At 52.1% G+C, this 69693-nt stretch overlaps 4 protein-coding genes across 4 annotated transcripts; 2 read left to right on the top strand and 2 right to left on the bottom strand.

Annotated features, from left to right (window-relative positions):
• Window positions 1-15044: 15044 nt before the first annotated feature.
• LOC142076384 (olfactory receptor 14J1-like) lies at window positions 15045-16043 on the top strand. The gene has a single exon (XM_075138688.1). The coding sequence runs from the start codon at window positions 15045-15047 to the stop codon at window positions 16041-16043; it is 999 nt and encodes a 332-aa protein (XP_074994789.1).
• A 9918-nt stretch (window positions 16044-25961) lies between these two features.
• Window positions 25962-26918, bottom strand: LOC142076389 (olfactory receptor 14J1-like). The gene has a single exon (XM_075138691.1). The coding sequence runs from the start codon at window positions 26916-26918 to the stop codon at window positions 25962-25964; it is 957 nt and encodes a 318-aa protein (XP_074994792.1).
• Window positions 26919-29912: 2994 nt separating this feature from the next.
• On the top strand, window positions 29913-54451 carry LOC142076388 (olfactory receptor 14A16-like). Its single transcript, XM_075138690.1, has 4 exons — window positions 29913-29998; window positions 31443-31516; window positions 52990-53373; window positions 53883-54451. Exons 1-4 carry the CDS (start codon window positions 29913-29915, stop codon window positions 54449-54451), a joined length of 1113 nt encoding a protein of 370 aa, XP_074994791.1.
• A 7520-nt stretch (window positions 54452-61971) lies between these two features.
• LOC142076393 (olfactory receptor 14A16-like) lies at window positions 61972-62910 on the bottom strand. The gene has a single exon (XM_075138694.1). It carries the CDS (start codon window positions 62908-62910, stop codon window positions 61972-61974), a length of 939 nt encoding a protein of 312 aa, XP_074994795.1.
• Between the last annotated feature and the right edge of the window lie 6783 nt (window positions 62911-69693).

Below are 69693 nucleotides of genomic sequence, written 5' to 3'. Positions count from 1 at the left end.
CCTACATAAATATTTGCATTTGTGTCACTACATCTGAGTCATGTACCTGCTTTGCATGTGTAAGTGCACCTGGTGCCCCAATAAAAGTATGTTTAACACTGGCTCAGAGTTAGCCTCTCTCATGTCACCTCTGTAATAAAAATGGATCTCGCTGGTGCAGTGCTTTCAGGCTGGGCTCTTTCTCCAAAGAGGCCTGAGGAACTGCACCCCTGAAGCTCCTTTTCCTCCATGTGTTCAGAACGAAAAAGTTTAGTGTCTGTTTGTGACCTTTTAGAGACATAGCACTGGATTTATGAGTCACCAGCTGGTGTCTGATGCTAGGTAAGATGGTGAGTGTAATTGAGGGATGTACCTAGGGCTTTCACACAGGTGACACTAAGGACACCCGTCCTCTAGGAGGGGAATCTGGAGCTGCCTGAAGAGCACAGTGGTTCTCCAGGGACAGCATGTTCCTGGGATTCAGTAGGTATGGAAGAGGTCTGCAAAGACGGGGTTTGGGGCCTAAAGTATAGGACATGTGCAGACCTCCTCTGGGCACTCTCCAGTTCCTCCCCACCTGTCTAGAGCAGGAATTCCCACAGAGGGACACACTAGTCCAGGTGTGGCCACAGTACGGCTCACTGGAGGGGGATAAAAACTCAAGATTTCTGCGGTGGCCATGCTCCTCCTAATGCAGCCCCATATGCAGTTGGCCTTGTTCATGGTGAGCATGCACCACTGGCTCATATGGTGTCTCTCGTAGTGCCCAGGTCCTTCTCCGCAGGGTCACTGCTCAGCCAGTTAGGACCCAGCCTGCCCTGATATATGGGATTATTCTTCCTCCTGAAGCAGGAACTGGCCACTTCTCCTTGAAAAACTTTAGAAGCTTCTGTTGGCTGAATCCCAGAGTTTCTCCAAGTCACCCTGGACTGAAGCTCCATTTTGCCACCTGTTAATGTTAGTGTGCGGATGGCTCACCCTGATTGTGGTGAACCATCAACACAAGATCACAGCATAAGAAATTGCAGCACACTACAGCTAATAAAAGAACTTACTAGTTGTGTACTGACCGATGTAGGAATCAGCACGACAACCCTCTTAGAAACACTATAGGAAGGCACAAAGCAAGCAAAGCCAGGGCCAGTAGGGAAAGAGCAGAGCTGGGGATGATCAAAGAGAAGAATTTGGGAGGGAAAAGAAGGAAAAAGGAATCCAAAGGTTAAGCTCAGATACGATGAGACCTGCTTGGGGTTACCTGCCTAGCAGCCCTGCGTCAATGACTTCAGTGGGACAAAAAAGCCACGGTTGATCGCTCTAAACTTATGTCTGCTTGCTTCCATGGTCCTGGGGAACCTGAGTGCTCTCCCTACCGTCATCAAGGAAAGACCTGTGGTGGAAGAAAATGCACAATCGCTCATCCTGGAAGGGACCTCGGGAGGTCTCTAGGCCAAGTAAAACCACTGTCAGTGGAGAAAAGAGAAACAAGGCTTGGGCTGTTTGGAGGCTAGGCTGTGTTAGTGGAAAACATACACCTATATAGGCACACATACAGTAGTGATCACTCCAGAAGCTGATCTTAGACTCTCCATCTATCCAGGAGCTGGCCCTGGCACCCCCTCATCCCTCCAGTTCCCCCACGCACAGACAAACACACACACACACAAATGGCTCCCTCCAGCACAGAAACACAGAGCCATTGAGGCTGGAAAGCAGCCACCTTCCACCTTCTCTGTGCTTCCTCTTCATGCATGATTTTTGTCAGGAGTTCCTTTCTCATCCATACCAGCCTCCTGCAATGTTACTTGATTCTCTGCGTGTCCAGGTGTACTGTTCTGGAGCCTGAAGAAGAGATCCTTGACCATCAAACAGCTCTCCCCAATTCTCTTCAGTGTCATGTCCCGTGGGATTCTATCAAGCAGGTCCCTCAGCAGGCCAAAGCCTGCTCTCCTGAAGTCCTGCTCTTTGCCTTGTTCCCTTCTCTCAGAAACCCCAACTCTACTTTCTCACTCCTGACTGTTACATCCTTGACCTATGATGTCCTGCAGGACACCTCCCCTCATGGGCTCCTCAGTCACCCTTGTCAGGAAGACTTCGTAAATAAGCTCCAAAAATCTTCTGGCTGGCTTGCACCTTGCTATGTTGCCCCTTCAGCAGATACTGAGATAGCTTAGGTCCTCCATGAGGACCAAGGCCTGGGAACATGAGACTTCTTCCAGTTGTCTGAAGAAGGCATCAGCTACTTCTTCCTCCTGACCACACCTTCCTGAGGTCTGCAGCGCACATCCACCCACCCCAGTGGTGCTCACACCGTTCTGCCCTCTCATGCTGACTGTCCGACTGTCTGTATCCAGCAGTGCTCCACGCATTCCTGCTGCTCTCTCACACAAAGGGCAGCTTCCCCTCCAGACTCAGACCAATGGCTTTATCAGCACCTGACCCACAAGACCCCACAGCTTCTCCAGGAGGTGGTTTAGGCCACATTATCCATCCAGTAGCCAACTCACAGACTCTCTGGGCTCTCCAATATCCACTCCAGACTTAAGGTCTCTCAAATAATTGGCTTCTGGGCCTCTTTTTATACTAGCTGGCTGCTTTGGTTTGATGTTTGCTAGTGGTTTCACCCACTGACACACACACTGACATCTGCTATTTCCCCACACAACCACAGCAGGAAATTGAAAGCACAGACCCTGGAAAGCACCTTTCCTTCCAGGTAGCCCCTGCCTTGAAAAGACTTCTTGAAAAGTCCCCCTGGAAATGTCCTGTGGTGAGCTCGAGCTGTGAGCAGCCCTGACCCCGGCAGCACCCTCTCAACAGCAGAAGGACCCTGCCCTGCTGGGGCTCGCTCCTTCCACCCACAGCTTCTCCCCACAGCGCCGTGGGGAGCTCCCCGGGCAGGCTGAGTGCTGACCCTGGCAGGCGGCAGAGTCCCTGCCCCAGCACACAGCCCCTGGGGTGCAGGGACCCTGCTCGCAAGGACAGCCCTGGGCACCCCTGCCTGCACACCCCTGCAGTCCCCCCCAGCAGAAGGCAGCCCTCATGCCCTGTCCCTCTGACGGTGCAGCAGGGAAGCCCTGCTCTGCAGCACATCCTTCTCCACACTAAAGAAACCCTGAGAGCTTTCCTGCCAGATCCTATCTGTAACAGGGTGCGCCATGTCCAGGAGACCTGAAGGGGAAATCCAAATTGTGACTGCTCAGCACTGGTAATTTGTGACCAAGGAATAATCTGGCACAGAGGGCAAGAAGGCCCAACTGCAGAAGGGGTTAAACTGGCTGGAAGCGGGAATGCCAGGGACAGAAGGACTCCCTGTAAGGGAATAAAGTTTCCCTTGGTGACGAGATGAGAAGCCACAGTATTGCCTTGTAGCCATCCTGGAATGTGAGCACTCAGGGACCACCTTTGGGCAGCAGAGCTGCGCTGGGGGATGGACCCAAGGCTGGGCTGAGGTGCCCGGTTCTGACACCCAGAGGATTCGTGCTGGTGCAAGTGTATATGAGGAATCAGTTTGGGATGCATCTTTGCAGACTCCTTGAAGAACCGCTTATGGTCATAGCACTCTGCCCAAAGCATTGTTCATTAATTTATTTTATATATATATATTTTTAAGCACAAACGTGTGTTTAATTTGCCTCAAGGGGTACAATAGAAATTCCCCAACTGTTCTTGACTTCTGTATGTGTTCATACTCCATTAAGAAACCCTCAGGAACAACATCAATCAGAGACTGTTGATATCACTTATTCTGTAAGCAGAAAAAATAGGAAAACTAGAAAAAGCCTTTCTTATTGTTATTTATTATTGAAATCTTTTCACTTTGACTACACGCCTGGAACCACGCTAATTAACCACATAAGAACTGAGGAAGTAAGAAAAATTATGCCCAGAGAATGTCATCGTATGACATCATGCTCACCAATAAAAGCTGAGGAAAAGGACATGGGAGGGGAGGATGTTTGTGGTTATGGCATTTGTCTTCTCAAGAAACTGCTGAGGCCCTGGTTTATGGAAAAGGCTAAACATCTGTCTGCTGATGGGAAGTAGGGAATGAATTCCTTATTTCACTTTGCTTGATTGCTCAGCTTTGCTTCACTTAATAAATTGCTTTTCAGCTAGACGCACAAGTTCTGTCATTTTTGCTCTTCCCCATCCTGCTGGAGGAGATGAGTGAGCAATGGGTTTGTACTTTGTTGTTGCCTTGGGTCAACCCACCACACCTGTGCACAGCGTAGCAATGCTGGAGTCAAGATTCTCTCTCCGTTTTTTTGACATTTTTCATGCTGCTACTCGCTTGAAGGAATAGAAAATATTTTTGTCATGTATTTTGGTCTAGACTGATGCAGGTTGGCCAGATCATTGGAGATATGTCTCAAGCAATATTTAAGTGTCAGAAAAAGTGACAATTACTGTTCTAGGTCTGTGGTTTTGAGTATTTGTCTTAGCATCAGAGAAGCAGACTTTGGCCTATTCTGGGGAGTTTTAGTGGGGATCCAATGGTCAGCAGCACTGAAGGGCAGAAGAGCTCAGCACAGCTTGTCTTCAAGGACAGCATCCTCCAAGCTCAGCAATGGTCCAGATAGAAACTCAGTTGAATCTAGAAAGGGAATTCAAGGGCACCATAAAGATCTGTCACTACTTCGGGAACAGTTAATGAAGACACAAAGATCATATGGGACTATTGCTGAATTTAGTAAGAGCAGGTGTAGAGAGATGTGAGATACTCTATGTTCACTTTGCCTCAACCTTCACTAGCAAGGTCTCACAGACCTTTGTGCCTCAAGGCAGGACTCTGGAGAAGAAGCCAGTGATGATGAAGTAATCAGGGGTTATTTAAGCAAACTCAAGCTTTCGCAGTCTATGGGACTGAAGGGGCGGCATCCCAGGGAGTTGAGAGAGCAGGCCGATGTCGCAGGGAGATCACTCTCCATCATCTTTGAAAGACCATGGAGACTGGGGGAACTCCCTGACAACTGGCAGCACCCAAATGTTGCATACACTTTTCAAAAATGCCCAACGGGTGCCTCAAGGCAATACTCTGGAGTAGAAAAGCCAAAAGTGGATAGGAATCATATCAGGGGCTGCTTGTGCAAGCTCAGCCATCCATGGATGCTGAGACTGCAAGACAATGTCACAGTGAGGCCAGTCCCCATCATCTTTGAAAAGTCATGGAGGCTGGGGGGACTCCCTGACAACTGCCAAAAAGCAAATATCGCGTGCATCTTTCAAAAGGACCCAGAGGATGAGCTGGGGAGCTAAAGGCTGCTTAGCTGCACTTTGGATGAGGAACGTCTCCCAGAGGGTGTCCTCTTGGATTGCATTTCTGAGCATCTGAAGGAGCAAGTGACTGGATGACCCCAGCGCTGATCATGCTTGAGCATCCTCATTGCTTCCTATGGTGAAAGAACCGCATCTCTGGGTGAATGGAGAGCTCTGTCGTTCACCAGGACACCAGCAAGGCTTTCAACGCCATCCCCGACAATGTTTTTGTTTCCAAGAACAAAGAGGCTGGAAGGATGGGCCAACAGGATCCTCACAATATCCAACAAGGACAAATCAAAAGCCCTGCCCTTTGGGTGGATGGACCGCATGCACTGAAAGAAGTTAAGGATTGCCCATCTGGGTTGCATCTCTGTGGAATAACCCTGTGGTCCTTAGGTTATGCTGAACAAAACCTGAGCTATCAGCAAAGAAGTCCAACAGCATCCTCAGCTGTATGAGCAGGAGCACAGCCAGGGGAAGTGGTTATTCCCCACTGCACAGGACAGTTTCTGTCCAAGCTGCAGCTCACAGCTGGATGGCTCAAGGCATTAACCCATGTAGGGAGGCTTTGATAAACAACCATATAAATGTAAATCATTCAGTTTGGGCTACTTAATCCAACCCTTAAAATTAGGTGGGATGAATCCCATTCCTGGTAAAGATCATGCATCAGCTGAAGGGTCCAGCTGCCCAGCTTGGGCCTTGGCATGGTGAGCACCCTCTGGGCCCGGCTGCAGAAGCACTGCAGTGATATGGCTGTGCCCTGGGCCTCTGTGTTCCAGCTGGGGTCTGGCTTTTGGAGGGCCATGGTTTTGTGGCACTGTAAACCCCATAAATATTTGGAATGACAGGAGGGAAGTGCTAGCAGGTGTAGCCATTGCTTGATAGCAAAGAAATAACAGTGGGATCTATCCAGCTTCACCAGCTTTCACTGCTCCCAGCTATTTTTAGACAGGAAATGTAGATGCCAAATGTACTCATACAAATATATCCTTTGAACACAGCTTCTCCATTCAAAGTGTTGGGAGAAAATGCATTTTCGGAAATGTCTGCATAAATCTAAATTTATAGGGGAAGGGAAAGTGTCATCATCTTGCCAGTCCATGTTCATGTCCTAGGAAAAAAGTCATAGGAATTTATAGACAACCCTCAAAGTTCTGAAGCCCCCACATCGGACTCGGAAATGTGACTCAGGGCTGGAGCCTTTCTGGAGCAGGAGCTGGTGGACAGGCAGGGTAGGTTAAAGCATCTCAGTTGAGACAACTCATTTCTCTCCTTTGAGTAGAAAGAGAAGCCTGAAGAAATCCACCTGAGGTGTCCAGCACTGGAGAGGAATGAGAAATGTGTGGGTCTAGGTGCTGCAGAGTCTACTTGAAGATGCTCCTGTAACCCCGATATGGTGGGACTAGTGCAGATTTGGCTATTGAAAAGAGAGCATTCCATTCACTTTGCCTCTTTGCTTCCTTCGGTGATTAAGGGAGCTCATGACTTCAGCGTGTGACTCGCTCTGAGTATGGACAAAGAGAGTCGGGGGCAGGGAGTGCTTTGGGGGTTCTTGGGATCTGTGCTTGACAGAAAAATGTGTTTTCTGTTGGTCTAAGGCCATCCACGGTGGAAAGTGGACTTCAGAGGAGGTAAGGTGGACTTAATATACAGCAGAGGAGTGTGGTTTATTTTTTATTGAACCATGCCTTCATTTGGTTTTGTTTGCTGGAATTAAGAAACATCCTTCTGTGTCTGCGTGCAGCTCGTTCTCCAAGCAAAGCGGGTGGGAGTTGGTGCCAATGGGCTGAAACACGCAGCTACTGACTGCAGTGGAGAAAGCTCAGGTTTGAACAAAGGTGCTGTAAGTCCCAGGGGGCTGATGGGAGAAATGGTGGGGTTGGAGGTAGGGACAAAGACTGCCAGTCTGACATACAGGGCCTTGACTTCCCTACATCTTCAGCCTCCGTTAGGAGATGCTGAGGATCAATATCAGTTGGAGTTTTCTGGTATCACTGAATGTGTAAGTAGAAAAAGAAGAAGGGGAAGAAGAAGAAATGGTTTCTTACTGACATTTAGCATAGAAAACTTTTCACTTCGACTACACTCCTGAAACCTCTCACATTAACCACATAAGAACAGAGGAATGAAGGAAAGTTATGCCCAGAGACTTGGCTGGTTAGGGCATTTTGCATGTTAATGAGCCCTCTGGTGCCAAGTTCCTGAACTGCAGATACTGACAGAAGATTGAACTGGCCTCTAGAGAAGGAAAAGTCAGCAGCACGTCTCCAAGTTTCTGCAGGTGTTATTTAGTCCCCCTGAGGGCCATCACTGAAGAGATCATGGAGGGAATGAGATGACAAGGCGACTGTCTCTGGGGGCCGGTGAAGCAGGAACGCAGAGGCACTGCTTACAGGTTGAAGATCAGATGTGCAGGCAACTGTGAAAGGCCTTGATGTGTTTCATCGAGCAGATGTTCAAGCGCTGATCCCCATCCCCTAGGAATGGGGATCCGTTCCCTCCTGCGATGCTCAGAGCTCTTCCAGGGAGCAGGGAGATGTGGGGGTGCGATGCCGAGTGCAGGGCTGCAGTAGGACTCCTCCCAGGCTCTGTGGAGGGTGGGTGAGGAGGCAAGGAAGTGCTGGGGCTGTGAGGAACTGGTGTCCTCTCAGGGGCTACAGTGGAAGAGACAGCAGCCATAGTCGAAAGGACAAAGATTTCAGTTCTGTTGGGGGGTCCCAGGCCCCACAAAGGGGCCATCCCCACCACAGGCTGTCCTACACTGTTCTGTGCCTGTGCCTCTTTCTCTGCACATTTTAACCACCAGCCCTGCTTCCCCACCTCCCTCTCACCCCATCATGTCCCAAGCTTTACTGATGACCTTTTGTCCTCATTGACTCGTTCTTCAAACACAAAGCTGTGGTTTTCTGAGTTCTGCCAATGGCTGTGAGTTCTCCACAAACTGTGCAGCTTCTTCCAAAGCCCTGCTAATGCTCCTCAATCACCCAAGATGTCCCAGCCCACAGACTCACTTGAATCCTCTATTTAACTCCATACCCCAGCACTGAACTGCACCTCCTCCTTCTTCTGCTGCCTCACAATCAAAACTCAACCTATTTCACTTCCGCATGACACCCTCCCACTCCCTGCTGTTTCACATCTTCTTCCTCCTTTATGTACATGCTGCCACCCACCCACGGCTCTCTTCCTGCAGGACCGTGTGGCTCAGAAACCCTTCCTCTGCCCCTGCAGTGATGGGACAATAGCCCAGGAGGTCTGTGCATTCTCCAGCCTCATGGATGGTTTCCTGAGGTCCATCCAAGCGTGGGGAGTGAAGGAAGAAAAGAGATCAAGGTCAGCTCATTGGGCACTACTGAGCACATTCCCCCCAGCAGTGGGCATTCCCCTTCTGCCAGGCTGAGCCATGCGCACAGGATGGAAATGTCTCTATCATCCCTGTTTGTACAAGAAGGGCCTTTCTTCCTGCCATATTCCCAGGACAATCCTCCTCTTCTTCCTCCTCCACCTGCAGACATCAACTGCTGTCCATTGCTGGGCTCAGGCATGGTTGTAAGGATTTGCTAAAGCCATCAGCCACCCCCTTGCTTCTCCCTGACATCCCCGACCCTCTCTCCCAGACCTACCCATGGCCAATCACTGCTGCTCAGGGCCTCTCGCTCTTCAGAAGAGGCCTTGAGCTTCTTGGTTCCTCCTGGTGCTCATTATAAACTTCCTCGCTCGCTCCAGAGCTCATGGTGAGCTTTCTTGTCCATAAAGGGCCTTTTTGACCATCTCTTATGAAAGCGTTTTCTGTTTGTGATCGTCTGTGCAGAAAGAGCAGTCACAGAAAAGCACCAAATGGATCAAAATGGATGCTGCGTGAAATGCCATAAAAACCTGCTGAGTTCCCACCACGGCTGTGTCTTTCTGGCAAGGAGTCTGTCCTGAGAAGGGGATCCAGCCTCTGCCACTCTCTGGAGAGGCAAACCAGCAGCGTCCATGCCACCTGGGGAGAAAAAGAGTGACTTGTGCAAGACCGCCCTTCATCTGAACCACTTCGATATGTACTTGGGCACGGGGTATCATGCCTTAGAGTGCAAACACCGATCTGATGGGCACTGCCCAGAAGGGCACCCACAGATGCAGACTGCTATCTTGTAGGTGTTTATATTCAGGCAGATTAACCCTTTTGAAATTTGTATTTATTTTTCTAAAATACTGATACCCTTAGGGAAATCACACAAAGACTTGAAGGATCATTGATGCATTTTAACATGATTATGGACAAAAGGCCCATCAGCTTTGCATGTAATGGGATGCCAGAGGCCAAGGTTGCATGGTTTGGGCACTGTCCTGGGATCAGGGAAACAGAAGCGTGCTCCCACCTCCCCGACACCCTGGCGTGTGAGAAACTCTGCCAGCGAGGTCTGAGCTCACAGTCGTGACAAGTATCATATGTCTAACTGCAGCCAACGTTGCCCTGCCAGCTCATGATTTGAGCTTCCATCTGAGTCAAAACCATTTCAGTTCACACTGCCTCCAGCTTCCCTCTGAGGCTGGCTGTTGTGTAGCACAACTGTCCCGGCTCTCCAGGCAGGCTGGGCAATGGTTTGATGCCTGAATTGGAAGTTTTCCTCTTCCTGGGGTACAAGACACTCGATGAGAGAAGGCTGTAGAGATTTGGGTTGCAGAGGTTTGAAGTAGTCCTTTCAAAATCTGAGCAGGGTGAGCTTTGGAGCCAAGGAAAAATAGAGCAGCTCTCAAGGGTGTTTTTGGATTAGCGCTACTATCACTAACAAAAGTAACAGGGCAGTGCTGTAAGGGAGTTCCTTCTTATTCTCGATGGTGAGGATGAAGTCAAGCTCTTCAATTTCATTCCCAACAGTCCTTCTTACTTGTACCAAAAGAGCTACTACATCTCAGCATTTAGCCTCCTGAGGAAGTTCTTAGAACAGTGCGTTTTCTTTCACTACCACTCTTTTATCATTTGAACATTGCACCTCTTAGACAGAAGTGCTCTGAAATCATCCCTACTAAATATCTTTCCGCCTTGCTTTCTGGGGTGAGAGTGAGGTGGAATAAGGGTGGTGTTTCATTTTCAGCCAAAGGCGGCCAAAGGACAGATCCCAGGTTAGTGCAAAGACATAAAGGGAGCCAGAATTTTTATGTGGTATGCACTGACACACCACCATTACCTGCACTTCCAGTTCCCAAAGTCCTACCTGTGCAGTAGAGAGCCTGGAGTTGTGAGCTCCCTTCATCTGCCCTGTATGTCAGCACGTGAAATGAAACTAACCTAGTCACAAAGTTGGGTTTGGTTCTCTCCACAGCCTGAGGCACCACATGGGTCAGGAGACAAGCCAGGATACCTGACAAGGACTCACACTTCTCTGCACTTAAAGCTTAGGGGTTCTGGGGAATCTCAGGTGGCATGGCATACCGATTCCTGGTTTGAAGGAGCTGGTCAGGTGCCTCGTCTCCATTTCTGTGATGGTGGCTTTGATGCCTGGCTGATGGGCAGACTCTGTACATGGTTGCTGACACCTATTGAGAAACCTGCTCTGAAAGGATTACCAAGGTAGGCTGTTCTTTTTGGAAGGGTATTAGGAGAGTAAAAAAGAAGAACGTGGGTTGGGGTAAATGAAAAGGGATGCCAAAGATGTGGTCAGGGCTGTTTGGGGGTACTTGTAAGGCAGCCCTGCACCTGATGTGAATTATTTCTGGGGTCAGGGAGAACCTGAGAGCTTTGCCTAATTTGAAACCATGAAGGGGAAGGAAGGACAGCATCATTCAGGCTGGAAGGAACCTCAGGAGGTGTCTCCACCAACCTCCTGCTCAAAGCAGGGTCAGACCAGATTACTCAGACCTTTATCCAAACACATCTTGAACACATTCCAGGATAGAGCTGGTGCACGCTCCCTGGGAAACAGCTTCCAGAGTTTGACTTTCCCCATGACTGAGAAGTTTCTCCCTTTATCTAGTGTCCTTCCAAGCCCAACCACCCAGCTTCTTTTTTACCCATCTGCTTATACACCCATGCAGACCATAATATCCACTCTTGGCCACAAGAATATTGTGGGGGATGGTGCTGAATGCCTTGCTGACGTCCAGGGAAAAGACCACCACCACTCTCCCGAAGTCCAGCAATCCTGTCCTTTCATCACAGAAGGCAAAGAGGCCGGCCAGGCACAATCTACCCTGGGTAAATGCAGTCACCTTCTCTTCCAGACACCCAGAGGTGGGATCTGAGTGGACGTGCTCTGGGGCACAGCCTTTAGTTCCACTGCTCATGCAGTGGCCATTTCTGAAAAGTGCACACCACATTTGGGTGCTGCCAGGCGTCAAGGAGTTCTCCCAGTCTCCGTGACCTTTCAGAGATGATGGAGAGTGGCCTCACTGTGCCACCAGCCTGCTCGCTCAGCTCCCTGGGATGCCGCCCCTCCTGTCCCAGAGACTGGTAAAGATTGCATTAGTCCAAGTGACCCCGACTTGATCCCCATCCACTGCTGGCTGTTCTTCTCCAGATTCCTACCTCGAGTCACAGAGGCCTGGGAGACCTTGCTGGTGAAGACGGAGGATGAGAGGACATGGAGAATCTCTCCTCTATTCCTTATGAAATTCAGCAGTGGCCACACAGTGTCTTTGTGTCTTCTTTAACTTTTCCTGAAGTACTCAACACTCATTATGGTGCCCTTGCGTTGCCTTACAGGTCTAGACTCAGTTTCGATCTGGACTATTGCTGTGCCTGGAGGATGCTGCCCTTGAAGAGCAGCTGTACTGAGCTCTGCCACCATGCCTTGGCAGTTCATTCCATCAGTGTCACAGCTCGGTCTCTGACATGAACGGCTCCAGCTCACCGTGTCTGTGTCCCTGGCTGAGGGCATTGCTGCACATTAGGCTGAAGCACATACGCTGTGGAACCAGGCAAGCTCTGACTTGCCATAAGGAATCCTGGTACCAAGTGTCCTCGACCCCATGTGTGCAAAGGCTTCGTTTCAGAGCAGAGACATGGCATGGGCAAAAGATTTCTGAATGTCTTTGGAGGCCTAGGACTACAAAACCAGAATGCAATGCCTAAATTCACCCAAGTGAAGACATCCCCCCCAGCTTGGAGGACTTAGATCCTTTGCTGTAACCTTCCTGCTGTCCTTTGTAATGGGATAAAAAATGCCCAAATTTCTCATGCCCAAATCTTTTTCTAACAGGAGAAATGCCCCTGCAGGAAAGAAGCGTCTCTCCGCAGCTGAGGGAGGGACCATCAGTGATTGCTTCAGGCTGTTCCCAGCAGGTTCCCTGGAGGCCCAGGGACACGTGGAGGGAGCCCCGAGGGGGCAGAGCAAGTGGTGCCTTGGGCTGGTCCTCTGCTGCTGAGCTGGGCTGGGCTCCTGGGATGGAGGGAGCTCATGGCAAGCGGGCAGCGCTGCAGAGAGACAGCTCTGCCCAGGAGCAGGGCTGAGGGCACTGCCTGTAGGCACCAAGAGGAGACCTGTGAGGCTGAGAGAGCTTAAAGGAAGTGGGGAGTGGGAGGATGCTGAGAGCTCACTGGGGGAGAATCTTCACAGCCCTTGACACAGTAAGTCTCCGGGTGCACGGCAAAGGAGCTGCAGTGCCTGGAGAGATCTCCAAAAGCTGGCACATGCCACAGCCTGTGGGACATTTCAGGAGGTCTCTCACACCTTCTCTGGTGTGGAGGAGGAGGACATGGTGCAGAGCAGGGCTTCCCTGCTGCACCGTCAGAGGGACAGGGCATGAGGGCTGCCTTCTGCTGGGGGGGACTGCAGGGGTGTGCAGGCAGGGGTGCCCAGGGCTGTCCTTCTCAGCAGGGTCCCTGCACCCCAGGGGCTGTGTGCTGGGGCAGGGACTCTGCCGCCTGCCAGGGTCAGCACTCAGCCTGCCCGGGGAGCTCCCCACGGCGCTGTGGGGAGAAGCTGTGGGTGGAAGGAGTGAGCCCCAGCAGGGCAGGATCCTTCTGCTGTCGAGAGCCTGCTGCCTGGGTCAGGTTTGCTCACAGCTCCAGCTCAGGCCCCAGCATTTCTGAGGGGGCTTTTCAAGATGGAGTTCCCTGAAAGGGAAGGTGTCTGTCTTTGGAGGTTTCTCCTCTTGGTTGGCTGCGTGGGCAGTGGGACATTTCCAAGGGCACTTTTCAATTAGAAGGTCAAAGGAGGGATGACTGTTTGGGTAAGGAGCTTTCCTGAGTCTGTGTGTTCAGTTTCTAGCTCTGGGGGCTACAGACAGCACCAGCATCCCCTTTCCAGTCTCTTCAGGGTTGTGGGACCTGCTCTTTACCCCCTGCGCACACGGAGAGGCTGCAGGGCAGCGCTGGGCACCCAGGGGCTGAGATGGGGTCTGTGAGCACTGGCAGGGAAGAGCCGTGGGGCCAGAGCAAGAGCTCCTGGCAGGGACAGCTCCAGGCAGGAGAGATGGGCAGGAAAGGAAGGACCTGCTAATGGAAGCCCTGTTGCAGGGGAGATATGGGCACCTCCTGGCCAGCCCTGCAGTGCAGATGCCTTCCCTCAGCAACCCCCTTCATCTCTGCCACCCAGCACAGCCCTCGGCCCTCCCGGCCATGGGGTCTAGGGTGGGAGTCACCTCTCTGTCCAGCAGACCAGCAGAAGAGGCCAAGGGCATCCCTCCTGCCACGTCCCCAGTTCCCACTGACCAGCAATCGGGCTGAGGGCAACTGTCCTGCATTATCACTGTCTGGGAGGTGGCTGCAGAGCTGGGTGAGGGCAACGCTGTCCTGAGTGCCCGGCTGCCTCGGCCCTTGCCTCGCTCAGCCAGACCCTCACTGTCTTTTTCCTTCTTTGTCCACTGGTCTGTGTTACTGTTCTCTTGTTCTTGCTGTGAGGCTCTCTGGGGATGGGAGTTACAGCTGCAGAGTCACATACTGATCTTGTTTGTCCATTCGTGCAGACGTGTCGATGGGAACAAGTGTCCCAGCTTTCCTCTAACCCGAGGGGCTGTGGGCAACGCAGCCTGTGGGGCTGGGGAGTGAGTCAATTGTCTCTTCCTGAGCTGCCAACATTCGGACACTTGGCTATCTCCTTGGGGTGTCCTTCCAAGCTGTGAGCTGCCTTCCAGCATGCAAAGCTGTCCCATAGCACCGTTGTGTTCTCTGAAAGCCCCACGGAGAAACGCAGAGACTCTCTGGCTGAGGAGATGCTGTGGGGTTGGTGAAATGAGCCACGAGTGTCCTGGGCTAGAAGTGGGGTGCTGAGACCTTGAGAAAGGGTGGGACATTTCGTGCTCTGCACTGGATCCCTCTGCTCTCAGCAGTGTCTGGCTGCATAACAGAACATAAGAATGTGATCGCCCTCCATCTCAGGAAGGTGCAAGCCCAAGGCAGCTGGGAACAAGACCGGGGGACAGACCAGCTCCCCCACTGCGCTCTGAGCCACAGGCAATCCTCTTGCCTCGCAGGACTCACTCTGTTCTCCTGAGTGCAGCAGAAATGCTGAGGGTTCCTGACATCCAAGAACACTCCCCAGGGAAGATGGGGGGAGCTGTCAAAACCCCCAAGCCTCTCACAGTGCCTTCTGCCACCTCAGTTCCTCAGCACGGGGAGTGCAGATGCTGACAGGCCCTTCTGCGTTAGGAGCGGTTCCATCTGACACAGTCAAACGCCAGCACTGGCCCCTGCCCCCACCCTTCCCAGGAACCCACTGCTGCAGAGCAGGGCTGACTCCTCGGCAGCCAGCAGGCAGAGGCCCTGCTCCTCACGCCACATTCAGCCAGCACCCACCAGAGCTCCAGCCCCGCAGCTGAGGAAGGATTCCTGGAAAATGCAAAGGGGGGGTGTGCAGCAGGGGCAGGGGCTGTGGGAAATGGCTTTGATTTTGCTCAGAGAAGTCTCCCCTAACTTCTTGTGTTTTCCTCCTCCAACAGGTCCCCATGCCCAGAGGGACCAAATGTCCAACAGCAGCTCCATCACCCAGTTCCTCCTCCTGGCCTTCTCAGCCACACGGGAGCTGCAGCTCTTGCACTTCTGGCTCTTCCTGGGCACCTACCTTGCTGCCCTGCTGGGCAACGGCCTCACCATCACCGCCATAGCCTGCGACCACCGCCTGCACACCCCCATGTACTTCTTCCTCCTCAACCTCTCCCTCCTCGACCTGGGCTCCATCTCCACCACTCTCCCCATAGCCATGGCCAATTCCCTCTGGGACACCAGGGACATCTCCTATGCAGGATGTGATGCACGGCTCTTTTTCTTTCTCTTCTTGATTTCAACAGTGTTTTGTCTTCTCACTGTCATGGCCTACGACCACTACATTGCCATCTGCCAACCCCTGCACTACGGGACCCTCCTGGGCAGCAGAGCTTGTGTCCACATGGCAGCAGCTGCCTGGGCCAGTGGGTTTCTCAATGCCCTCCTGCACACAGCCAATACATTGTCACTACCCCTCTGCCAAGGCAATGCTGTGGACCAGATCTTCTGTGAAATCCCCCAGATCCTCAAGCACTCCTGCTCACACTCCTTCCTCAAGGAGGTTGGGTTTGTTGCGGTTAGTGTCTGTTTTGCATTTGAGTGTTTTGTTTTCATTGTGGTGTCCTATGTGGAGATCTTCAGGGCCATTCTGAGGATCCCCTCTAAGCAGGGACGGCACAAAGCCTTTTCCACGTGCCTCCCTCACCTGGCCGTGGTCTCCCTGTTTCTCGGCACTGGCATATTTGCCTACATGAAGCTCCCCTCCATCTGCTCCCCAGCTCTAGATCTGGTGGTGGCAGTGCTGTACTCAGTGGTGCATCCAGCAGTGAACCCCCTCATCTACAGCATGAGGAACCGGGAGCTCAAGGATGCCCTATGGAAATTGGCCCAGTAGACTCTGTTTCACCGACAATAACCTGCCTCCCCTTCTCTATACATTCCCCAGAGTTTATCTTAGGCCACGACTCTGATTTTTTCTCTTGTGATAATCCTGCTTATGCATAATTTTCTGGGATTATAGTACTTGTCTTAAGGCTTGATCCTGTTGTGTCTGACTCTTGTCCAACACTGTGTCAGATGTAGCATACCCAATAGCAGCTCTTCAATTAAAGGGTATCTCCCAGGTGCAGTGCCTGAAGGCTGGGCTCTTCCTCCAAAGTTGCTCCCAAGAAAATGTCCAAGGAATTGGTCTTTTAAGGAGTCTGTTCTCCTTTTGTTCTCAATGGTTTGGGAGTTAAGCTCATGGTACCACTGGGTTCCACTGGACCAAATGGTCTGGATTTAAGAGCTCTCTTCTTAGTGTCCAATGGCAGGGGAGATGGTCCATGAGCTCCCATTAGCTTCTCAGGTTTATTCATCTATGACAAGACCGATGGCATATACCAGAGTTTCTGGAAATGACTTTGGAGGGGTGAGGAGAGGAGAGGATGGGGACTCACCCCGTGCCCTGGGGTTGCAATGAATGGAGACTCAGAAGGTGAAACACCCTCCAAGGTGAAGTCCCCCAAAAGTAAAGCACCAAATCGATGTATCCATGGACAAGGACTCTGCAGTGCCATGGAAGTGAGTGGGGACCCAGCAGGCAGAGGGAGGGGAGACTGGAGAGATGCAGGAGGTGCCGGAGGAGGCCCAGGGCCAGGACTGTCGTGCTGTCGTGGGGAGTGGGGCTGGTGGGAGCAGAGGAGGGGGCAAATTCAGTCAGGGCTGGGCATCACCTGCAATATGAATTCAGGAGAGGCAGCGAGTGAGTAGCCTCCATTTCCTCGTGGCCTTGGGGCCAGCACCATCCCTGGGGCTGATGGGGAGGCTGAGCTCCCTGTCTGCCCCCCAGCAGCTGCTGTGCCCCTCAGAGGGGCTGGGGCCGTGGGGTGAGTGCCCAGAGCTCTGCAGCACCCTGCGGTGGGCACTGCCGTGGGACCAGCCCAGGCTGGGCTGCTCTGCTGGGCTGGGCTGGGGAGAGGGCAGGGGTGGTGGGGAGAGCTGGGGAGGGGCTGGGCTGGGCTGGGAAGTGCCCGGGAGAGGAAAGCAGCAGTGTAGAGCTCAGCTGTGTGAGTGTGCAGGGTGGGGGCACACAGCAGGGTGCTCACAGTGCAGAGTCAGGCATCATGGAGAAGGAAGCAAGGTGCCAAAGGTGCAGAAGGGAGAGGCCCAGTCTGTGCCATGTTCCCTGGACACCCCGGGGAAGCTGTCCTGGGAAAACCATCCCAGACCAGTCGCACACACTGGCCATTTCCATCTCTGGTTAGACACCCCAGCCCTGAGGAGGGACCTTTGCTGCATGGTCACCTCTGTCCTCCTCTGGGGCTCAGTAATACCCAACTCCACTGCCATTATTAATAAACAGGGAACCAGTTTCCTACTGACACTTCTTACACACAAGTCCCAGAGCTCTTGCCACAGCTGGTCTCTCAGCCAAGCCCCTTCTCAGACAGCCCCAGCTTGATCAGGTGCTCATGGCCTTGTCTCAACAAACATTGAAAATCTCCATTGATTGAGATCCCACCAACTGGCCTGGGTCCTTGCCCCAGTGGTTGGCTTTGTAGTATTTCTCAAAAACTCAGCTCTCTCAGCCTCTCTTTGGCCAAAATGTGCTCCAGGCCCCAACCATCCTTCTGGCCTCTGCAGGACTCGCTCCAGTCTGTCAGGGTCTTTCTTGTGCTGGGGAGCCCCAAACTGGACGCAGCAGTCCAGATGCGGTCCTGTGGTGGGTTAGCCTTGGCCAGCAGCCAGACACCCACCCAGCTGCTCACTCCCTCACTCCCCTAACTCAATAGGTCAAAGGGAGCAAATAAACCAGAAATGTCATGGGGGAAGGTAAAGTCAAGGAGATCAGTTACCAATAATGTAACAGGTTAGATGGCGGTTTGTTTGTGGGTCAGCTTCTAAATGGGCCACCTAGTCCTCTGCTCACCTGGACCTGGTACTCCCAAAGGAGGAAGAGCTGGTCAGGGATGTGAAGACCAGTGTCAGACTTGGCCATAGTGACCATGAAATTGTGGTCTGCCAGATGCCCAGGGACATGGGGAAGGAGAGTAGCAGAGAGCAGACCCTGCACATCAGGAAATGAGAATTTGGCCTAGTGAGGGCACTGGCAGGTGGGTCCAATATGGCAGTGTCAGGGCCCTGAGAGCATCCATAGGCCTTCATGGCCCTGAGCAGCATCACCTGGGGCCTCCACCTGCATCTCTGTCCATGGGCACAGGAGACCACTGAAGCCCAGGCCTGAGGTTCAGCCCCAGCTTGACCTAAGCTGTAGGTGTTCGGGTCTCCAGACACAGCCATAGACACAGCCTTGCCTGGCCATGGACCTTATTGATTCGGACTTGCAGAGTCACTCCCCAGCTTGAGTCTTTATGGGGTGTCCAATGAAATGACACCATCGCCCTCCAGGTGCCAGACCCCACCTGATTCACAGAGGCCTAGGGCCTTTCTGCTGCCTTTCCTCCCGTCACTTGGTCAGGTTTTGGGAGGAGAGGAGGGAAAAGCAGGTGAGGTTTCTGGGTGCCAATGATTGAGATGGGGGAGCAGAGCCCTCACATGTGAAACGATCTAAAGGCTATGCTAGTTCACAAGTGTTCTCTTCAGCTCCTTTCTCGGAGGCCTTAAGTCTTCAGCAGGAACCTGGAAATGCTGAGGCCCCTCCACCTCCCTCTCCTTTAGCAATTAAGTTGATAGCACCCAAGCCAGACGTTTCCTTTCAATCCTGTTTCCAGCCTAAAGCATCCCATGGTCTGGAGAGATGCCAGGAAACTTGCAGAAGAACCACACTCCTCTGCACAAGAAGGTGGATGTTCCCAGGAATCTCAGGAGGCCTGGCGTACCCCTAGTTGTGCTCAGGGAGCTGCTCAAAGGCCTCGTCTCCATTTCTGTAATGGTGGCCTAGATGCCTGGTTCCTGTGTAAACTCTCTTGGTGGGTGCTGATATTTACTGAGCAACCTGGTCTGACTCAGAGCTGGCCCTGCTTGGAGCTGGACATTGGACTACAGAGCACCTGAGCTCCCTTCCACCCTGAACTGTCCTAGGAGCACATGATGTAGAGACCCTCACCTCCAGCTTCATCTCTTCTCATAGGGCACGTGGTCAAAGCACAGGCTCATGAAAGGACTTGTGGGAAAGAGACTGCTGGGGGTCTCTAGTCCAGCCTCCAGGCTGGCTGTGACTCTGTGGAGCAAAGAAGAGCTCCAAACGTGGAGTTCACAGCAAGGCTCAGCCTAGGCCATTTTATTTTCCCTAAGGCTCAGCCTAAAGCTCCCAAGAGGCAATTTGTGGCTGTTGCCTCTGTCATATCATTGGCCACTGCAGAAAAGAGCTTGGTTCCATCATCTCACCAGGTAGCTGTAGGCTCTTACTAGGTTGCCCCATGGCTCCTTTAGCAGCCTAGAGAGGCCCAGTTCCCTCAGACTCTCCTCACAGCTCCTGCTTTAGGCCCCTAGCTCCATCTTGGCAGACCTCCTCCGCACCCTCTCCAGTTTCTCCACTTTCCTTTTGAAATGGGAGGCCCACTGGCTCCTATGGCATTGTCCTGGTGCCCAGGCCCTTCTCCTCAGGGCACTCCTTAGCTGGCCAGCTCTCTACCCATGCTGCTGCATGGAGTTGTTGTGCAGCTTGCGTGTTGAGATCAAAACAGATAATAGGCGAAAGAAAAAAGGTAAAACCAAACATAAACCAAAACCAACAGGCGACACAAAGGCAATCACTTACCACCTCCCACAAGCAGACGGACGCCCAGCCAGTCTCCCAGCAACAGACACCTTCAACGACAAAAAACTCCTCCTCCTTCTTCCTCTGCCACAGCTTTTGTTGCTGAGCGTGACATCTTATGGTCTGGAATATCCCTCTGGTTAGTCGGGGTCAGCTGTCCTGCCTGTGCCCCCCAACAACTTCTCGCCCACCCCCAGCCTACTCACTGGGAGGGAGCAGAGTCAGACACAGGGAAGCCCTTGACGCTGTGCAAACACTGTTCAGCAACAGCCAAAACACTGGTGTGTTATCAACACTGGTTTAGGCACAAATGCCAAAGACAGTGCCACAAAGGAAGTTAACCCCATCCCAGCCAGACCAGTACACTTGAACCAGGGGCCCAGAAATGGACACAACAGTGTACTGGTGGTCTAATTAGTGATGACCACGGAGACAATCATCTCCCTCTCTTTCTTCATGAGCTCCTCTTTAAACACTCTAGGACACCGCTGGCCTTCTTTGCCTCTAGGTCGCACTGGCTCTTGTGGATCGCTGCTGGATCGTGGTTTGCTTTCTGTCCTCCAGCACCACCAGGGCCTTTTCTGCAGAGCTCCTCCCCAGCCAGGCAGTTCCCAGCCCCTGCCACTGCAGGCTGTCAGTCTGTCCCAGGTGCAGGACCTGGCCTTTGTCCTTCTTCTCTCTCATGAAGTTCTTGAGAGGACAGTCCTTCCGTCTGTCAGGTTTCTCTGAATGGCATCCCAAGGCACAGGAATGGTCCTCCCAACATAGTGCCATCTACAACCGTGGGGAGACTTGCCTCCTCTGGGTCATGGATACAGGTGTTAAACTGCACAGGGCTCAGCAGAGTCCCCTCTGCTGCCCCACAATGCCCCAGTATGTCCCACTGGCCTCCAGGTAGGTTATGACCCCTTCACCACTGCTCTCTCAGCCTCATCATCCAACTGGTGGGTTACCCATCTGTTTGTCTACCCATCCAGACTGGAATGGCCTAACTTGGGTACAAGAATATTGAGGGAGACCATGCCAAAAGTCTTGCTGAAGTGGAGGTCAATGACATCCACTCTTCTCCCCTCCTGCACAAATGGAATTACTTCATCATGAAAGCAATCAGGCTCGCGAGGCATGATTTACCCTTGCAAAGTCCACGCTGATGCTCTTCTCTTTCAGATGCCCAGGAATGTCACCCACAAAGAGCCATTCAATGGCTCACTCCTCATCAAAGTGAGCTCATGCGGCCTGTGGTTCCCTGGGTTGCACTTTTGGCCTCTTGCAAAGATGGGTGCAACGTTGGTTTGTCCTCACTCACAAGAGACCTCTACCAATTCCGTGGCCTTTTAAAAGGGCTATGCAAGGAAAGATTGATCTTGCCCTGTAACTTCATTACCACTGTTCTGCCTGTTATACGGTGTATTCAGTTTCTCTGTTCTTTCCTATACTTCCACCTGTCATGATGCAATGGCCATTTCTAAAATCATCTTTTCAGATGAAGACTGTCTAGACAAAGGCCCTTTCCATTATTCTCCACTTTTCTCCTCCCCTTAGTCTTTCTTCATTCCGATACCTCTCACCTATGCAGCTGCTTTGAGCTTCAGGGAGTTAAAAGCTTGCCTATCCTTCAGTAGTCTCATTGTCTCTTTAGCCAAGTCTTTCATTAGGTTCCATTCTATCTTTTTGTATCTGTCTATCGAAACCATTTCTGATGAGATTATCCCTTGGAGAGAGGCAACCTCATTAGAGGCAGCTTGTACTTAGCATATGGTTACAGAGTGCGCTTTATTGTTTATGGAGACTGATCATGCTTTAATTTTCTTTCCTTACAAATAGGAAAAGATCTTCTGTGCCTATGTGCAGCCAGTTTTCTGAGGAGAGCAGGTGGGAGATGGTGCCATGGAGCTGTAACACCCAGCTGCAGAGATCAGTGGAGAAGTCTGATGCAAGGAAGAGTGATGTAAGTCCCAGATGGCCAATGAGAGAAATGGTGAGGTTTGGGAGGTGAGGAGGAAAGTTCTCCATACAGAGTCAGACCTCAAGGGACTGCTTATCCTGCCTGTCCAGACCTCCTGGATCACTGTCACTTGGAGAATGCTTCTATCAATTCTTCCCTAAATTGAAAAGATCATTTTTATTAGATCCACTTTGAAATTTTCATTTTTAACTACTCTGTGAAACCTCTCTAATTAGTTGTACAAGTCTTGAAGACTTGAAGAAAATTACATGGCTTGTTAGGGCTTTCTGTATTTTAATGATTCCCATGGTGTATTTGGTGCTGAGTCCCTGAACCTCAGCTATTGAGAGAAGATTGAAGAAACTACTCAAGAAGTCAGAAGTAAAACTCAAAGTGTCTTGAAGCATTAATGGGCCCCGCTGAGGACCATTACTGACAAAGCCTCCCCATGGCCTCCTTAGAGCAGATCATTGGAGGCCATGATTGCAGGTAGGCAAAGGCACTGTGCAGGTGGCTGTAATGCTGAGAAAACCCTTGCTTTATTTTAGGAAGCAGAAAGGCCAAGCCCTCACCCCCAGCCCAGGCCCTGGGAAGGCAGATCCTGTCCCTCACGCGTGGCTCAGGGCTCTTCTTGGGGGCAGTTGGATGTGGGGGTGAGCAATGCCAAGGGTAGGAAAATTCTATGGTTCCTCCTGGCCTCCCCAAGAAGGGGCAAGGAAGAAATGAAGTCCAGGGCCTCAAAAAAAAGTTCCTCCCTGTAGGCCTTGGTGGCAGAGGCAACTGCCTTAGCCAAGGGGACAAAGACCTCAGTCCTGTTGAGCCTTTTGGCCTTGACAGAGCCCTCAGCCATCTCTACTGCAGGCTGTCCTACACTGTCCCATGCCTGCACCTCTTGTCCTTCAGGCTGTAGACACCCATCTTGCTTTCCCACTTAGCTCTCCCCCCAGCATTTCTAGACCTTCATTGATGTCTCTCCACCCTCACTGGCTTCTCCTTGAAACACAAAGCCATGGGCTGATCCAGACTCCCTCTGGGTGACCTCTTACACCACAAGGCTACCCTTTGAGTGAGAGTTCTTTCACCTCACCTCCAGTCTAAACCTTCCAAGATGCACTTTGTGGAAGTTGCCTTCCCTTTGCCAAGAAAGGCTCCATTATCTCGGAAACCACCCGTCAAGAGGTTGCAGGCTAGTACTGGAGAGCCCTGAGCCTCTACTTCACCAGGCTAAAGAACCCCAGGTCTCTCGGCCTCTCCACAGAGGCCTCAAACCCCATCCTGGAAGATCTCTTCTAGAACCTCTCCAGTTCCCCCCATTCCTCCACACCTAGGCACACTAGTCCAGATGTGGCTACAGCAGTGCTGAGTCAAGGGTGATGATAACTCCCTTGCCTGGGTGGCCACGGTCCTCCTAATGCAGCCCCATGTGCAGGTGGCCTTACTAACTTTGAGCATGTGCCACTGGCTCTGATGGCATCCCTTGGAACGCCAGCCCCTTCTCCGCAGGGTCACTGCTGAGCTGTTCAGGTCCCAGCCTGCCCTCGTCTATGGGTTTACTCCTCACACCTGCCGCTTCCATGGTGTGTGATGAGAGGGACAGGCCGGAAAGTCAGGGGAGGGGGATGCAGCAGACAGGGGCAGTTGCAATGAGCCTGTCCAAAGGCAGGGAGATGAATGTAGCTGGGACAGTGGGGGTTGTTCCTGGAGGGGCACACGGAACGTCAGGGCTCGGGGAGGTGTCCACACCTGAGCTGGCCTCACGCACTCCTCACACACACAGGGCTGTTCAGAGACAGGAGCCCTTCCCTTGCACACGCACAGGCAGAGCACTGCAGCACTCACAGTGTCCCCCCGGCCTCCTGCTGCCATTCCCAGAGGCTGGCAGGCACCTCAGCCCTGCGCTGTGCCGCCCTGCTCTGCACTTCTCTGAGATGCCCCACAGCACGAGGCGTGGACACAGGGACCTGTTCAAGGAAGAACATCCCAGGGATGCATTCAGGTGGTTTCCCAGGGGACGTCACTCTCAACGTGAAGTCACCTCAAGACACTGTCTGTCCCACAGACCTCCATGGCACCCCCAGGAAGAGATGATGGCATTTGGGCTCACTTGGATTCGTATTACAACACGCACACAATGTGCATGCTTACATCTCGTCTGTACAATGCAAAGGTGGACTTCTGACCTCGTCATTCGGTGCCCCTCCATGGAGGGACAACCAACCTCTCTGAGCTGGGGTGAGAGGCCAGTGCTGGCAATGGAGGTTGTTACTGGCTGGTCCGTGACAATTGCCCTGGGGCAGCTTCCGCGGCGTGCCCAGCACACACGGGCACAGCCCCTGCTCTGCTGGTCCTTTATGTCTCTACCAGGAGCCTGGCTGTGCAAGGACACTGTGGTGTCCCCCCGCCCTGCGTCCTCACACACTTTCGAGGTTCAACTGGTGATTCCCTCCCTGGGACTCTTTCCAGCCCAGCCCAGCTCTTCCCCAGCTCTCCCCACCTCCCCGCTCTCACTCCAGCCCAGCCCAGCGGAGAAGCCCACTCTGGGCAGGCCCTGCAGAAGGAAATGGAGGAAAGGGAGGGCAGTGACAGTTTCTCTCTGGCGGGCATGCTCAGGATGTCCTGACGCCAGGCAGCCCGCAGCCCCCGGGCCAGGCCCGCTCCCAGCACAGCACAGAGTCCTGGCCCTGGGGCTCCCCAGGCAGCTCCTGCTGCCCCAGTGACAGGACAGCCTGCCCCAAGTTGGCACCTGCAGCAAAGGCTTTCTCTTTCTGTGCCTCCCTGCTCTTCTCCCGGGACATCCCATCTCCCCACAGAGCCTTTCCCCAGGTGAACACGTCTGCGCTGGCCTGGCCGGCCATTCCTGCACCCTCTCCCCAGGCTCCCCATAGCCCCCGAGCTGGGGGTGCTGCTCTGCAGAGCACGTGGGCTCTGGTGCTCAGGGCCACGGGGTGACTCTGTTGGGCTGTGCTGGTCAAGCTGGGAGCAGACCCAGCTGATCGTGGTCACAGCCGCTGACCACCTCCCACACAAGCTCTTATGTGGCCATGGAGGGTGCCCAGAGGTACCCTGCCTTATTCCAATGCTCTGAGATGTATTTGGGTGCCGCACTGGATCCAGCCTATGAAAGTCCACTGAGGGTAAAACGAATCACTCTCCAGACTCCTTTTCCTGTGCCTGCTGTGGCCCCTGGGGTGGCAGAGCTCTCGTTTGCTGGTTCACACCCAAATTTAGGATATTATCTCTGGGTGGCACCACGAAGGTCAGGCTCGTGTTCAGTGGCCTCCAGTCACTGCTGACTCCCTGGCACACGCTGTCCCTGCAGATCCCTGTGCTCTCCTGGCAGCTCCCAAGTCCCTCCAGAAAAACATTCACCTGCCATCAGCCCTGTCACATGTAGAGCCCCAGAAAGGTGAATTGGAGACCATCCGCCATCTGCATGGGCGCTGGCCACCAACAAGCCAAACCTGAACCAGCCCTAAGTCCCTAGAAGGCCATACTGGGACCCTCACCTCATCACATTGAGCCCATGGAGATACAAGCAAAGCAACGAGTCTCTTCAGAGTCTATTCCTTGGGCAGGTTCTTGAGAGAAACTTTGGAAGAAGACCTGAGCCTTCAGGCACTGTACCAAAGAGAACCCCTTTCATGGCTGAACTGCTGTTCTGGAGGCCAGCTTTGCCACAGAAGTGCCCGTTGCCTGTCCCTGCCTGCGGTCACAGGACTGCCACACCACAGGGCTGTGACCAAGCTGCCAGAGCAATCAGACCTTACACCAACACAAGGGCTCAGAAGGAGAGTGTGGAAATGGAAAAAGAGCAGCTCCAGAAAGACCAGGCGCTGGTGCTCCCTGGCAGTGCTGCTGTGCCGGGACTCTTTTCCCCTCCACCTCTGCACACAGGAACTGCCCTGCAGCAACAGAGAAGGTCTCAGGGGAAGGATTTCAGAGAAAAAAAGTGGCTACAGGGTCCTTAATTTTGTTTAAATGCACAGAGAGCACAGTTCCCCGTTTACTCAGTCTGTAACAGGTAGACAGTGAATTAGAAGTGGGATGAATAATAACATTTCGTTGTGCACAACATTATCACAAGAAAAATAAAGAAACTCCACTCCACTCCACCACCAAAATCTTTCGAAGGCAGGCTGGGGCTGTAATGAGTTACATTATGAATGCTATGCAGAGGAAAACAGGCAGTTTGTTGCTTCTGAAAAACATCCAGTCATCATTTTCCTCAGGGCATCGTTGAGCTCCTGGTTCCTCATGCTGTAGATGAGGGGGTTCAATGCTGGAGGCACCACCGAGTACAGAAAAGACACCATCAGGTTCAGGGATGGGGAGGAGATGGAGGGGGGCTTCAGGTGGGCAAATATGCCAGTGCTGACAAAGAGGGAGACCGCGGCCAGGTGAGGGAGGCACGTGGAAAAGGCTTTGTGCCGTCCCTGCTCAGAGGGGATCCTCAGCACGGCCCTGAAGATCTCCACATAGGACAGAACAATGAAAACAAAGCACCCGAAGACTAAACAGGCACTAACCATGAGAAGCCCAACCTGCCTGAGGTAGGAGTGTGAGCAGGAGAGCTTGAGGATCTGGGGGATTTCACAGAAGAACTGGCCCACAGCATTGCCGTGGCAGAGGGGTAGTGAAAATGTACTGGCCGTGTGCAGGAGAGAATGGAGAAACCCACTGGCCCAGGCAGCTGCTGCCATGTGGACACAAGCTCTGCTGCCCAGGAGGGTCCCGTAGTGCAGGGGTTGGCAGATGGCAATGTAGCGGTCGTAGGCCATGACAGTGAGAAGACACACTTCTGCTGAGATAAAAAAGAGAAAGAAAAAGAGCTGTGCAGCACATCCTGAGTACGAGATGTCCCTGGTGTCCCAGAGGGAATTGGCCATGGCTTTGGGAACAGTGGTGGAGATGGAGCCCAGGTCGAGGAGGGAGAGGTTGAGGAGGAAGAAGTACATGGGGGTGTGCAGGCGGTGGTCGCAGGCTATGGCGGTGATGATGAGGCCATTGCCCAGGAGGGCAGCCAGGTAGGTGCCCAGGAAGAGCCAGAAGTGCAAGAGCTGCAGCTCCCGCGTGTCTGCGAACTCCAGGAGGAGGAACTGGGTGATGGAGCTGCCGTTGGACATTTGGTCCCTCTGGGCATGGGGACCTGTGGGAGGAGGAAAACACAAGAAGTTAGGGGAGACTTCTCTGAGCAAAATCAAAGCCATTTCCCACAGCCCCTGCCCCTGCTGCACACCCCCCCTTTGCATTTTCCAGGAATCCTTCCTCAGCTCCGGGGCTGGAGCTCTGGTGGGTGCTGGCTGAATGTGGCGTGAGGAGCAGGGCCTCTGCCCGCTGGCTGCCGAGGAGTCAGCCCTGCTCTGCAGCAGTGGGTTCCTGGGAAGGGTGGGGGCAGGGGCCAGTGCTGGCGTTTGACTGTGTCAGATGGAACCGCTCCTAACGCAGAAGGGCCTGTCAGCATCTGCACTCCCCGTGCTGAGGAACTGAGGTGGCAGAAGGCACTGTGAGAGGCTTGGGGGTTTTGACAGCTCCCCCCATCTTCCCTGGGGAGTGTTCTTGGATGTCAGGAACCCTCAGCATTTCTGCTGCACTCAGGAGAACAGAGTGAGTCCTGCGAGGCAAGAGGATTGCCTGTGGCTCAGAGCGCAGTGGGGGAGCTGGTCTGTCCCCCGGTCTTGTTCCCAGCTGCCTTGGGCTTGCACCTTCCTGAGATGGAGGGCGATCACATTCTTATGTTCTGTTATGCAGCCAGACGCTGCTGAGAGCAGAGGGATCCAGTGCAGAGCACGAAATGTCTCACCCTTTCTCAAGGTCTCAGCACCCCACTTCTAGCCCAGGACACTTGTGGCTCATTTCACCAACCCCACAGCATCTCCTCAGCCAGAGAGTCTCTGCGTTTCTCCGTGGGGCTTTCAGAGAACACAACGGTGCTATGGGACAGCTTTGCATGCTGGAAGGCAGCTCACAGCTTGGAAGGACACCCCAAGGAGATAGCCAAGTGTCCGAATGTTGGCAGTTCAGGAAGAGAAAATTGACTCACTTCCCAGCCCCACAGGCTGCGTTGCCCACAGCCCCTCGGGTTAGAGGAAAGCTGGGACACTTGTTCCCATCGACACGTCTGCACGAATGGACAAACAAGATCAGTATGTGACTCTGCAGCTGTAACTCCCATCCCCAGAGAGCCTCACAGCAAGAACAAGAGAACAGTAACACAGACCAGTGGACAAAGAAGGAAAAAGACAGTGAGGGTCTGGCTGAGCGAGGCAAGGGCCGAGGCAGCCGGGCACTCAGGACAGCGTTGCCCTCACCCAGCTCTGCAGCCACCTCCCAGACAGTGATAATGCAGGACAGTTGCCCTCAGCCCGATTGCTGGTCAGTGGGAACTGGGGATGTGGCAGGAGGGATGCCCTTGGCCTCTTCTGCTGGTCTGCTGGACAGAGAGGTGACTCCCACCCTAGACCCCATGGCCGGGAGGGCCGAGGGCTGTGCTGGGTGGCAGAGATGAAGGGGGTTGCTGAGGGAAGGCATCTGCACTGCAGGGCTGGCCAGGAGGTGCCCATATCTCCCCTGCAACAGGGCTTCCATTAGCAGGTCCTTCCTTTCCTGCCCATCTCTCCTGCCTGGAGCTGTCCCTGCCAGGAGCTCTTGCTCTGGCCCCACGGCTCTTCCCTGCCAGTGCTCACAGACCCCATCTCAGCCCCTGGGTGCCCAGCGCTGCCCTGCAGCCTCTCCCTGTGCGCAGGGGGTAAAGAGCAGGTCCCACAACCCTGAAGAGACTGGAAAGGGGATGCTGGTGCTGTCTGTAGCCCCCAGAGCTAGAAACTGAACACACAGACTCAGGAAAGCTCCTTATCCAAACAGTCATCCCTCCTTTGACCTTCCAATTGAAAAGTGGCCTTGGAAATGTCCCACTGCCCACCCAGCCAACCAAGAGGAGAAACCTCCAAAGACAGACACCTTCCCTTTCAGGGAACTCCATCTTGAAAAGCCCCCTCAGAAATGCTGGGGCCTGAGCTGTGAGCTGTGAGCAAACCTGACCCAGGCAGCACCCTCTTGACAGCAGAAGGACCCTGCCCTGCTGGGGCTTGCTCCTTCCACCCACAGCTTCTCCCCACAGTGCCGTGGGGAGCTCCCCGGGCAGGCTGAGTGCTGACCCTGGCAGGCGGCAGAGTCCCTGCCCCAGCACACAGCCCCTGGGGTGCAGGGACCCTGCTGAGAAGGACAGCCCTGGGCACCCCTGCCTGCACACCCCTGCAGTCCCCCCCAGCAGAAGGCAGCCCTCATGCCCTGTCCCTCTGACGGTGCAGCAGGGAAGCCCTGCTCTGCACCATGTCCTCCTCCTCCACACCAGAGAAGGTGTGAGAGACCTCCTGAAATGTCCCATAGGCTGTGGCATGTGCCAGCTTTTGGAGATCTCTCCAGGCACTGCAGCTTCTTTGCCGTGCACCCGGAGACTTACCGTGTCAAGGGCTGTGAAGGTTTCTCCTCCCGTTTATTCTCAGCATCCTCCCAGCCCAGACTGCCTCTAACCTCTCTCTGCCTCGCTCCTCTCCCCTCGGTGCCTGCAGGCAGTGCCCCCAGCCCTGCTCCTGGGCAGAGCTGTCTCTCTGCAGCGCTGCCCGCTTGCCATGAGGTCCCTCCATCCCAGGAGCCCAGCCCAGCTCAGCAGCAGAGGACCAGCCCAAGGCACCACTTGCTCTGCCCCCTCGGGGCTCCCTCCACGTCTCCCTGGGCCTCCAGGGAACCTGCTGGGAAAGAGGCTGAGGAATAACTCATGGTCCCTCTCTCACTCTGCAGAGACGCTTCTTTCCAGCAATGTAATTTCTCCTGTCAGAGAGAGCTGGGCATGAGAATCGCCTTTTCTCTGCTTCTGCTATGAGACAGGAAAACTGGACAGGGACATATCTCCTTCACCCCTGCTGAGGGAAGGGAGTCAGCTGAGCCAATCGAGGCATCTCGTCCAGGGCCTGTAGTCCTGGGGCTGGCAGGGGACTCAGCTCTCACCTCTGGCTGCCACAGCCCCACAGGAGGTGGGATTCCTCTGGCCTCAGGGCAGGTGGGCACAAAAGAGACCCCTGCTGCCTGGGAGCTGCTTGTCTCAGCTCCCATGGTCATTCATGGAGATGGAAGCCAGGAGTGAGCTGTTCAGACTCAACAACCTGGTGACATCTGAGGTGTCAGAGGTGGCCCAAGATACGTGCAGGTAACTGCAAGCTCTCATGGAGCAGTTCATAGAGACAGGGCAGCATCTGGAGGCCCCGTCTTTGAGCTTAGTGGGGAATTCCTTTGGCCAACAGCAGATGCCCACATTTAGGACAACTGAACTTTTCCCTCCTCCTTACATCCAGGGCAGCCTCTTGAGGTAGTCAGGGGACCAGATGTAGTCACTGCCATAGCCATCAGCCATCTTCTCCATTAGCTGTATATACTAGATCGCCATTGCCTGCAATGGCAGATGTCTCATGGACATCCCCACATTGCCTGACCTAATTCAGGGCAGCTACTCAAGGCCAAACACAGGCCTGTGGTGCCACAAGAGGTGCCAGGGCTCTCCAGCACAAGTGCATGTGGCTGGCAGGAACAGCACAGGACCTACGGGAAAGGCATCTGCGTCGAGAGCGGGTGCGAGACAGACACTCCCGATGGCATGTCTGATTGAATCAGGGTCTGTTGGCCAGCACCTGAATCCCGCCACTGCAATGAGGCAGGCTCTGACCCATCTCCATCCAGTCGATGCAGGGCAGTTCATGACAGAAGCCCATCACACCGCCATCTCCACTCATTTGTCCACTCCCAAACTCTGCTGGTTCTGCCTAAAGCCGTCCTTTATTCACCCACTTGATGATACAACCAAGGAACTGTCCAAGGATTTTCACAGCGTTCCTGGATCACAGCCAAAGACATTTTCAGCAGCATCTCTCCTTCTTTGAGATCAGCTTCACCTCCAGCACAGGCTCTCCTGGGGCTGCAGAGACACCACAGGCAGCAAAGCCCTCTCCTGCCAGGACTGCAGAGCCCAGCCTGGCTTTTCTCTGGCCTTGTGGAGAGAAGCGGTTCCTCCTTCTGTGCCTTCCCATTGCCATCTGCCGTCCCCTCCAGCAGGTCTCTGGTCTCAAGCAAAGCATTTGCACACGTTGGGTCTTGGGCACTTGGTACCAGGTTTGCCTGTGACAAGTCTGAGCTTGGCCCCAGTGCTACAGCTGAGGTGCTGCAGCCCAAACGTGCATCAATGCCCTCAGCCTGGGCACAGGCTGGAGGAACTGGAGTCCCACATGCCACAACAGACTTTTGACATTGATGGACTCAATGGCGAGGGGTGGTGGGACAGCTCCCCGGGGTGCTGCCATGGTGCAGAGGGGCTTTTCAGGAGAGGCAGGCTAGGAAGATGGGGAGGGGGATGCCCTCCATCTGAGGCAGCTTGTCATATGTATGGAGCTCCTCTATGGGACATGCAACAGGTTGGGTGAGCTGTTGTGGGTGAAGGTCAGAGGAGAGGCATGTTAGTGTGACAACCTCATGGGAGACCAAGCACCTGCAATCAGGGCAAGGAAGTGGACTAAGCCTTATCTAAGCAAGCCAGGGAAGTCTCCAGATCCATGACCCCAGGTCTTATTGGTGACTTTAATGACCCTGACCCTCACTGGCAGGGGAGCACAGCAGGATGCATACTGTCCAGCAGGTTTCTGGGTGTCTTGGGACAACTTCTTTGCCCAGGTGCAAGGTAGGCCAACACAGGTGCTGCTCACCTGAATCCAGTCCTTGCAAAAGAGGGAGGGCTGATCAGGGATGTGAAAACGAGTGTGAGCCTGGGCTGTAGTGACCATGAAATGGTGGGCTCTCGGCTCCCAAGGGGAGTGAGGAAGGACTGCAGCAGAGGCCAGGTGCTGGGTCTCTAGAGGAGAAGATTTTAGCCTCTTGAGGGGACTTTTGGTGGCAATCCCATAGGCAGCAGCACTCAAGGGCAGCAGAGCTCAGGACAGCTGGTCTTTCAGGACACCGCCTTCAAGCACATGAACTGTCCACACCAATACACAGGCAAACAACCAGCTACCTCAGGACAGAAAATTGGCTACAATGGGACCTCATCAAGAAGCACCACAGAAGAACGAAAGCATGCCGGAGGTGGATGCAGGGACTCAAGGAGGAATTTAGAAATAGGGATGGCTTTAGGGAAGCTAAAGCTGCCCAAGTGTAGACCCTTGCAAGGGGTTCAAGGGCACCAAGAGGAGCTGCCGCTGCTTCAGGAACAGTTAAAGAAGAAACCAAGAGAATGAGTGGCCACTGCTGAATTTAGTAACAGCAGGTGTAGACAGATCTGAGATTCTCTATGTCCTTCTTGCCTTAGTCTCCTCCAGCAAGGTCTCCCAGGCCTTTGTGCCTTGAAGCAGGACTCTGGAGGAGAACAACCATGGGTGAATTTGGATTGAGTCAGGAGTTACTTGAGCAAACTCAATCCTTATTTGTCTATGAGACCGGATAGGTGGCATCCGAGGGAGCTGAGAGAGCAGGCTGATGGCACAGTGAGGCCACTCTCCATCATCTTTGAAAGGACATGGAGACATAGTCCCTGACAACTGGCAGCACCCAAATGCTGCATGCACTTTCTGGAAAAGGCCCAAAGGGTGAGCAGGGCAACTAAAGGCTGTCCCAGGGCACATGCACTTGGATCCCATTTCTGGGTATTGGAAAGAGAAGGTGACTGGATTTACCCAGGGTAGATGGTGCCTGGCCGGCCTCTTTGCTTTCTCTGATGAAATCACAGGATTGCTGGACGTGGGGAGAGCAGTTGTTGTCTTTTACCTGGAAGTCAGCAAGTATTTCAGCATCATTCCCCACAATATTCTTGCATCCAAATTAGGTCATTATGGTCTACATGGGTGAATAAGTAGATGGGTGAAAAACCTGTTGGACATTCAGGCTTGGATGGCTGTGGTCAATGCGTACTACTCTGCCTGGAGGTCTCTAGCTAGCAGGGTCCTGCAGGGGTCTGTCCTGCAATCTGCCCTCTTTAATGCATTTTTAATGATCCAGACAAGATGAGAGAGTGCTTTTTCATGACATTTGGAGATGACAGCACTTTGAGGAGAGCAGACACTACAGTGGTGGGCAGGGCTGCCATCCCAAGGGACGTAGGCAGGCTAGAGGGATGGGCTAATAGGAACCTCATGATATGCAATCAGGACAAATCCAAAGTCCTGCTCTTGAGGTGGACTAAGCCCCTGCAAGGACAGAGGCCCTGAGACTGCCTACATATAGGAAGCAGCTCCACAGGAAAGGCTCTGGTGGTCCTTGGGTAACAGTGGGCAAAACATGAGTCATTCCACAAAGGCGGCCAAGAACATCCTGGGCTGTATGAGCAGGAGCACAGCCAGAGGCAGTGATTCTCTCCCTCTTCTCGGCACATGTTAGACCACATCCAGAACACTTGACCAGGTTTTGGTGCCCCACAATGCCAGAGAGACGTTGGCAAAGTGGAGCCAGTTCAGTGGAGGACCAGCAAGATGGTCAGGGCTAGAGCACTTGCCCTGTTAGGAGGGGTTGAGGGAGCTGGACTTGTTCCAACTGGAGAATGGAGAGCTTTCAGGGGAGGAGGTAACAGCCTTGCACTGCCTACGGTGCGCTTTCCAAGAAGACACTGTAGGGCAAGACACAAGGACAAGAGGCAATGGGCCTCCTTGTTCCTGAGGAGGAAGAGAGGGTCAGGCTTGATACAGGAAGAAACTTTTGATGCATGAGGACGGCCAGACATGGGAAGACATTTTCCAGAGAGTATGTGCTGCCTCCATCCCTGGAAGTTTCAAAGTCCCACAAGGATAAAGCCCTGAGCAATCTGGTGTGACCTTGCTTTGAGTACAATGTTGGTCTATAGACATCTTGCAAGGTCACTTCCAGCTTGAATGAAACTGTCTAGAAATCATCATCAAAGATAAATAGCTGTACTGCAGCCACCTGTGGAGAACAGGTGAATTTGACTCATGAAGGTTATGAATTAAGGAGTGCAACATCTCCAAATAAGGTGAGGGAACTGAGGAGGCGACACAGGGAGACACTGGCCTCTGTCTCCTCATGCCCCCAGCACCACAAGGAGATAAAATCTGGGGTGAAAATAACCCATCAGTTATTTTTTTTTACTGCGCCCAACAGTTCAATAAAAGCATCTTGCCTGTCCTGATTGACCATCACAATACCTAGAGCCCAAGTCAAGAACTGAATGGGCATTTGAATGGACATTTGAATGGCCATGGCCATCACCTTTTTTATTACTGATATTACTCATCCACCCATCCCAACAGCAATGTCCTAACATGGAGACAAGAACATAGTGGGGAATGGTGTTGAAAGCCTGCGAGAAGTCCAAGTAAATGAAACCCACCACTCCTCCCGTATCAGGAAATGTAGTCCTTTCATCTCAGAAAGCAAGGAGGATGGTCAGGCATGATCTCCCCTGGGTTCATCCAGTCACCTTTTCTTTCAGACTCACAGAAATGGAATCCAAAAGACATGCTCTCTGACACACTCCTCACCAAAGTGTGTGTCACAATACAGAGTGACCTGGCTGTGACATCAGCTGGCTCTCTCAGCACCCTTGGATGCAGCCCTGCCAGTTCTGTGGACTGTTAACATCTCAGCTTGCTCCAGTAACCCCTGACTTGATCCACAGCCACTGCTGGTTTTTCTCCTCCAGAGTCCTGCTTCAAGGCACAAAGGCCACAAAGAGCACAAAGAGTGCCTCAGACAGATCTGCACCTTCTCTTACTAAATTCAGCAGTGCCACACACTACTGTTGTTTATTCTTGAACTGTAACTTCAGTGCTAACAGCTCATCTTGATGCCCTTGGACCCCCTTGCAAGTATTAACTCCAGGGGAGCTTCGGCTTTCCTAAACCCCTCCCTATTTCTAAATTCCTTCTTTGAAGTGAGGTCCTCTATCCACACCCTCTCTGCTTCCCTTTTTCTACGGAGATTCCCGACGAATTGCCTGTTTAGCCAAACGGGTGTCCTGAGATGTCCACTTGTTTGCTGGAGTATTGGCATGGAGACTTGCTGTGCTTAGAGGATGCTGCCCTTGAGAAGCAGTTGCACTGAATTCTGCTCCCCTGGAGTGACACTGTCCACCGAAAGTTCCCAGAATGGGCCAAAGTCTGCCACTCGGAGACTGGGCATCTGCACTCTGCTGCTCTCCTCCTTCCTCACTCCCCTTGGGAGCTGAGACTCCGCTATTTCTTTGCTCCTAGAGCCAAGGCTGACAAGGGTGACACAGGTTTTCAGATCCAGGGGAGCATCACATTTGTTGGCCCACCTGGCAGCTGGGCTAAAAAGCTGATGCAAAGAACCTCTAAGCACCTAACAGAGCATTTGCAATGTGTTGTCCTGTGAATGTCAGAGGTGGTGGGTTCACTTTTGGCCCCCGGTGCCCACCAAGCCTCTCTCTCAGCCCCTCCCCTTCTTCACTCACCTTGGTGTCTGCAGGGCTGTTTCTCACATGTTTCTCATTCCTCTCTCTTACAGCTGCTGCACACTGGTTTTTATCTTTCTTCAGTGTTATCACAGAGGTGCCACCAGAATTGCTTATTGGCTCAGCTTTGGGCAGTGGCTGGTCCATTTTAGAGCCAGCTGAAATTGGATTTATCCGACATGGAGTCAGCTCTTGAGCGCTTCTCACCTAGGCCCCCCCTGCAACCCCCCTCACCACTACCAAAACCTTGCCATGTAAAGGGTCGTTAAAGTCCCCAGTAAGATGTGAGGTCATTGATCCCAACACTTCCTCAGGCTGGTTAAATAAGACTTTGTCCCCTTCCTCTCCCTGCTTATAGGTTCTTTCTGTCAGAGCAGAGATGTGCAGGACCTCAGCCGTGGCACCAGGGCTGAGCTCAGATGTGTAACCAAGAAAGCCGGTACCAAGTGCCCAAGCTCCCATGCAAGCAGAAGATTTGCTTCAGAGCATGCCGGGGTGGCTGGCAGGTGGCAATGTAAAGAGGAAATCATAGAATCATAGAATCATACAGGTTGGAAAAGACCTCTAAGATCATCGTGTCCAACCGTCAACCCAACACCACCATGCCCTCTACACCATGTCCCTAAGGGCCTCATCTACACGTCTTTTAAATACCTCCAGGGACGGTGACTCCACCACTTCCCTGGGCAGCCTGTTCCAAGGCCTAACCACTCTTTCAGTAAAGAAATTTCTCCTAATGTTCAATCTAAACCTCCCTTGGTGCAACTTGAGGCCATTTCCTCTTGTCCTATCGCTAGTTACTTGGCAGAAGAGACCAACACCCACCTCGCTACAACCTCCTTTCAGGGAGTTGTAGAGCGCGATGAGGTCTCCCCTCAGCCTCCTCTTCTCCAGGCTAAACAACCCCAGTTCCCTCAGCCGCTCCTCATAAGGCTTGTGCTCCAGGCCCTTCACCAGCTTCGTTGCCCTCCTCTGGACACGCTCCAGCACCTCCATGTCCTTCTTGTAGTGAGGGGCCCAAAACTGAACACAGGATTCGAGGTGCGGCCTCACCAGTGCCGAGTACGGGGGCACGATCGCCTCCCTCCTCCTGCTGGCCACACTCTTTCTGATACAGGCCAGGATGCCCTTGGCCTTCTCGGCCACCTGGGCACACTGCCGGCTCATGTTCAGCCGGCTGTCAACCAGCACCCCCAGGTCCTTTTCCTCTGGGCAGCTTTCCAGCCACTCTTCCCCAAGCCTGTAGCGTTGCCTGGGGTTGTTGTGGCCGAAGTGCAGGACCCAGCACTTGGCCTTGTTGAACCTCATACAGTTGGCCTCGGCCCATCGATCCAGCGTGTCCAGGTCCCTCTGCAGAGCTTTCCTACCCTCCAGCAGATCAACACTCCCGAGGTGTCCCTAAGGAGAGCAAACCCTGCTGTCCTCAGGAGCAGAGAGAAGCAGGGCTGGACTGTGCAGCCCTGGCAGGAGAGGGCTTTGCTGCCTGTGGTGTCTCTGCAGCCCCGGAGGGCCTGTGCTGGAGGTGAAGCTGATCTCCAGGAAGGACAAGGTGCTGCTGAAAGGTGTCCTTGGCTGGACAGGAACACTGTGAAAATCATTGGTCTGTTTCTTGGTTGCATCATCAAAGGGATGACTAAAGGATCTGGGAGAAGCACTGCCTTTACTGGGTAGAGATGGGACAGGACTCGCCTCACTGCAGTTCCTTGAACGAAAGCACTGAACATGCCTGTGGTTCTCTTGGGGTCTGTTACCCATGCTCTGAATGGGGACGGTGGTCCTGCAGGTCTTGTGCTGTCCCTGTTGGCTGCATGCGCTTGTGCTGGAAAGCCCTGGCATCCCAGGTAGCACCTTTAAATTCAGAGCAGCTGCCCTGAAGTAGGTTAGGCATTGTGGGGGTGTCGAGGAGAAACCTGCCATAACTCTCAACGGAGATGTGGTAAAACACAGCTGATGGAGAAGAGAACGAGACTTAGCTCTCCCGATGGCAATGACCTCATTTGTGCAGAGGAACATCTCTGTAGGCTGCCCTGGACATAACGAGCAGGAACAGGTTTCATTGTCCTAAATGTGAGCATCTGCTGTCACTTCAGCTGGCCAAAGGAATGCCCCACCGGCTTCCAAAATTATGTCCCCAGGCGCTGCCCTGTCCCTCTGAATTGCTCCATCCGAGCTTACAGTGACCTGCACGTGTCTTGGAGCACCTCTGGCACCTCAGATGTCACCTGTGGTTTGCATGGGTACAGGAGGTAGAGGAGATTCTCCCTTTCCCTGTCTGGGTGTCCTGTCTCATAGTGGAACAAGAAGAGGGGATTCTTTGACCTAACTCTGTCTCTGAGAGGGGAAATGCTCCTGCTGGAAAGAAGTGTCCCTGCCCAGCGGAGGGAGGAAACATCAGTGATGACTTCAGCGTGTTCCACAGTCTGTTCTCAGGGACATCCCTGAGGGAGCCCACAGGCTGCGAAAGTGCTGCCTTGGTGTCATGGTTTAACCCCAGCCAGCAAAAATAAACCCCACGAAGCCGCTCGATCACCCCCGCCTCCAGTGGGATGGGGGAGAGAATCGGGAGGGCACAAGTAGGAAAGCTCCTGGGTTGAGATAAAAACAGTTTAATAATTGAAATAAAACTAAGTAGAACAGTAAGAATAACAGTGAGAACAACAACAGTAACAGAATACACAAAGCAGGCAATGCACAACGCAACTGCTCACCGACCGCCGACCACGTGTCACGAATGGGGGGTGAGCCCCCACTCACTCCTGGTTTTTATACTGAGCATGATGTCACATGGTATTGAATACCCCATTGGCCAGCTGGGTCCACCACCCCGGCTGTGCTCCCCCCTCCCGGTGCAAGCACCACCCAGCAACAGCCAAAGCATCAATGGGCCATCAACGCTCCTTTCACACCGAACCCAAAACAAAGCACACCCCCCCAAGCTACTGGGAAGAAAGTTAACCCTGTCCCAGCTGGAACCAGGACAATATCCACGCCTTATTCTATACCATCTACATCATGCCCAGGTCTCACATTTTTCCATACATTCCAATTAGTCACCGCTACTTTTCCTGCCTTTTGATGTATACACACACAGGGATATCATTCCCTTAGTCCATGGGCCATCCCTCTAAAACGTCCGTTGAGTTCATTTAGTCCATGACTTCGGGTTCCATCTGTCGTAACAGTCTTGCAGGAGAGATGGTGTGTGGTGTTGGGCTCTTGCATGCGGAGGCCAGTTCTGGGCGCTTCTCCAGTTCTATCATCGTTGCACCTTGCTCAGTTTCTTCGGAGTTCATCCTACATTAATCTGGGTGATTCTTACTGTAATACTGTTAATATGGCATATGGTAACCATAGAGGGGATGACATACAGTACTATGTAATAACTAACATCATACAATTCAGTTCATTGGCTATTTTCACCCAAAATCAAATCCCCCTGAGGTACACACCAGACTTCCCCATCCTTTCACATCACCCACCAAGTGCACCCAGGTCCCTGAGCAAAAGCAATCCGACGGATGGGTTTTCCCTTGCCAGAGGCAGGAGTAACCCAGACTGTCTCCCCCAGCATATTTCTCATATGCACGACAGGGACTTTATCCCCCTCTACAGCACGTAAGGGTTTGGATTGGGCAGGGCCAGCTCAAGTGACAGATCCCCTGGTATTGACTAACCAGGTGGCCTTTGCTAAATGTGTGTCCCAATGTTTGAATGTCCCACCACCCATTGCTCTCAGTGTAGTCTTTAACAGCCCGTTGTATGGTTCGATTTTCCCAGAGGCTGGTGCATGGTAGGGGATGTGATAGACCCACTCAATGCCGTGCTCTTTGGCCCAGGTGTCTATGAGGGCGTTTCGGAAATGAGTCCCATTGTCTGACTCAATTCTTTCTGGGGTGCCATGTCGCCATAGGACTTGTTTTTCAAGGCCCAGGATGGTGGTGTGGGCAGTGGCATGGGGCACAGGGTATGTTTCCAGCCATCCGGTGATTGCTTCCACCATGGTGAGCACATAGCGCTTGCCCTGTCGGGTTTGTGGGAGTGTGATATAATCAATCTGCCAGGCCTCCCCATATTTATACTTCAGCCATCGTCCTCCATACCAAACAGGCTTTACTCGCTTGGCTTGTTTGATTGCAGCGCACGTTTCACACTCATGGATAACCTGTGCGATAGCGTCCACGGTCAAGTCCACCCCTCGATCACGAGCCCATCTATATGTTGCATCTCTTCCTTGATGGCCTGAGGTGTCATAGGCCCACCAAGCGATAAATAATTCACCCTTATGTTGCCAGTCCAGATCCACCTGAGCTACTTCGATCTTGGCAGCCTGATTCACCTGCTGGTTGTTTTGATGTTCCTCAGTGGCCCGACTCTTGGGTACGTGAGCATCTACGTGACGTACTTTTACAACCAGGTTCTCTACTCGGGCAGCAATATCTTGCCACAACGCGGCAGCCCAGATGGGTTTACCTCTGCGCTGCCAGTTGTTCTGCTTCCACTGCTGCAACCACCCCCACAGGGCATTTGCCACCATCCATGAGTCAGTATAGAGAGAAAGTACTGGCCATTTTTCTCGTTTGGCAATGTCCAAGGCCAGCTGGATGGCTTTCACCTCCGCAAACTGGCTCGATTCACCTTATCCTTCAGCAGTTTCTGCAACTTGGCGTATAGGACTCCATACAGCAGCTTTCCACCTCCGATGCTTTCCCACAAGGCGACAGGACCCATCAGTGAACAGGGCATATCGCTTCTCATTTTCTGGTAGTTTGTTATATGGTGGGGCCTCTTCAGCACGTGTCACCTCCTCCTCTGGGGATATTCCAAAATCTTTGCCTTCTGGCCAGTTCGTGATCACCTCCAAGATTCCTGGGCGACTGGGGTTTCCTATTCGGGCCCGTTGTGTGATCAGTGTGACCCACTTACTCCACGTAGCATCGGTTGCATGATGTGTAGAGGGGACGCTCCCTTTGAACATCCAGCCCAGCACCGGCAGTCGGGGTGCCAGGAGGAGCTGTGCTTCAGTACCAACCACTTCCGAAGCAGCTCGAACCCCTTCATATGCTGCCAATATCTCCTTCTCAGTTGGAGTGTAGCGGGCCTCGGATCCTCTGTATCCCCGACTCCAGAACCCTAAGGGTTGACCTCGAGTATCCCCTGCTGCTTTCTGCCAGAGGCTCCAGGTAGGGCCATTCTCCCCGGCTGCGGTGTAGAGCACATTCTTCACATCTTGTCCTGCCCGGACTGGCCCAAGGGCTACTGCCTGAACCATCTCCTGTTTCATTTGTTCAAATGCTTGTCGTTGCTCAGGGCCCCATTTGAAATCGTTCTTCTTCCTGGTCACGTGATAGAGAGGGCTTACGATCTGACTGTAATTTGGAATATGCATTACCCAAAAACCCACAACACCTAAGAAAGCTTGTGTTTCCCTTTTGCTAGTTGGTGGGGACATGGCTGTTATTTTGCTGATCACATCCGTTGGGATCTGATGACGTCCATCTTGCCATTTTATTCCTAAAAACTGGATCTTCTGTGCAGGTCCCTTGACCTTACTTTGTTTTATTGCAAAGCTGGCCTTCAGAAGGATTTGGACTATTCTCCCCTTTCTCGAAAACTTCCTCTGCTGTGTTGCCCCACGCGATGATGTCATCAATGTATTGCAGGTGTTCTGGAGCCTCACCCTGTTCCAGTGCGGTGTGGATCAGTCCATGGCAAATGGTAGGGCTGTGTTTCCACCCCTGGGGCAGTCGGTTCCAGCTGTACTGGACGCCCCTCCAAGTGAAAGCAAACTGTGGCCTGCACTCTGCTGCCAAAGGGATGGAGAAGAACGCATTAGCGATGTCAATGGTGGCGTACCACTTGGCTGCCTTTGACTCCAGTTCGTATTGGAGTTCTAGCATGTCCGGCACGGCAGCACTCAGTGGCGGCGTGATGTGGAGGGATTTTTATTAAATAACGGTCATCCTATGAACATTCCAAGCACTGAGGATTTGTTAGTAATAGTAGAAGGCTGCTAAAGAGCAATTGTAGTTTTAGAGTCTCTGAAGTGATAGTAGAGTAGGAAAAACAGGCTGAGGAATGTAAATATCAGTAGATTAGGTAACGGAATGCAGGCGCAGGAAGCGTTCGCGTGGACACCTGCTTTTGACCAATCTGTGTATGTTAAGATTCGTGTGCTTGCTGACTGTAAACCAATAGAGGATTCGGAGGTGCGCGTGTTAGTGTGGCTAGCTTATAAAAGTAGCGCAATATCTTGAAATAAAGGAGAATGACCATACCCACATTGGGACTCATCATTACTCCGGGAACGCGCTCCTATTCCGACCCCGTGTCACTCCAACATCTGGTAGCAGAGGATGTGGAAACATGCTGGGCTCGTAGCCCAGAGGTCTGGTAGCAGAGACTACAATTCTTCGAGACTGCGGTAAGCGCAGCGAGAGAAGGGGAGTGGGAAACAAGCGACTGGGAGTTGTACTATTCAGTCGCTTAAATAGAATAGATAACGGTGCAGAGTGGCCAACTGCCTCCCAGAGGGTGCGCTGCTATTATGGAGAATGAGGCAGCAGCTGCGTTGCTCGTAGGACTACTCTCTAAGAGAGGGATCGAGACAACGGTGAAACAGCTTATCAAGCTAATTAAGTTAGGACAACGTTTGGGACATTTTAAAGACACTCACACGTTGTTTTCTGTGCTTGAATGGCGGGAGCTGGGAGAACTAATGTGGCAGAAGCTTACTGGAGGTGATAAAAAAATTGGAGGAGGACATTAAGTCTGTGACAGACTTGTGGGGAGACGTACTAGACACTTTAAAAGCTATGAAAGCTGAACGGGAGGTGGCGTGTGCGGCTGTTCAGATGCTGGCTCCGGACCCCATGCCGGAACAGTCTAAGAGCATGGAATCCAAGGCGGGACCTTTCGCGCATTTTTTTGGGCTGCTTGCTGTGAAGGGTATGACGGGGTCCACCTGTAAGGCTGTTGCCTAATTGCGCGATAATGTTGAGCAGGACTTAAAAACGCCCGACAGTCTATGTTCGCCATCTTGCCCGACAATATCATCTACGCCACAGCAGACGGAAGTTGCCGGGGCTGTAGCACAGCAGCAGTGTGAGGCAAAAGCGGAAGAGCAGCCGCTGGGCATGAAGGGGGAGGAATGGCCAGCTCCACCCACCCCCCCGATTCACGGTGGGGAAACGTGCCGCCCTCCTCCCACCGCCCCTCCTCTCCGCCCCCCTTGCCACTCTCCGATGATTCCTCCGGTGCTGCCACACCGCCATCTAGCGGAAAAGAGAAAAATTCGACAGAAAGTATTAATCAGCTGTTAAAAGAGGTTGTGCAACAACTAAAGGACTTAACTACACAGACTCAGCAAAAAGGAGAACCTTGGTCAAACGCCGGTTCGAGAGACAACTTGCCACCCTGTTTCTTCGGACCTACTGCAGCTACCCATCCCGGCCGATGGAGTGGAGTTGTTCGGGATACTATTTTGGATGGACAGTGGGGAGTTGCATCCGACATTGGCCCCATGGCTTTTCCGGTGGTACAGCAAAACGGTCAAGGAAAATGGGAACCGCATGATTGGAAGATTCTACAACAAGCCAAAAATACTATATCGCAGTATGGTGTTAAATCGGAAGCCTCGCGACAAATTGTTATTTGGATTTTTTCTGCTGATTTGATGTGTCCCCATGATTGCCAAAGTCTGATGAGGCTTCTGTTGACACCTACACAGTTTTTGTTATGGGGATTGTCATGGTCTCAGAGGGCAGTGAATGCTGCTGCCCAGCATCAACAACAAGGGGATCCATTATTTGGAATTACAGCTGAAATGCTTATTGGGGGGGGACGTTATGCGGATATCAATGCCCAATTAACTTTTCCTGTCAATATGTTACAGTTATCTTCTAAGCTTGCTTTAGATGCGTTTCTTTCCTTGCCAGGATCGGAAGGCCCTTCTTTCAGCTCGGTGACGCGAGGTGCAACTGAGAAGTATAGCAACTTTATTGATAGGCTTTGGGATGCAGTAATGAACCATCCGGATTTGGGAGAGGACAATAAAAAACAAATGTTTAGAATTTTGGCCTTTGATAACGCCAACAAAACTACCAGGGCCATTCTAGCCAGTCTGCCCAAAGGGGCAGGAGTGGAAGAAATGCTTTCTCGAGTGGAAAGAGCAGGGGTTCAAAACCAAAATGAGTTGATTGCAGCAGCGGTGCAAAGTGCTGTCCAAGAAGTAGTACAACCATTGGCAGCTGTTGTTAGGCAAAAACACTCTCCAGCAATAGTTCAGCCCTTTAAAGGCATCTGCTATCGTTGCGGGGAACAGGGGCATAGCAGGCGAAATTGTCGTGCTCCCGTATGGTGTGATAAGTGTCAAAACAGTACTCATGCTACTAAGGCCTGTTCAGGAAAATTCAAATTGAGCGCGAGGAGAGGCCGCGTGCAGACACAAATGCCCCCTCAGAACAACAGCAGCAATCAGGGTTTTTACAAAAACACTCGGCTGCCACCAAAGGAAGTTTGGGAGTCGACCTGGAAACAACAATAGATTTCACTTTAACCAATACAGAAGTGTGCAAAATCCCTAGCAATGCAGTAGGGCCTTTAGTAGCTGATAGTAATAGGATAGGTGGAATCCTTTTAGGTCGATCTTCTGCAGGAATAAAAGGATTGATCGTAATTCCTGGAGTCATTGATGCAGACTATACTGGTCAAATTCATATTATGGCCTATACAATAAGTCCTCCTCTCTTCATCCCAAAAGGCAGTCAGATAGCCCAGATATTAGCTTTTAAAAATCCTTTAAATCGATCAAACCAAGATTGGGAAGAACGTGGGTGTAAAGGATTTGGTTCTACTGGACCTGCTGTATGTTTCACTACAAAATTAGACCATCGCCCACTCGAAACTGTGACTTTGAGTCAGGAGAACCTTTCAATAAGAATAAATGCAATGTTAGACACTGGGGCTGACATAACTATTATAAATCGAGCAAATTGGCCGTTGCAGTGGGAAATAGAAACCCCAAAGGCATTAATTGCAGGAGTGAGAGGGAACTCAGCCCCATATATAAGTAGTAAACCGGTTCAAGTGAGTTTCCCAGAAGGCCAGAGGGCAACACTGAAGGTCCATGTTTTGTCACTCCCTGGAAATTTGGAAGCAGTAATTGGACGTGATGTTCTCAGTCAGATCGGGGCAATGCTGATTACAAAGCATTTTTAGTCATGGGCACTGGGGAGCAATCGCCCAACCCACCGTTAACATGGATCTCCAATGACCCTGTTTGGGTTGACCAGTGGCCCATGACTAAAGAGCGATTGCAAATAACTAAACAACTGGTATCCGAACAACTTATAGAGGGACATATCAAACCGTCTGTCAGTCCATGGAATACTCCTATTTTTGTCATCCCTAAGAAAAGTGGGAAGTGGTGTTTACTACATGATTTGAGGAAAATAAATGACCAAATGTTGCCTATGGGAGCCTTACAACCTGGAATGCCATCACCTAATATGTTACCTGAAAATTGGCACATACTTATAGTTGATTTAAAGGACTGCTTTTTCACAATCCCACTGCACCCTCAGGACACTCAGAGATTTGCCTTTTCCATACCCTCGATAAATAAAGCAGCACCAGCAGAGCAGTATGAGTGGGTGGTACTTCCACAAGGGATGAAAAACTCTCCTACATTGTGTCAATTATATGTCGCCTGGGCACTGCAACCAATAAGAGAAAAATGGCCTAAAACTATCATCTATCATTATATGGATGATATTTTGTGTTGTCAACAAATTCCTTTTGAAGCGCATCATATACAACAATTAACAACCATGCTAGCAGACAAGGGACTTGTAATTGCACCAGAAAAGATCCAAAGGTCTCCACCTTGGAATACCTAGGGTGGATCATTGAACAGGCAAAAATTCGTCCTCAAAAAATAGCACTAAAAACTCCTCTTAAAACATTGGCTGATGTGCAAACGGTCTTAGGCGACATCCAATGGGTTCGCAATTGCACTGGCATTACCAATGCAGACATTAAACCACTAATTGAATTACTGCGAGGCACTCAGCCTGCAGCTGAAATTCATATGATGGACAAACATCATGTAGCCTTACAGCACATTATAAACAAACTTACTATAGCCTGGACTGCAAGAAGAATTCTTGAACTGCCACTTTCTTTGCTTATCTGTAACACCGAAGAATCACCTTTTGCCGTTATATGTCAATGGCAAAACAAGAAGGGGGAGATGAAGGGACAACAGGGAATTAACTCTGTGACTGCCATTGACAACAAGAGTAATGATAACTTGCCAAATTCCTCCCTTTTTCAAATTTTGGAATGGGTTTTCTTACGGGTACAACCACGTTGCAGTATACAAACTCGTCCTGAAGCCATAGGGGAATTAATCCGAAAAGGGAGAACGCGAATTATAGAGCTGACAGGACAGGAACCAGCAGACATCAGTATTCCTGTTAACGCTGTAGATTTAGAATGGTGGATACGTCACATGCTGGCCATTCAAGAATCTCTGTTAGGATTTAGCGGAAAGGTGCACTCTCAGCAACCTCAAGGGAAATTGTGGCAGATTCTAAAATGAAATCAGTGGCTAGAAAAACCTAAAGTGATTGTTAGCCCGATACTCGAGGGGTTGACGGTATATACAGGTGCGGGAAAACGTTCTAGACAAGCTGCATGTGTATGGTGGGAAACAGATCAATGGTGCAAAAAGATTTTGCAAGGGCAAGCTGGAGATACCTTACAGACTTTAGAATTAATGGCGGTGGTATGGGCGTTAGGGAACTGGCTTGATCATCCTTTGAATGTGGTGACTGATTCTCTATACGTAGCTGGGCTTATACCAAGAATTCAAGACGCGCTGATTAGGGAAACAAATAATCCTCAGTTAGGGAAACTATTTATTCAATTAAGATCGACCATCTCCCAGCGAGTGGCTCCGTGTTGTGTTATTCATATCCGTAGCCATCAATGGGAGTTGGGTTTAGGACAAGGCAATCAGATAGCGGACAATCTTGTCAGTCCAGCGTGTCATGTACCACCTGTAGATAAATTTTTACAAGCTAGGCAGGGTCATGAAATATTTCATCAAAACTCAAAGGGTTTAAGAAGGCAATATGGGTTATCAGAAAACGAAGCTCGCTCTATCATACAGGCCTGTCCCAAGTGTGGAAATCATGGACCTGGAATAGGGCTGGGCGTTAATCCAAAAGGTCTCAAGGCTTTAGAGCTCTGGCAGACTGATGTAACTCATATCGCTGAATTTGGGCAGCTCAAATATGTGCATGTCACCATAGATACCTTCTCTAAAGTAATATGGGCCACGGCTTTATCGGGTGAGAAGGCTCATCATGTGTGTAAGCACCTCCTTGCTTGCTTCGCAGTGTTGGGTGTACCAGAACAACTGAAAACAGACAATGGCCCTGCTTACACCAGTCAGAAGTTGAGAACCTTTCTGATGAGATGGGGGGTCAAGCATATTACTGGCATCCCACACTCACCGACGGGGCAGAGCCTTGTAGAACGCACGCATCAGGTATTGAAGGACTATCTAACAAAGCAAAAGGAGGAAGAAAAGGACCCGCAAATGAGCCTGCATAAAGTCCTATTTACCCTAAATTATTTGTGTCTGATGGGAGACAGAGAAGAGCCATCGATTATAATATATCACCAAAACCTTAAGTTTAACTCTCATACAACGCTTCCGAAACTAAAAGTAATGTATCGAGACCCAATCACTGGCATGTGGCTGGGCCCAGTTTCGGTAATATTTAATGGAAGAGGATACATGTGTGTTTCCACAGATAAGGGACCAATAGGGGTGCCTAGCCGAGCAGTGAAGCCTGCACTTTCACAAGAAGAGGTTACCTGGGCAAACAAAACAGATCAATCTGCGTTTTGTTTTGTCTCTTGCTACGGCAACAGAGCCTTTCAGAACTTGTTTGGTGGGCCTGGTTTCCGGGTAGAAGAGTTTATGTGTTGCATGAACCTATCCGATCATGGTGAGTCTACACATAAACAATTACAATGGTTAAAAAACCATGTAAGCATGATACCACAAAATCATGGCATTTTAGATGAATGGCTCATGAATATTTTTAGAGAGTTGCTGCAATGGCTGATAGCTTTGTTAAAAGAAGGCTTGCGTATATTGATTATCATCTTAATATTGTGTGTATGCTTTTGTATTGCTTTTAGTTGTATAAAAAAGGCTGTATCGAAAGTAGTAAATCAGGCTTGGATTGTTCAAAAACAAAAAGGGGGAATTTGTGGAGGGATTTTTATTAAATAACGGTCATCCTATGAACATTTCAAGCACTGAGGATTTGTTAGTAATAGTAGAAGGCTGCTAAAGAGCAATTGTAGTTTTAGAGTCTCTGAAGTGATAGTAGAGTAGGAAAAACAGGCTGAGGAATGTAAATATCAGTAGATTAGGTAACGGAATGCAGGCGCAGGAAGCGTTCGCGTGGACACCTGCTTTTGACCAATCTGTGTATGTTAAGATTCATGTGCTTGCTGACTGTAAACCAATAGAGGATTCGGAGGTGCGCGTGTTAGTGTGGCTAGCTTATAAAAGTAGCACAATATCTTGAAATAAAGGAGAATGACCATACCCACATTGGGACTCCTCATTACTCCGGGAACGCGCTCCTATTCCGACCCCGGGTCACTCCGACAGCGTCACTTCGTTCAGGCCACGGTAGTCTACTGTTAGTCTCCACTCTCAATTGGACTTTCGCACTGGCCATATGGGACTGTTGAAGGGTGAGCGAGTCTTGCTGATCACTCCTTGGCTCTCCAGTCGACGAATCAGCTCATGGATGGGGATCAGGGAGTCTCGGTTGGTGCGGTATTGCCGCCAGTGCACTGTTGTGGTAGCAATTGGTACCTGTTGTTCTTGGACAACCCCAGAACAGAAGGGTCCTCCGAGAGACCAGGTAAGGTGGACAGCTGTTTAGTTTCCTCTGTCTCCAGGGCAGCTATACCAAAAGCCCACCGGTACCCTTTTGGGTCCTTAAAATACCCTCTCCTGAGGTAGTCTATGCCAAGGATGCACGGAGCCTCTGGGCCAGTCACAATGGGGTGCTTCTGCCACTCGTTCCCGGTCAGGCTCACTTCGGCCTCCAAGACAGTTAACTCTTGGGATCCCCCTGTCACTCCAGAAATACAGATGGGTTCTGCCCCTTTATAGCCTGATGGCATCGGGGTACACTGTGCACTGGTGTCGACGAGAGCCTTATATTCTTGTGGATCTGATGTGCCAGGCCATCGAATCCACACAGTCCAGTAAACCCGGTTGTCCCTTTCCTCCACCTGGCTGGAGGCAGGGCCCCTCTAGTCCTGATCATCATATTCGCTATCCACTTCTTGTAAGTATGAGTCAGAAGTCCCTTTGTTAAGGTCGGAAGTGGAATCAGCCCTTCTACTCTGTCTGGGGAACTCACTGGAGACTGGAGCAGCAGTTTTCCTGGAAGAACCCCCTTTTGTGGTTGTTTTTCCTTGCAACTCATGTACCCGTGCCTGTAGGACTGAGGTAGGTTTTCCATCCCACTTCCTCATGTCCTCTCCATGGTCATGCAGGTAAAACCACAGGGTGCCCTGGGGTGTGTACCCACGATGTCTCCTCTCTTGAGCAGAGGGGCTTGCTCCTAATGGCTGAGACGCTGGCCTGTCCAGGGGGGGAGCAGGACATATCCTCTTTGAGTTGCTGGACCTCCTGAGACAGTTTCTCCACAGCAGAGACACAGGCCCGTAGGGAGGAAGAGAGACTTTCTTCATATTGCCGGAGTTGGCCAGCCAGTTCATCCACTGTTTGTTCCTCTCCATCTCTCCAGGTCATTATTGCCAATGAGTTTGCATGTGACGCTGGTGCGCTCCGTACAAACTTCCGCCACATGGGTCGGGTGCATTTGACTTCATCTGGGTCTTTGGATAACTGCTCGTTGTTCAGGTCATCATAAATCACTTCCAGCACAGCTAATTCTCTCAGGTACTGGATACCTCTCTCCATGGTGGTCCACTTGCCTGGGTGACATATAACATCTTCCTTGAAGGGATACCTTTCCTTCACACCTGACAGGAGTCGCCTCCAGAGGCTGAGGACTTGTGCCCCTTGTCCAATTGCTTTGTCAATGCCCCCTTCCCTAGAAAGGGATCCCAGCTGCTTGGCTTCCCTACCCTCTAATTCCAGGCTACTGGCCCCGTTATCCCAGCATCGGAGCAGCCAGGTGACAATGTGCTCGCCTGGACGACGGCTGAAGTCTTTTCGCATATCTCGCAGCTCACCCAGAGATAGGGATCGGGTGGTCACCATCTCATTTACGGGTTCTGCCTCCTCCTCCTCCTGTTCTCGTGATGGCCCTGGTTCATCTTCATCCCTTACTAGACGAGCTGATTTTCTTGTGCATTTTCTTTTTTGTATAGGGGCGACTGATACCGGCACAGGTTGGTTCTCTGTCGCAGGGGGCGGAGTAGCTGCCGTGCCTGCCCTGGGGGGCGAGGGAGCCGCTGTGCTTGCCATGGGGGGTGGGGTAGCCACAGGGCCTGTTGCTTTGTCATCAGCTGCAGAGACGTTTCCTTCCCCTTGGGGGTTCTGAGTGGTGTTAAACAGGGCTCGGGAGGCGTGGGCCAGGCCCCAGCACATTGCAGTGATTTGCGTCTCCCTAGAATGGCCAGGGTGACAGCATACTTCTTCCAAATATTCTACTAATTTTTCAGGGTTCTGCACTTGTTCAGGGGCGAAGTTCCAGAGCACTGGGGGTGCCCATCGCCCTAGGCATTTGCCCATGCTATCCCACTCGCCCTGCCACTCATAACTATCCAGCCTTGGGGCAGATCTCTGGATGACATTCTTGAATTGCTTACTAACCTTGGATAAAACCACAACAATATTCGCAAGGAGCACCAAAAGATGTATCTTAATTGCCCAGGGATGTTCAAGGTACTGGCAAGTTATTTTAACAAAGGAGATGACATCATAAAGGAAGGTAGCGAGGGTGCCATTCTCTATGTCCTCCATAAAAAATCTCTCGGAGGAGAAGGTATAATTGCTAATGGTCTCCATGAGGTGGTACCCAAAATGCAGAAATGGCTTCATTACGAATCCCAAATACCAAATAACCCCCAATGCCAGCGTTTTGGTAACAAATCTCCCAGGCAAAACATCTTTAATCACTGCAGAGCACAGCAGACTACAAAACCCAACTCCAATCTTTAACAGGTACAGCAAAAACAGGAGCATGGCGCAGAATAAATTAATATGTTAACAGATATAAATTCCTTAATATGTTCTAATTAAACTGTTGTTATCTCAACCCTTCACTGCCCCACGTTGGGTGCCAAAAAGGACTGTCGTGGTTTAACCCCAGCCAGCAAAAATAAACCCCACGCAGCTGCTCAATCACCCCCGCCTCCAGTGGGATGGGGGAGAGAATCGGGAGGGCACAAGTAGGAAAGCTCCTGGGTTGAGATAAAAACAGTTTAATAATTGAAATAAAACTAAGTAGAACAGTAAGAATAACAGTGAGAACAACAACAGTAACAGAATACACAAAGCAGGCAATGCACAATGCAACTGCTCACCGACCGCCAACCACATGTCACGAACGGGGGGCGAGCCCCCACTCACACCTGGTTTTTATACTGAGCATGATGTCACATGGTATTGAATACCCCATTGGCCAGCTGGGTCCACCACCCCGGCTGTGCTCCCCCCTCCCGGTGCAAGCACCACCCAGCAACAGCCAAAGCATCAATGGGCCATCAAGGCTCCTTTCACACTAAACCCAAAACACAGCACATCCCCCAAGCTACTGGGAAGAAAGTTAACCCTGTCCCAGCCGGAACCAGGACACTTGGGCTGGTCCTCTGCTGCTGAGTTGGGCTGGGCTCCTGGGATGGAGGGAGCTCATGGCCAGCGGGCAGCGCTGCAGAGAGACAGCTCTGCCCAGGAGCAGCTCCTCTGCAAAGCGCAGCAGGGCTGAGGGCACTGCCTGCAGGCACCGAGGGCAGACAAGAGAAGTCAGACTTTCAATGCAGTTGAGAGCACACCGAGGGAGAAATCTCCACAGCCTGTGACACAGTAAGTCTCTGGCTGCAGGGCAATGCAGATCAGTTCCTGGAAGTGTCTCCCAGACCTGGCACATGCCACGGCTGACAGGAGCTGTCAGGATGGCTCTGCTGGCTTTTCTGGGGTGGAGGAGGAGGAGGATGTGCTGCAGAGCACGGCTTCCCTGCTGCCCCCTCAGAGGGACAGGGCAAGACAGCTCCCTTCTCCCGGGGACGGCTGCAGGGCTGTGAAGGCGGGTGTGCAGCCAGGGGTGCCCAGGGCTGTCCAACAGCCCAGACCAGCAGAGCTGGGGACAGGGAGATGGCTCCTGGCAGGAACAGCTCCAAGCAGCAGAGAGATGGGCAGGGGTGAGAGGGAGCTGCTGCCAGAAACACTGGGCAGGGGGATGTGGGCACCTCCCTGCCGTCCCTGCGGTGCAGACACCTTCTGCTGCACAACCCCTCCCTGGTCTCCTTTCCCACCCTAAGCAGAGCCTCTGCCCTCAGGCCCATGGGCTCTCGGGCATGCGTTGCCCCTGCAGCAGCCAGAGCCCAGAAAAGGACAAACCCCTGATTTCCACCTGTCTTTGCGTGTCCCTCCTCCCTTGGCAGGAGCATTGTGGCATTCCACTGCCATCCCCTCCTGCCTCTGCTGCCCTAGTTCTCCCCGTTGGATTGGCTGAGTCAGTGCGGGGGGGTGGACGTCGGGGGTGGCAGGTTCAGCTCCTGTTCAGACACCCACCCTATGGGTCCTGCTACGCAGACGTGTCCATGGGAGCAAAGAGCCCAAGTCTCCTCCGGGCAGCTTTGGGACATTGAGCTATTTCCCTGGGGCGTCCTGCTGGGCTGCAGGGTGCCCTCCAGAAGGGCACAGCTCTCCCGTAGTACCTCTGTGCTACCTAGGATCCCCATGGGGAAGACACTTCGGTGCTAAGACTGTGGAAATGCTGCTGGGCAGCTGTGGGTGGGCAGCTGCAATGATCCCTCGGTGTCCCAGCCTGGGAGGGGGGAGATGAGATCCTCCTCAGGTACCCTGAGAAAAGGTGAGGAGCATCTCATCTCCTCCTTGAACCTGCATTCCTCTGCTCTCAGCAGGGTCCCGTTTCTTTTAAGGGGACAACCTGAGTGGGACCATCCTCCAGCTCCAAGGTGCCAGCACAGGGCAGCTGAGCACAGGGCTGATGGGCACAGCAGCTCTCCTCTCTCTGCACTGAGGGACCATCCCTTTGCCTCTCAGGACCCACAAGATTTCACCTGGAGTGCATTAGAAATGGCAGGGATTTCAACCATCCACAACCACTCCTAAATGTGGCAGGTGCAACTAGAACAAAAGAAACAAACCAAAATCCCCTCAGCTCCGTTCTGCAGTTGGGCAAATTCCAACCAACAATGCCAAAAAGCTCCTTGCTAGATCATGAGTGCATTTAATTTGAGATCACCCTGAGTTCCTAGTTCCCTCTCGCTGCACAGCAAGAAGGACTTCTCGGGAGCACATTACAGTGTCCCTGCTCCCAGTGACCCCCTCAGTCAGAAAAACCCAGAGCTCAAGTGCAGGAGCTGCAGAGAGGTCTTCCTGAAAAGAGAGTCTGAGTGTGGGGTTGCAATGAGACATGCAATAGGTTTTGCTCAGAGAAGTCTGCCCTAACTCAGTACTGCCTTTTCCTTCTCAACAGATAACCATAACGAGAGGAAGCAAATGTCCAATGGCAGCTCCATCACCCAGTTCCTCCTCCTGGCATTTGCAGACATAGTGCAGCTTTTGCACTTCTGGCTCTTCCTGGGCACCTACCTGGCTGCCCTCCTGGGCAACGGCCTCATCATCACCGCCATAGCCTGCGACCACCGCCTGCACACCCCCATGTACTTCTTCCTCCTCAACCTCTCCCACCTCGACCTGGGCTCCATCTCCACCACTGTTCCCAAAGCCATGGCCAATTCCCTCTGGGACACCAGGGACATCTCCTACGCAGGATGTGCTGCACAGGTTTTTCTGTTACTCTTTTTCATTTCAGCAGAGTATTTTCTTCTCACTGTCATGGCCTACGACTGCTTGTCCTGGCTCCAGCTGGGACAGGGTTAACTTTCTTCCCAGTAGCTTGGGGGATGTGCTGTGTTTTGGGTTTAGTGTGAAAGGAGCCTTGATGGCCCATTGATGCTTTGGCTGTTGCTGGGTGGTGCTTGCACCAGGAGGGGGAGCACAGCTGGGGTGGTGGACCGAGCTGGCCAATGGGGTATTCTATATCATGTGACATCATGCTCAGTATAAAAACCAGGTGTGTGGGGGGACTCGCCCCCCGTTCGTGACACGTGGTCAGCGGTCGGTGAGCAGTTGCATTGCGCATTGCCTGCTTTGTGTATTCTGTTACTGTTGTTGTTCTCATTGTTATTATTACTGTTCTACTTAGTTTTATTTCAATTATTAAACTGTTTTTATCTGAACCTAGGAGCTTTCCTACTTGTGCCCTCCCGATTCTCTCCCCCATCCCACTGGAGGCGGGGGTGATCGAGCGGCTGCGTGGCGTTTATTTTTGCTGGCTGGGGTTAAACCACGACACCGCTACATTTGCAATCTGCAACCCCCTGCACTACGGGACCCTCCTGGGCAGCACAGCTTGTGTCCACATGGCAGCAGCTGCCTGGGCCAGTGGGTTTCTCAATGCTCTCCTGTACACGGCCAATACATTTTCACTACCCCTCTGCCACGGCAATGCTGTGGACCAGTTCTTCTGTGAAATCCCCCAGATCCTCAAGCTCTCCTGCTTAGCGGCCTACCTCAGGGAGGCTGAGCTCGTCACATTTAGTGCTTTTCTATTTTTGGGGTGTTTTGTTTTCATTGTGCTGTCCTATGTGGAGATCTTCAGGGCCGTGCTGAGGATCCCCTCTGAGCAGGGACGGCACAAAGCCTTTTCCACGTGCCTCCCTCACCTGGCCATGGTCTCCCTCTTTGTCAGCACTGCCATGTTTGCCCACCTGAAGCCCTCCTCCATCTCCTCCCCATCCCTGGGTCTGGTGGTGGCAGTGCTGTACTCGGTGGTGCCTCCAGCATTGAACCCCCTCATCTACAACATGAGGAACAAGGAGATCAAGGACACCCTGTGGAAACTATTTGAACACGGACTACCGCAGCATCAATAAGGTGTCCATCATCCTTAGGATGATCCTTCACTGTCTTGTGCTCCAGGCATCTGATCAGCCCACACACAGCCTGGCTATTAGCTCACTCCTGGGCTCTTCTTTCCAGGTGAAGCCCCTCCAAATTGAAGTCCCAGTGGTGGCTCTGAGGTGACATGCTTCTTGGTGTCAGGTCTGCTCCAGAGGAGATAGGGCCGAGCAGGGTACCCATGAGCGTGGCCTGCCCTCCTGCCTGCCACAGCAGGGCGGGTGGCTGTAACAGAGGTGTCCTCAGAGCCAGCACCCAGACAGGTCCCTTTCACCCTTTCACCTCAGCCCTCCCTTTTTGGATACAGGCCATTGATGGCTGACTGGGGCTGGACTCTCTTACTCACAAACAAAGCAGAACTGGATGAGGATGCCAGTGCTGAGGGCAGCCATGGCTGCAGTGACCATGGCAGAGAAAAAAGCAGACTCACAGCCTTGGACTACAGGAGAGCCGATTTCAGCTGGTTCAGCATCTGCTTGGCAGCATCCTGGAGATTCAAGATCCACGGAGCCCTCTTGGATCTTCAGGGACAACAACATCAAAACCCAGAAATACATCAGTCTGATGTTCTGGGAGTTAAGCAGAGCCTAGCTGGAGGCTGGTGAGGATGAAGAGGGATCTTCTGGCTGAGGAGTTCAAACACCAGAAGGCATTGCACAAGGTTGGAAGAGGGAACAGGTTGTCCAGGAGGCAGCTAGAGACATGGCCTTGGGGTACAGGGGTGGAGGCAGGAAAGCCAGAGCTCCGCTGGGGCTGGAACTAGCAAGGACTAGGGAGAGCAACCAGAAGGCCTTCTGTAAGTTCACTGGCAGCACAAGGAGTCAGCTCAGGAAAACGTGGTCTCATGGCTCGGGGGCAGGACATGTAGTGACAAGGCCTGGAAAAGGCTGAGGAACTCATTGCTTTTTTCCCATCCTCTTCTCCTGGCAAGACTTGCCCCCAGGCCTCACCGGTCCTCGAGTCTCCTACCGATGTCTGTGCAGGAAGGCTGCACCCACGACAGAGGAAGATGTGTCTGAGGGGCCACTTGTGCTTGTGGGGCACACACAGGTCCATGGGACCAGACAGGATGTGCCCAAGGGTGCTGAGGAAGCTGGCGGGTGTCATTGCAAGGCTGCGCTTGATCATCTTTGAAAGGCCAGGGCAAACAGTGATGGGAAAAGGACAAACATTGCATTTTCAGTTAGGGCAAGAAGGAGCATCCAGGGAATCACAGGCTGCTCAGCCGCACCTCAGTCCCTGCGAAGGTGATGGAGGAAATTCATTTGAGTAATTCCTTTGCCCACATCTGTCAGCTGTTGCTATCTCAGATGCTCCAGGGTAGCTGAAGTACCCATATGCTGCTTGGAAACGTGACCCAGGACCTATGGGAACCCTTCTGGAGCATTCGCCGGTCACCAGGAAAAGTATCTCAGACACCTCATTTGAGACAACCTCATTCTCTCCATTGAGTAGAAAGGGAAGTCTAGACAACTTGATTTGACACAGACATCTGCACTGGGGTGTCTGCTGTTGGGGGAGACCGGTCTTCTCCGTTTCTTCACCTAAAAAGCAGTCACTCCTCATTTACCCTGGAGGGAATGAAAAGGGAGTGTTCATAGATGATCTAGAGAGCCCTTTAAGTGACATTGTGATACAGATGTGTTGAGATGAGTGCAAATCTGACCACCCAAACCCAGGGTGTTTCACTGAAGTTGGTCACCTGCTTCCCAGTATCAGCTGAGAGAGCTGCCACCTTAGTGGGTGACCCTCTCTGTGCAAAGGGTGAGGAATGGCATGGATGCTCTGGGAGAGGAGGGGGTTTAGCACACTGGGATCTCCGCAAGACATAGCAATGTCTTCTTTTATGCTGCAGGCCTGGTTATGGTAGAAATGTTCAGAAAATGTCAATAAAAATGAAACAAAGAAGAAATGAGGAAAAGTCTAAAGCAAAGAAAATGTTTTAATGCAATTTTCAGCTTTTCTTTTTTAATTCTGTGTGTTTATTTCCTCTTAGTTTAACTTTATTTCCTTTTCATATACCAGTCTTCGGGGGATTTAATGAACATTTTTTTTTTTTAATTACACTTTTGAAAGAAAGAATTATTTCCAGAACTGGGTTGGGATGTAGCTACAGGGACACGGATGTCTTATGTTACAGGGACACAGATGCCTGGTGCCAGTGCGGGTGTCCTGGGACCCTCTGCCTGGCCTCTATCTGCAGCTGCCGAGGGGCTCTGGTGTCCTGCAGGAGACCTCCTGTCCTGTGTGACAGTGGCCAATCGCAGGGAAACACCTCAGCTTACACGGGGTCTCTACAAGTGGCACTCGATGTCCATGGTCAGAGGGCTGAGCTCTGCCTGGAAAGGGGAAGAACGGCTTGAAACTTTCAAAAAACATGTGAGCACCTTTTCATCAGCTGAGATGACTGAAAACTTTTAATAAAATGACGATGTTTTTCTGCCATGACAAAGCGGGAATTTCTAGGAAGTATATTAATTGAAGGAGAAGGAATCTTGACCTCCCCCTGTACTTGCATTGCCAGGACTCTGCTCATGGTACTGTGTATTTAACCTCCCTAATTTTTCCACTTGTCCAGGTCTAAAGGCATCTTCTCAGCAGATTCTCTGGACCTATGCCGTTTCCATTGCTCTCCAGTTTCCCTTTCCCCTTACTCCTTGTTCAGTCCCATCCCTCTCAACACCCAGGCTGAAGGGAGTTAGAAGCCTGCCCTTGTCTTTCAGCAGTCTACTTATCTCTTCAGACAAATCCTTCACTGTGTTTGCATCTATCATTTCCTATCTATCTGTCTAACACCTTTCCAGTAAGGTTATCCCCTGTGGATGGTGAACCTCATTGGAGGCAGCATGGACTTAGCACAGACTTGAGGAGTGGGCGATATTGTTTATTAAACTTTACCACGCTTTCCTTCTGTTTGTTGGCAACGAAGAGAAATCCTGCTGTGCCCGTGTGCAGCCAGGTCTCTAAGGAAAGCAGGTAAGAGCTGGTGCAAAGGAGCTGTTACCTCCAGCTGCAGACTTCAGTGGAGAAGTCTGATGTCAGTGATGCAAGTCCCAGGAGGCCAGTGTCAGAAATGTCGGGGCTGGGGAGGTGAGGAGGAAGTGTACTGGGTTTGTGTGGTGGGTTTTGGTAGTGGGGGGGCTACAGGAGTGGCTTCTGTGAGAAGGTGCTAGAAGTATCCCCAATGTCCGATAGAGCCAATGCCAGCCGGCTCCAAGACAGACCCGCCGCTGGCCAAGGCTGAGCCCATCAGTGATGGTGGTAGCACCTCAGTGATAACGTATTTAAGAAGCGGGGAAAAAAACCACTGCACAACATCAGCCGGGAGAGAGGAGTGAGAACATGTGAGAGAAACAACGGCAGACACCAATGTCAGTGAAGAAGGAGGGGGAGGAGGTGCTCCAGGTGCTGGAGCAGAGATTTCCCTGCAGCGCGTGGTGAAGACCATGGTGAGGCAGGCTGTCCCCCTGCAGCTCATGGAGGACCATGGTGGAGCAGTTATCCACCTGCAGCCCGTGGAAGACCCCTCGTCGGAGCATGGGGATACCCGAAGGAGGCTGTGACCTCATGGGAAGCCCACGCTGGAGCAGGCTCCTGGCAGGACCCGTGGCCCCGTGGAGAGAGGAGCCCACACTGGAGCAGGTTTGCTAGCAGGACTTGTGACCCTGTGAAGGACCCACGCTGGAGCAGTCTGTTCCTGAAGGACTGCACCCTGTGGAATGGACTCACGCTGGAGCAGTTCATGAAGGACTGCAGCCCGTGGGAAGGACTCACACTGGAGCAGTTCGTGGAGGACTGTCTCCCATGGGAGGGACCCCATGCTGGAGCAGGGGAAGAGTGCGAGGAGTCCTCCCCCTGAGGAGGAAGGAGCGGCAGAGACAACGTGTGATGAACTGACCACAACCCCCATTCCCTGTCTCCCTGTGCCACTCAGGGGGAGAAGGTAGAGAAACTTGGGAATGAAGCTGAGCCCGCGAAGAAGGGATGGGTGGGGGGAAGGTGTTTTAATATTGTTCTTATTTCTCATTATCTTACTCTGATTTTTGATTGGTAATAAATTAAATTGTTTTGCCTGTGACAGTAATTGGTGAGTGATCTCCCTATCCTTATCTCGACCCACGAGCCTTTCGTGATATTTTTCTCCCCCTGTCCAGCTGAGGATGGGGAGAGATAGAGTGGCTTGGTGGGCACCTGGTGTCCAGCCGGGATCAACCCACCACAGAAGGAGAACACTTTCTTCCCTTTAAATTTTTTCCTTAATTTCTTTGTTACTTCATTTTATTTTTTGGCATTTTTTGAACCGTTCTGTCATAATCTGGCCTATAATGTTAAAAACAACATGTTTGTGCCTCACATGGAGTTCAGTGCCCTCACACACTCCCTGCCCAGGACTGTCCTTGCGCTGCTTGCCCTTTCACACAGCCAGTCACACTCGGAGGTGTTGAGCTCTCTCGCCTGTTACAGAGAAGAAGGGTGACCGTCTTCAGTGAAACGCTCTGTTTCTGCATGGCCAACATATCTGTGTTACCAGCACTTCTGGCAGGAGTCCCTAAATCAGCCAGACACGCTCCCTTCATATTCCCTCTGCGGTACAGAATTGTCACTCTATTTTAGGTGAAGAAAGGGACAAGATGGTCCTTACCCAACACCAGACACCTCAGTGCAGATGTCTACATCTAATCGAGTTGTCCAAACTTCTCTTTGTAGTAAATGGAGAGAAAGAAGTGGCTCAACCGAGATGCCTGCAGATTTCCTGGTGACCAGCTCCAGAAGGGAGCCCTGGGTCACATTCCCAAGCACCTTATGGGTACTTCTGTGACCCCGGGGCAGGTCAGACAGCAACAGCCTCTGTATGTGGGCAAATGAATCCGGACCTGAAGGTAGGTCTTAGTCTTGAGTTGAAACCTACTTAAAAATTATTCTGAGCAATAACTGAAAACAATCTTCATTTTCAGAATGTCAGATATTTTGGCTCACTTCTTACAATTTTTTTTCTTTTTCTTTTTTATTTGGGAGGAGCACATGAGTACACTACAGTAATTTCTCTCTGCCAACGTATTTATATGGAGTTCATCACAATACATTTCCTACCAGTGCTCTGAGTGGAGGAATTTTGTTTTGAAAAACTATTTCATCTGTATTGACAGAGTTCTCATCTCTTCTTCAGCCTCTCTGCCTTTCTCCTTCCTGTACTTATTTTGTCTTTACAGAGGACTCCAGGTAAAGATTTCGTGAGTAATGAAATGTTGGAAATATTTCTGGGTATCATCTAGTTCCCCTCCCTGCCCCCTACTCAAAGGCGCGCTCCCCCCAGTTATGTGTCGTCCACAAACACGGTGAGAGTGAACTCTGTCCCGTTGTCCAGACCATCACTAAAGAGGTCAGACAGCATTGGCCCCAGCACTTCTCAGTGAGGGATGCCTCTAGAAACTGCCCATCGCTTGGACTTTAACAGTGATCATTACGTTCCCCCCACTTGCCATGACATTTCAAAGACAAAGGACAGCAGCCTTGCAATGACACCAGCCATTTCCCCCAGCACCCTTGGGTGCACCCCCTCTGGTCCCATGCACTTGCCTGTGTCCACCTGGCACAAGTGCTCCCCAGCTGCATCTTGCTCTCACATGGGCAAAGCTTCTCTACCACAGAGGCTGCTAGGAGACTCAAGGGGGAAGATCTTACCAGGAAAGGAGTAGGGAAGCGAGGCAGTGAGATCCTCAGCCCCTTCCACGGCTGTGAAAGACATTTCTGGACAGCACTGGAGGTTAAAGTAATTGAATCCTGCTTGGATTTACCTGTACCTCACTGTCAGGAGAGTATCTTGGGCCAAATTAGCCTCAGATCCACACTTGGGACTTCATCTTGGAGGGTTTCACTTGGAAGGAAGAGCCCAGGACTAAGGAGCTCAGCCTCCTTATCTCTAAACCCTCATTGGTTTTTTCCTCCCAACATGCACCATCATGAAGAGCCTGGCTCTGTATTCTCCATGACCTCCTTGTAAGTACTAGCAGGCTGGGATGAGGTCCCCGTCAGCCTTCCTTTCTCCAGGCTGCACAAGCCTGGCTCCCTCAGCCTCTCCTCACAGGCAAAGAGCTCCAGGCCCTGGCTGACCTGAGGGCCCTTTGCTAAACCCACTTCAGCTTGCCAATATCGTTCCTGAATTGGGGATTGAAATCTGGATGGAGTATTCCAACGTTTTCCTTTCCCTTGATCTCCTGGTTGTGCTCCTGGTCGTCCAGCCCAGGGCCCTGCTGTCCTCCCTTGTGCCAGGGCACACGGCTGCCTCCTGTCCAGCTCCCTGCCCACCAAGACCTTTCCCAGCCAGGCAGCCCCCAGCCTGTGCCATTGCCAGGGTGAGTCCCCTGCCAGGGCAGACACTGGCATCTGTCCTTGTGGGACTTGATGAGGTTCCTGCCAATACGTGCTCTCCTCCTCCTGGAGCCCTTTCACCGAGCAGAGGCCTGGAGACCTTTTCAGTAAAGACTCAGGCACAGAAAGCATTGAGAACCTCAGCCCCAATGGTGTCTCCTGTTTATTAGATCACCGTCCTCGTTCAGCAGCAGCCCTGCATTGCCCTTGTTCAGCCTTGTCTCTAACACAGCAATTTAAGTTCTTCTCTTGCTCTTGACTTCTCTTGCAGCCACCAACTCCAGGTGGTCACCCCCTGGCAGCAGCTTCGTGGCCCCTGTCAGTGCCCTGCCGTGTGCCGGCCCAGCCCCGCTGCCTCACACGTGGTCCCACGGCCCCACTGTGCGGGCACAGCATGGGAAAGGGTGTATTCGGTGTGAGGAAGAGTTTCTCTCACATGATCCCCACCACATCCCTTTGTGCCCTGTCCCCTTTCTGTTCCTCCTACTTGAGACGGCCTCTTCCAGGTCCTGGAACCTCCCCACCCCTTTCCGCATCCCATGGGGGGTTTCGCAGACATCCCTGCTCCGGGGTCTGCCAGGGTCTGGAGAAGGAGAGAGGTCGAGCAGGGCTGGCCATTCCCCCAGTGCAGGCACTGAGCCCAGCAGGAGGAGGGAAATGGCCGTGCAGCAAAGCTCACCCATGGACCTGTGCTGAGCGGCCAGTGCTGGAAGTGGCCAATTAGCGAGGCCACCAGTGAAAGCTCACTCCAGGCTCGCTCTCTAAGATATCGCCCCATGCCCACCTCCCTTCAGCCCAAGGAGAACCCAAGCACAGCAGCACGGCCTCGTGGGGGCAATTTCTTCAACCTGTTCCTGAGCTCAGCTTTGTAAGAGGAGCCCAAGCTCCAGACACCGGCACTGAGAAAATCCATTTTATTACAGAGATGCGAGACGGGAGGCCAGCTGTGCCATCGTGCCACACACATACAAAAGCCTCTGGGTCAGACAGGCTGGATTCATGGCTCTGAAGAAGTGGAGTGGATACAGACGTTCCTGGGCAGTTATGAGTATCACAGATAAAATACTGAAAGCACAGGAGGTTCCCCAGATACATTGGAAATCACTTGTGAAGAGCCATGGGCAGCTTATTGGTGCTGAGAGACAACTGACTGAATCACCTTCTTCAGTGCATCCTTGAGCTCCTGGTTCCTCATGCTGTAGATGAGGGGGTTCACTGCTGGAGGCACCACTGCATACAGCACTGCCACCACCAGATTTAGAGCTGGGGAGGAGATGGAGGGGGGCTTCAGGTAGGCAAATATGCCAGTGCTGACAAACAGGGAGACCACGGCCACATGAGGGAGGCACGTGGAAAAGGCTTTGTGCCGTCCCTGCTCAGAGGGGATCCTCAGCACGGCCCTGAAGATCTCCACATAGGACAGCACAATGAAAACAAAACACCCAAATGCTAAACAAGCACCAACCAGGAGAAAACCAACCTCCCTCAGGTAGTCTGAGTCTGAGCAGGAGAGCTTGAGGATCTGGGGGATTTCACAGAAGAACTGGTCCACAGCATTGCCGTGGCAGAGGGGTAGTGACAATGTATTGGCCGTGTGCAGGAGAGCAGTGAGAAACCCACTGGCCCAGGCAGCTGCTGCCACGTGGACACAAGCTGTGCTGCCCAGGAGGATCCCGTAGTGCAGGGGGTTGCAGATGGCAACATAGCGGTCATAGGCCATGACAGTGAGAAGAGAATACTCTGCACCAAACAAGAAGAGAAAGAGAAAGAGCTGTGCAGCACATCCTGCGTAGGAGATGTCCCTGGTGTCCCAGAGGGAATTGGCCATGGCTTTGGGAACAGTGGTGGAGATGGAGCCCAGGTCGAGGAGGGAGAGGTTGAGGAGGAAGAAGTACATGGGGGTGTGCAGGCGGTGGTCGCAGGCTATGGCGGTGATGATGAGGCCGTTGCCCAGGAGGGCAGCCAGGTAGGTGCCCAGGAAGAGCCAGAAGTGCAAAAGCTGCAGCTCCTGTGTGTCTGCAAATGCCAGGAGGAGGAACTGGGTGATGGAGCTGCCGTTGGACATTTGCTTCCTCTCGTTATGGTTATCTGTTGAGAAGGAAAAGGCAGTACTGAGTTAGGGCAGACTTCTCTGAGCAAAACCTATTGCATGTCTCATTGCAACCCCACACTCAGACTCTCTTTTCAGGAAGACCTCTCTGCAGCTCCTGCACTTGAGCTCTGGGTTTTTCTGACTGAGGGGGTCACTGGGAGCAGGGACACTGTAATGTGCTCCCGAGAAGTCCTTCTTGCTGTGCAGCGAGAGGGAACTAGGAACTCAGGGTGATCTCAAATTAAATGCACTCATGATCTAGCAAGGAGCTTTTTGGCATTGTTGGTTGGAATTTGCCCAACTGCAGAACGGAGCTGAGGGGATTTTGGTTTGTTTCTTTTGTTCTAGTTGCACCTGCCACATTTAGGAGTGGTTGTGGATGGTTGAAATCCCTGCCATTTCTAATGCACTCCAGGTGAAATCTTGTGGGTCCTGAGAGGCAAAGGGACGGTCCCTCAGTGCAGAGAGAGGAGAGCTGCTGTGCCCATCAGCCCTGTGCTCAGCTGCCCTGTGCTGGCACCTTGGAGCTGGAGGATGGTCCCACTCAGGTTGTCCCCTTAAAAGAAACGGGACCCTGCTGAGAGCAGAGGAATGCAGGTTCAAGGAGGAGATGAGATGCTCCTCACCTTTTCTCAGGGTACCTGAGGAGGATCTCATCTCCCCCCTCCCAGGCTGGGACACCGAGGGATCATTGCAGCTGCCCACCCACAGCTGCCCAGCAGCATTTCCACAGTCTTAGCACCGAAGTGTCTTCCCCATGGGGATCCTAGGTAGCACAGAGGTACTACGGGAGAGCTGTGCCCTTCTGGAGGGCACCCTGCAGCCCAGCAGGACGCCCCAGGGAAATAGCTCAATGTCCCAAAGCTGCCCGGAGGAGACTTGGGCTCCTTGCTCCCATGGACACGTCTGCGTAGCAGGACCCATAGGGTGGGTGTCTGAACAGGAGCTGAACCTGCCACCCCCGACGTCCACCCCCCCGCACTGACTCAGCCAATCCAACGGGGAGAACAAGGGCAGCAGAGGCAGGAGGGGATGGCAGTGGAATGCCACAATGCTCCTGCCAAGGGAGGAGGGACACGCAAAGACAGGTGGAAATCAGGGGTTTGTCCTTTTCTGGGCTCTGGCTGCTGCAGGGGCAACGCATGCCCGAGAGCCCATGGGCCTGAGGGCAGAGGCTCTGCTTAGGGTGGGAAAGGAGACCAGGGAGGGGTTGTGCAGCAGAAGGTGTCTGCACCGCAGGGACGGCAGGGAGGTGCCCACATCCCCCTGCCCAGTGTTTCTGGCAGCAGCTCCCTCTCACCCCTGCCCATCTCTCTGCTGCTTGGAGCTGTTCCTGCCAGGAGCCATCTCCCTGTCCCCAGCTCTGCTGGTCTGGGCTGTTGGACAGCCCTGGGCACCCCTGGCTGCACACCCGCCTTCACAGCCCTGCAGCTGTCCCCGGGAGAAGGGAGCTGTCTTGCCCTGTCCCTCTGAGGGGGCAGCAGGGAAGCCGTGCTCTGCAGCACATCCTCCTCCTCCTCCACCCCAGAAAAGCCAGCAGAGCCATCCTGACAGCTCCTGTCAGCCGTGGCATGTGCCAGGTCTGGGAGACACTTCCAGGAACTGATCTGCATTGCCCTGCAGCCAGAGACTTACTGTGTCACAGGCTGTGGAGATTTCTCCCTCGGTGTGCTCTCAACTGCATTGAAAGTCTGACTTCTCTTGTCTGCCCTCGGTGCCTGCAGGCAGTGCCCTCAGCCCTGCTGCGCTTTGCAGAGGAGCTGCTCCTGGGCAGAGCTGTCTCTCTGCAGCGCTGCCCACTTGCCATGAGCTCCCTCCATCCCAGGAGCCCAGCCCAGCTCAGCAGCAGAGGACCAGCCCAAGGCACCACTTGCTCTGCCCCCTCGGGGCTCCCTTAGGGCTGTTCCTGGGGAACCGACTGTGGAACACGCTGAAGTCATCACTGATGTTTCCTCCCTCCGCTGGGCAGGGACATTTCTTTCCAGCAGTGGCCTTTCCCCTATCAGAGACAGAGTTAGGTCGAAGAATCCCCTCTTCTTGTCCCACTATGAGACAGGACACCCAGCCAGGGAAAGGGAGGAATCTCCTCTACCTCCTGTACCCATGCAAACCACAGGTGACATCTGAGGTGCCAGAGGTGCTCCAAGACACGTGCAGGTCACTGTAAGCTCGGATGGAGCAATTCAGAGGGACAGGGCAGCGCCTGGGGACATAATTTTGGAAGCCGGTGGGGCATTCCTTTGGCCAGCTGAAGTGACAGCAGATGCTCACATTTAGGACAATGAAACCTGCTCGTTATGTCCAGGGCAGCCTGTAGAGGTATTCCTCTGCGCAAATGAGGTCATTGCCATTGGGAGAGCTAAGTCTCGCTCTCTTCTCCATCAGCTGTGTTTACCACATCTCCATTGACAGCTATGGCCTCGCAGTGAGGCAAGTCCTGTCCCATCTCTACCCAGTAAAGACAGTGCTTCTCCCACATCCTTTGATGATGCAACCAAGGAACAGACCAATGATTTTCACAGTGTTCTTGTCCAGCCAAGGACACCTTTCAGCAGCACCTTGTCCCTGCTGGAGATCAGCTTCACCTCCAGCACAGGCCCTCTGGGGCTGCAGAGACACCACAGGCAGCAAAGCCCTCTCCTGCCAGGGCTGCACAGTCCAGCCCTGTTTCTCTCTGCTCCTGAAGACAGCAGGGTTTACTCTCCCTAGGACACCTCATTTCCTCTTTACGTTGCCACCTGCCAGCCACCCCAGCATGCTCTGAAGCAAATCTTCTGCTTGCATGGGAGCTTGGGCACTTGGTACCAGCTTTCTGGGTTACACATCTGAGCTCAGCCCTGGTGCCATGGCTGAGGTCCTGCACATCTCTGCTCTGACAGAAAGAACCTATAAGCAGGGAGAGGAAGGGGACAAAGTCTTATTTAACCAGCCTGAGGAAGTGTTAGGTCCAATGACCTCACATCTTACTGGTGACGTTAAAGACCCTGTGCATTGAGTTTACATGGGAAGGTTTTGGTAGTGGTGAGGGGGGCTGTAGGGGGGGCTTAGGTGAGAAGCGCTGAAGAGCTGACTCCATGTCGGATAAATCCAATTTCAGCTGGCTCCAAAATGGACCAGCCACTGCCCAAAGCTGAGCCAATAAGCGATTCTGGTGGCACCTCTGTGATAACACTGAAGAAAGATAAAAACCAGTGTGCAGCAGCTTTAGGAGAGAGGAGTGAGAAACGTGAGAAACAACCCTGCAGACACCAAGGTGAGTGAAGAAGGGGAGGGGCTGAGAGAGAGGCTTGGTGGGCACCGGGGGGCCAAAAGTCAACCCACCACCCCTGACGTGCACAGGAGAGCACAGTGCAAATGTTCCTTTAGGTGTTTGGAGGTTCTTTGCATCAGCTTTTTAGCCCAGCTGCCAGGTGGGCCAACAAATGTGATGCTCCCCTGGATCTGAAAACCTGTGTCACCCTTGTCAGCCTTGGCTCTAGGAGCAAAGAAATAGTGGAGTCTCAGCTCCCAAGGGGAGTGAGGAAGGAGGAGAGCAGCAGAGTGCAGATGCCCAGTCTCCGAGTGGCAGACTTTGGCCCATTCTGGGAACTTTCGGTGGACAGTGTCACTCCAGGGGAGCAGAATTCAGCGCAACTGCTTCTCAAGGGCAGCATCCTCTAAGCACAGCAAGTCTCCATGCCAATACTCCAGCAAACAAGTGGACATCTCAGGACACCCGTTTGGCTAAACAGGCAATTCGTCGGGAATCTCCGTAGAAAAAGGGAAGCAGAGAGGGTGTGGATAGAGGATCTCACTTCAAAGAAGGAATTTAGAAATAGGGAGGGGTTTAGGAAAGCCGAAGCTCCCCGGTAGTTAATACTTGCAAGGGGGTCCAAGGGCATCAAGATGAGCTGTTAGCACTGAAGTTACAGTTCAAGAATAAACAACAGTAGTGTGTGGCACTGCTGAATTTAGTAAGAGAAGGTGCAGATCTGTCTGAGGCACTCTTTGTGCTCTTTGTTGCCTTTGTGCCTTGAAGCAGGACTCTGGAGGAGAAAAACCAGCAGTGGCTGTGGATCAAGTCAGGGGTTACTGGAGCAAGCTGAGATGTTAACAGTCCACAGAACTGGCAGGGCTGCATCCAAGGGTGCTGAGAGAGCCAGCTGATGTCACAGCCAGGTCACTCTGTATTGTGACACACACTTTGGTGAGGAGTGTGTCAGAGAGCATGTCTTTTGGATTCCATTTCTGTGAGTCTGAAAGAGAAGTGACTGGATGAACCCAGGGCAGATCATGCCTGACCATCCTCCTTGCTTTCTGAGATGAAAGGACTGCATTTCCTGGTACGGAGATAGTATAGCTATTTATGTTTGATGATGTTTTTCTAGACAGTCTTCAGTCCTCAAAAAGAGAAGCACAGAATATCTGAACACTTTCCACTTTCACGTGTGATAGCAAAATTAACCTGAATTAAACCTGACCTATTAGGACAAAATTCAGCTGTGTATGGACTGACAAACCAGTGATGGCCTCCTCTCAATTCTTCCTTTTTCTCCCATCCCTTGTTCAGGCTTTGGGAAGACAGGAAATTGATAAAGGTGAAGTTCTTGGATGCCAATGATTGAATTCTCATCCTCAGCCTCAGCTGAATCCCTTCTCCTGGGGCAACACTGAAAGGCCCAGGCTAAGGTGTTTCGCTATGTGGGCAGATGTCTGGTCCTCTATCAAGACAGCAATGCGAGCAATTGCACGACGCTACAGGTAATGAAATGGGACAATAATAAGTGAAGATGGCAATAAGTGAAGCAAAGCTGCACAGGCAGGCAAAGCAAATGAGGAATGAATTCACTCCTTCCCGCTACTTCCAGGCAGATGTTCGGCCATTCCCAGGAAAGCAGGGCTTCGTCATGTGTAACGGTTACTTGGGAAGACAAATGCCATAACCACAAATGTTCCCCCTTCCTCTTCCTTTCCCTGAGTTTTTTATTGCTGAGCATGACGTCATATGGTACAGAATGTCCCTTTGGTCAGCTGGGGTCAGCTTTCCTGCTTGTGGCCCCTCCCAACTTCTTCTGCACCCCCCAGCCTACTCGCTGGTGGAGCAGTGTGAGAAACAGAGAAAGCCTTGACGCTGTGTATGCGCTGCTCTGCAATAGCTACAACACCGCGGTGTTATCAACACTGGTTCGGTCCTAAATCCACAGCACAGCACCACACGGGCTGCTATGGAGAAACTTAACTCCAGCCCAGCCAGAGCCAGTACAACAGGGGAGGCTCCTGTTTTGGGAGGGTGTGAGGGTGATAATAACGAAGAACTTGAGAGTGGGGAAAAGGGAAGCAGGAAATGAAAGGTGAGGAAAAGGATGTCATCAGGGCTGTGTGGGGTTCCTGTGATGCAGCCCTGCACCCAATGTGAATTATTTCCACATCAGAGGGAACCCGAGTGCTTTCCCTAATCTTGACGACATGAAGGGGAAGGAATGAAAGTTTCATTCAGCCTGGAAGGGACCTTGCAAGATGCCTACATTTTTACTCAAAGCAAGGTCACATCAGATTACTCAGGGCTCTATCCCTGCAGGTCTTTGAAACTTCCAGGAATGGAGGCAGTGCACACTCTCTGGAAAATGTCTTCCCATGTCTGACTGTCTTCATGTGTCAAAAGTTTCTTCCTGTATCAAGCCTGACTCTCTCTTCTTCCCCAGGAACAAGGAGGCCCATTGCCTCTTGTCCTTGTGTCTTGCACTACAGTGTCTTCTTGGAAAGCGCATCATAGGCAGTGCAAGGCTGTTACCTCCTCCCCCAAAAGCCCTCCATTCTCCAGTCAGAACAAGCCCAGCTCCCTCAGCCCCTCCTAACAGGGCAAGTGCTCTAGCACTGACCATCTTGCTGGCCCTCCACTGAACTGGCTCCACTTGGCCAATGTCTCTCTGGCATTGTGGGGCACCAAAACCTGGTCAAGTGTTCTGGATGTGGTCTAACATGTGCTGAGCAGAGGAAGAGAATCACTGCCTCTGGCTGTGCACTACCACTGACCTGCACTCAGCATCGCAAGCCCTCGCATCTCACTGCCCCCAGAAAAGCCCTGAGACACCCATGAGGGAAGAATCCCCATTCCTAGGGTACTGGGCTCAGGGCTTGGCCATCCTCCTTAAGGAAACACATCAAGGCCTTTCACAGCCACTTACACGTTCATTTTTCTACCTGTATCCAGTGCCTCTGAGTTCCTGCTTCACCAGCCCCCAGGGACAGTCACCTTGTCTGGTCATTCCCTCCATGGTCTCTTCAGTGATGGCCCTCAGTGGGGCCCGCTAACACCCTCAGAAACTTGGAGGCTTGGTGCTGACTTTTAGATCTCGAGAGCCTTGTTCAATTTCCTTTCAGTATCTGCAATTCAGGAACTTGGCACAAGAGGGCTCCTGAACATGCAAAATTCCATAACAAGCCAAGTCTCCAGGCGTAGTTTTCCTTAATTCCTCAGTTCTTATGTGGTTAATGAGAGAGATTTCAGAAGGGTAGTCAAAGTAAAAAGATTTTCATAAAAAATCACAATAAGAAGGGACTTCTTCTTTTTCCACTTTTCTTTCTTTTTCTACTTCCACATTAAGGGATATCAGCAGTCCCCAATTGATACTGGTCCTGAGCATCTCCTAATTGAGTATGGACATACAGGGAAGCCAAGGCCCTTTATGTCAGACACTCTATGGGAATTGTTTGTCCCCACCCCCAGCCCCCACCATTTCTCTCATCAGCCACCTGAGATTTAGAGCAGCCTTGTTC

Source organism: Calonectris borealis, unplaced genomic scaffold (genome assembly GCF_964195595.1).
Source record: "Calonectris borealis unplaced genomic scaffold, bCalBor7.hap1.2 HAP1_SCAFFOLD_45, whole genome shotgun sequence".
Lineage (NCBI taxonomy): Eukaryota > Metazoa > Chordata > Aves > Procellariiformes > Procellariidae > Calonectris > Calonectris borealis.
The sequence above is the reverse complement of the archived record's forward strand: the minus strand, read 5'-3'. Positions and strand labels throughout refer to the sequence as shown.

What these genes read in the sequence shown, in the direction of transcription:
- LOC142076384 (XM_075138688.1), top strand. Translation starts at nt 15,045, where the DNA reads ATGGCTTTGATTTTGCTCAGAGAAGTCTCCCCTAACTTCTTGTGTTTT.
- LOC142076389 (XM_075138691.1), bottom strand. Translation starts at nt 26,918, where the DNA reads ATGTCCAACGGCAGCTCCATCACCCAGTTCCTCCTCCTGGAGTTCGCA.
- LOC142076388 (XM_075138690.1), top strand. Translation starts at nt 29,913, where the DNA reads ATGGAGATGGAAGCCAGGAGTGAGCTGTTCAGACTCAACAACCTGGTG. An exon ending in GTGGCCCAAGATACGTGCAG is followed by an intron (nt 29,999 to 31,442) that starts GTAACTGCAAGC and finishes CCTCACTGGCAG; the next exon opens with GGGAGCACAGCAGGATGCAT. An exon ending in GGCCTACGACTGCTTGTCCT is followed by an intron (nt 53,374 to 53,882) that starts GGCTCCAGCTGG and finishes CCGCTACATTTG; the next exon opens with CAATCTGCAACCCCCTGCAC.
- LOC142076393 (XM_075138694.1), bottom strand. Translation starts at nt 62,910, where the DNA reads ATGTCCAACGGCAGCTCCATCACCCAGTTCCTCCTCCTGGCATTTGCA.